General features: G+C 43.9%; 1 protein-coding gene and 1 long non-coding RNA gene across 14 annotated transcripts; one reads left to right on the forward strand and one right to left on the reverse strand.

Annotated features, from left to right (window-relative positions):
• Positions 1-9,469: 9,469 nt before the first annotated feature.
• On the reverse strand, positions 9,470-54,804 carry LOC121877228 (collagen alpha-1(I) chain-like). 5 transcript variants are annotated; one of them, XM_042382851.1, is made up of 20 exons: positions 54,497-54,804; positions 35,887-35,964; positions 35,222-35,629; positions 23,572-23,600; positions 23,022-23,162; positions 18,594-18,711; positions 18,192-18,316; positions 17,833-18,039; positions 17,228-17,435; positions 16,912-17,099; positions 16,492-16,708; positions 16,082-16,332; positions 15,293-15,706; positions 14,555-15,040; positions 14,091-14,360; positions 13,739-13,954; positions 12,927-13,623; positions 12,610-12,788; positions 11,502-11,723; positions 9,470-10,257 (listed from the first exon to the last, which is right to left on the reverse strand). In XM_042382851.1, exons 1-20 carry the CDS (start codon positions 54,648-54,650, stop codon positions 10,111-10,113), a joined length of 4,755 nt encoding a protein of 1,584 aa, XP_042238785.1. In that variant the 5' UTR covers positions 54,651-54,804; the 3' UTR covers positions 9,470-10,110. The 5 variants fall into 5 exon arrangements, with proteins under 5 accessions (XP_042238785.1, XP_042238780.1, XP_042238781.1 ...); XM_042382846.1 differs by having other exon boundaries at positions 35,887-35,961; positions 54,497-54,794; XM_042382847.1 differs by lacking the exon at positions 35,887-35,964 and having other exon boundaries at positions 54,497-54,793.
• Positions 25,284-31,547, forward strand: LOC121877229. 9 transcript variants are annotated; one of them, XR_006090943.1, is made up of 9 exons: positions 25,284-25,300; positions 25,530-25,550; positions 25,583-25,666; positions 27,821-27,883; positions 27,926-27,988; positions 28,073-28,114; positions 30,779-30,820; positions 31,051-31,134; positions 31,492-31,547. It is a non-coding gene; the product is annotated as an uncharacterized LOC121877229 (long non-coding RNA). The 9 variants fall into 9 exon arrangements; XR_006090942.1 differs by lacking the exons at positions 25,284-25,300; positions 25,530-25,550; positions 25,583-25,666 and adding exons at positions 25,766-25,855; positions 26,105-26,125; positions 27,488-27,529; XR_006090947.1 differs by lacking the exons at positions 25,284-25,300; positions 25,530-25,550; positions 25,583-25,666 and adding exons at positions 25,766-25,855; positions 26,105-26,125; positions 27,488-27,529 and having other exon boundaries at positions 27,821-27,862.
• Positions 54,805-67,421: the final 12,617 nt, after the last annotated feature.

Here is a 67,421-nt window from a genome sequence, read left to right on the forward strand (position 1 = left end):
GGTTGTGGTGGATGGCTGTGTGATGGTGTTGTGGTGACTGTGGCTGTGTGGTGGTGGTGGTGGGTAACTGTGGCTGTGTGATGTGGTGGTGGTGACTGTGGCTGTGTGATGGTGGTGGTGGTAACTGTAGCTGTGTGATGGTGGTGGTGGTGACTGGCTGTTGTGGTGGTGACTGTAGCTGTGTGATGGTGGTGATGGTGGTGACTGTGGCTGTGTGATGTGGTGGTGGTGACTGTAGCTGTGTGATGGTGGTGAGTGGTGACTGTAGCTGTGTGATGGTGGTGGTGACTGTAGCTGTGTGATGGTTGTGGTGGTAACTGTAGCTGTGTGATGTGGTGTTGGTGGTAACTGTAGCTGTGTTTTGGTGGTGGTGGTGGTAACTGTGGCTGTGTGATAGTGGTGGTGGTGACTGTGGCTGTGTGGTGGTGGTGGTAACTGTGGCTGTGTGATGGTGGTGGTGTGCTGTGGCTGTGTGGTGGTGGTGACTGTGGCTGTGTGATGTGGTGGTGGTGTGACTGTGGCTGTGTGATGGTGGTGTGTTGGCTGTATTGTGGTGGTGACTGTGGCTGTGTGATGGTGGTGATGGTGGTGACTGTGGCTGTGTGATGGTGGTGGTGACTGTGGCTGTGTGATGGTTGTGGTGGTAACTGTAGCTGTGTGATGTGGTGTTGGTGGTAACTGTGGCTGTGTGTTGGTGGTGGTGGTGGTAGCAGCTGTGTGATGGTGGTGGTGGTGACTGTACTGTGATGTGGTGTGTTGGCTGTGTGATGGTGGTGGTGGTGACTGTAGCTGTATTGGGTAGTGACTGTAGCTGTGTGTGATGGTGGTGATGGTGGTGACTGTAGCTGTTGATAGTGGTGTGGTGACTGTAGCTGTGTGATGGTGGTGATGGTGGTGACTGTAGCTGTGTGATGGTGGTGGTGACTGTGGCTGTGTGATGGTTGTGGTGGTAACTGTGGCTGTGTGATGGTGTTGGTGGTAACTGTGGCTGTGTTTGGTGGTGGTGGTGGTAACTGTGGCTGTGTGATGGTGGTGGTGGTGACTGTAGCTGTGTGATGGTGGTGGTGGTAACTGTGGCTGTGTGATGGTGGTGGTGGTTGTACTGTGGTGTGGTGGGCTGTAGCTGTGTGTGAGGTGGTGGTGGTGACTGTAGCTGTGTGATGGTGGTGGTGTACTGTAGCTGTGTGGTGGTGACTGTGGCTGTGTGATGGTGGTGAGGTGGTGACTGTGGCTGTGTGATGGTGGTGGTGGTAACTGTAGCTGTGTGTGTGATGGTGGTGGTGGTGGAACTGTGGCTGTGTGATGGTGGGTGACTGTGGCTGTGTGATGTGGTGGTGGTGGTGACTGTGGCTGTGTGATGGTGGTGGTAACTGTGGCTTGTGTGGTGGTGACTGTGGCTGTGTGATGGTGGTGGTGACTGTAGCTATGTGGGGAGTGTGGTGGTGACTGTGGCTGTGTGGTGGTGGTGGTGACTGTGGCTGTGTGATGGTGGTGGTGACTGTGGCTATGTGAGGTGGTGGTGACTGTGGCTGTGTGTGGTGGTGGTGACTGTGGCTGTGTGTGATGGTGGTGGTGACTGTAGCTGTGTGAGGTGGGTGGTGACTGTGGCTGTGTGATGGTGGTGGTGGTGACTGTGGCTGTGTGCTGGTGGTGACTGTGGCTGTGTGATGGTGGTGGTGGTGGTGACTGTGGCTGTGTGATGGTGGTGGTAACTGTGGCTGTATTGTGGTGGTGACTGTGGCTGTGTGATGTGGTGGTGATGTGGTGGTGACTGTGGCCTGTGTGATGGTGGTGGTGGTGACTGTAGCTGTGTGATGGTGGTGATGGGGTGGTGACTGTGGCTGTGTGATGGTGGTGGTGGCTGTAGCTATGTGATGGTGACTGTGGCTGTGTGATGGTGGTGGTGGTGACTGTGGCGTGTGTGCTGGTGGTGACTGTGGCTGTGTGTGGTGGTGATGGTGGTGACTGTAGCTGTGTGAGGTGGTGATGGTGGTGACTGTGGCTGTGTGAGTGGTGGTGGTAACTGTGGCTGTGTGTGGTGGTGACTGTGGCTGTGTGATGTGGTGGTGATGGTGGTGACTGGCTGTGTGATGGTGGTGGTGGACTGTGGCTGTGTGATGGTGGTGATGGTGGTGACTGTGGCTGTGTGATGTGGTGGTGAGGTGGTGGTGTGGCTGTATGATGGTGGTGACTGGCGCTGTGTGATGGTGGTGATGGTGGTAACTGTGGCTGTGTGATGGTGGTGGTGGTAACTGTGGCTGTGTGATGGTGGTGATGGTGGTGACTGCTGTGTGATGGTGGTGAGGTGGTAACTGTGGCCTGTGTGATGGTGTGGTGATAGCTGTGTGATGTGGTGGTGACTGTAGCTGTGTGATGGTGGTGGTAACTGTGGCTGTGTGATGGTGGTGGTGGTGACTGTGGCTGTGTGATGGTGGTGGTGGACTGTAGCTGTGATGGTGGTGGTGTGTGGTGTGTGGCGTGGTAACTGTGCGGTGATGGTGGTGGTGGTAACTGTGGCTGTGTGATGGTGGTGAGGTGGTACAGCTGTGTGATGGCAGTGGTGACTGTGGCTGTGTGATGGTGGTGTGGTGGTAACTGTGGCTGTGTGATAGTGGTGGTAGTGTGTGGCTGTGTGATGGTGGTGGTGGTGACTGTGGCTGTGTGATGGTGGTGGTGGTAACTGTGGCTGTGTGATGTGGTGGTGGTGGTGACTGTGGCTGTGTGATGGTGGTGGGTGGTGACTGTGGCTGTGTGATGGTGGTGTGACTGTGGCTGTGTGATGGTTGTGGTGGTAACTGTAGCTGTGTGATGGTGTTGGTGGTAACTGTAGCTGTGTTTTGGTGGTGGTGGTGGTAACTGTGGCTGTGTGATAGTGGTGGTGGTGAGCTGTGGCTGTGTGATGGTGGTGGTGGTAACTGTGGCTGTGTGATGTGGTGGTGGTGGTGACTGTGGCTGTATTGTGGTGGTGACTGTGGCTGTGTGATGAGTGGTGATGGTGAGGTGACTGTAGCTGTGTGTGTGGTGGTGGTGACTGTAGCTGTGTGATGGTGGTGATGGTGTGACTGTGGCTGTGTGATGGTGGTGGTGACTGTGGCTGTGTGATGGTTGTGGTGGTAACTGTGGCTGTGTGATGGTGGTGGTAGTACTGTAGCTGTGTGGTGGTGGTGGTGGTAACTGTAGCTGTGTGATGGTGGTGGGTGGTGACTGTGGCTCTGTGATGGTGGTGGTGGTAACTGTGGCTGTGTGATGGTGGTGTGGCTTGGCTGTGTGGTGGTGACTGTGGCTGTGTGATGTGGTGGTGATGGTGGTGACTGTGGCTGTGTGATGGTGGTGTCTGAGCTGTGTGATGGTGGTGGTGGTGGTGACTGTAGGCTGTGTGATGTGGTGGTGGCTGTAGCTATGTGGGGGTGTTGGTGACTGTGGCTGTGTGTGATGGTGGTGGTGTGACTGTAGCTGTGTGATGTGTGGTGACTGTAGCTGTGTGATGGTGTGGTGGTGGTGACTGTGGCTGTGTGAGTGGTGATGTGGTGGTGACTGTGGCTGTGTGATGGTGGTGGTAACTGTTGCTGTATGGTGGTGACTGTGGCTGTGTGATGGTGGTGAGGTAGCTGAGCTGTGTGATGGTGGTGGTGGCTGTGGCTGTGGGTGGTGGTGGTGGTGACTGTGGCTGTGTGATGGTGGTGATGGCTGGTGTGGCTGTGTGATGGTGGTGGCTGTGGCTGTGTGATGGTGGTGTGGTGGCTGTGGCTGTGTGATGGTGGTGGTGGTGACTGTGGCTGTGTGATGGTGGTGATGGTGGTGACTGTAGCTGTGTGATGGTGGTGGTGGTAACTGTGGCTGTGTGATGGTGGTGGCTGTGCTGTGTGTGATGGTGGTGACTGTGGCTGTGTGTGATGGTGTGGTGGTAACTGTGGCTGTGATGGTGGTGGTGGTGACTGTGGCTGTGTGATGGTGGTGGTGACTGTAGCTGTGTGATGTGGTGGTGGTGGACTGTGGCTGTGTGATGGTGGTGGTAACTGTAGCTGTGTGATGTGGTGGTGGTGGTAACTGTAGCTGTGTGATAGTGGTGGTGGTAACTGTAGCTGTGTGATGGAGTGGTGACTGTAGCTGTGTGATGGTGGTGACTGTGGCTGTGTGATGGTGGTGGTGGTGACTGTGGCTGTGTGATGGTGGTGACTGTAGCTGTGTGTGGTGGTGGTGGTTGTGAGTGAGTGTGTGATGGTGGTGGTGACTGTGGCTGTGTGATGGTGGTGGTGGTGACTGTGGCTGTGTGATGGTGGTGGTGGTGACTGTAGCTGTGTGATGGTGGTGGTGGTAACTGTGGCTGTGTGATGGTGGTAACTGTGGTGTGTGATGGTGGTGACTGTGGCGCTGTGTGATGGTGGTGTGGTGATGCTGTGGCTGTGTGATGGTGGTGGTGGTAACTGTGGCTGTGTGGTGGGTGGTGACTGTGGCTGTGTGATGGTGGTGGTGACTGTGGCTGTGTGGGGTGGGTGGTGACTGTAGCTGTGTGATGGTGGTGGTGGTGACTGTGGCTGTGTGATGGTGGTGGTGGCTGTAGCTATGTGAGGGTGGTGGTGACTGTACGCTGTGTGAGTGGTGGTGGCTGTGGCTGTGTGATGGTGGTGGTGACTGTGGCTATGTGGGGTGGTGGTGACTGTGGCTGTGTGAGGTGGTGGTGACTGTAGCTGTGTGATGGTGGTGGTGACTGTAGCTATGTGTGAGGTGGTGGTGACTGTAGCTGTGTGATGGTGGTGGTGGTGACTGTGGCTGTGTTGGTGGTGGCTGTAGCTGTGTGATAGTGGTGGTGGTAGTGACTGTAGCTGTGTGATGGTGGTGGTAGCTTGGCGCAGGTGTGGTGGTGACTGTGGCTGTGTGATGTGGTGGTGATGGTGGTGACTGTGGCGTGTGATGGTGGTGGTGGTGACTGTGGCTGTGTGAGTGGTGGTGATGGTGTGGTGGCTGTGGCTGTGTGATGGTGGTGGTGACTGTGGCTGTGTGAGGGGTGGTGGTGACTGTGGCTGTGTGATGGTGGTGGTGGTGACTGTGGCTGTGTGTGCTGTGGTGGTGACTGTGGCTGTGTGATGGGTGGTGATGGATGGTGTGGCTGTGGCTGTGTGAGAGTGGTGATGGTGGTGACTGTTGCTGTGTGATGGTGGTGGTAACTGTAGCTGTATGTGGGTGGTGACTGTAGGCTGTGTGATGGTGTGGGTGGGCTGTAGCTGTGTGATAGTGGTGGTGGTGACTGTGGTGTGATGGTGGTGATGGTGGTGACTGGCTGTGTGATGGTGGTGGTGGTATGTGGCTGTATGATGGTGGTGACTGTGGCTGTGTGATGGTGGTGATGGTGGTAACTGTGGCTGTGTGATGGTGGTGGTGGTGACTGTGGCTGTGTGATGGTGGTGTGTGGCTATCTGTAGCTGTGTGATGGTGTGGTGTGTGACTGTGTGTGTGGTGGTGACTGTGGCTGTGTGATGAGTGGTGACTGTGGCTGTGTGATGGTGAGTGGTAACTGTGGCTGTGTGATGGTGTGGTTTGGCTACTTGGCTGTGTGATGGTGGTGGTGACTAGCTGTGTGATGGTGGTGGTGGTAACTGTGGCTGTGTGATGGTGGTGGTGACTGTAGCTGTGTGATGGTGGTGGTGGTAACTGTTCTTGTGTGATGGTGGTGTGGTGGTAACTGTAGCTGTGTGATGTAGTGGTGACTGTGCTGTGTGTGTGGTGGTGACTGTGGCTGTGTGATGGTGGTGGTGGTAACTGTAGCTGTGTGATGGTGGTGAGTGGTGACTGTAGCTGTGTGATGGTGGTGGTGGTAACTGTGGCTGTGTGATGGTGGTGAGTGAGGCTGTGTGATGGTGGTGGTGGCTGTAGCTGTGTATGTGGTGTTTGGTGTGTAGTGCTGTGTGATGGTGGTGGTGTGGCTGTGTGTGTAGTGGTGGTGGTGTAACTGTGGCTGTGTGATGGTGGTGGGTGGTGACTGTGGCTCTGTGATGGTGGGTGGTGGTAGCTGTGGCTGTGTGATGGTGGTGGTGGTGACTGTGGCTGTATGTGGTGGTGACTGTAGCTGTGTGATGGTGGTGATGGTGGTGACTGGCTGTGTGATGGTGGTGGGGTGGTGACTGTGGCTGTGTGATGGTGTGGTGATGGTGGTGACTGTGGCTGTGATGGTGGTGGTGACTGTGGCTGTGTGATGGTTGTGGTGCTGTGGCTGTGTGATGGTGTTGCTCTGGTGTGTTGGTGGTGGTGGGTAACTGTGGCTGTGTGATAGTGGTGGTGGTGACTGTGGCTTGTGATGGTGGTGGTGCTGTGTGTGATGGTGGTGGTAACTGTGGCTGTATTGTGGTGGTGACTGTAGCTGTGTGATGGTGGTGGTGGTGGTACTGTAGCTGTGTGATGGTGGTGGTGACTGTAGCTGTGTGAGGTGGGTGTGACTGTGGCTGTGTGATGTGGTGGTGGAGCTGTGTGTGGGTGACTGTGGCTGTGTGATGGAGTGGTGATGGTGGTGACTGTGGCTGTGAGAGTGGTGATGGTGTGGCTGTAGCTATGTGGGTGGTGGTGACTGGGCTGTGTGATGGTGGTGAGGTGGTGACTGTTGCTGTGTGATGGTGGTGACTGTAGCTGTGATGGTGGTGTGGTGGTGACTGTAGCTGTGTGAGTGGTGGTGTAGTAACTGGCTGTGTGATGGTGGTGGTGGTGACTGTTGCTGTGTGAGTGGTGGTGGTGGTAACTGTAGCTGTGTGATGTGGTGGTGGTGGTAACTGTAGCTGTAGTGGTGGTAACTGTGGCTGTGTGGTGGTGGTGACTGTGGCTGTGTGATGGTGGTGGTGGTATGTGGCTGTGTGATGGTGGTGGGTGGTAACTGTAGCTGTGTGATGGTGGTGACTGTGGCTGTGTGTGGTGGTGGTGACTGTGGCTGTGTGTGATGGTGGTGGTGGTGACTGCTGTGTGATGGGGTGGTGGTGACTGTCTGTGTGGTGACTGTGGCTGTGTGGTGGTGGTGTGGTGGCTGTGTGATGGTGGTGGTGGTAACTGTAGCTGTGTGGTGGTGGTGACTGTAGCTGTGGATGTGGTGGTGACTGTAGCTGTGTGGGGTGGTGGTGACTGTGGCTGTGTGATGGTGGTGGTGGTGACTGTAGCTGTGTGATGGTGGTGGTGGTGGTGTAGTGGTGACTGTCTGTGATGGTGGGTGGTGACTGTGGCTGTGTGATGGTGGTGGTGCTGTGTGGTGGTGGTGACTGTAGCCTGTGGTGGTGGTGGTGACTGTGGCTGTGTGATGGTGTGGTGGGTGACTGTGGCTGTGTGATGGTGGTGGTGGTGACTGTAGCTGTGTGATGGGTGGTGGCTGTGGCTGTGTGATGGTGGTGGTGGTGGTGAGCTGTGGCTGTGTGATGGTGGTGGCTGTGGCTGTGTGTGGTGAGTGCTGTGGCTGTGTGATGGTGGGTGTGGTGGTGACTGTGGCTGTGTGATGGTGGTGTGTGGTGGTGACTGTGGCATGTGATGGTGGTGGTGGTGACTGTGTGTGTGATGGTGGTGGTGGTGACTGTGCTGTGTGTGATGGTGGTGGTGACTGTAGCTGTGTGGGTGGTGGTGACTGTGGCTGTGTGATGGTGGTGGTGGTGACTGTGGCTGTGTGATGGTGGTGATATGGCTGTGTGAAGTGGTGATGGTGGTGACTGTGGCTGTGTGATGGTGGTGGTAACTGTGGCTATGTGTGGTGGTGACTGGCTGTGTGATGGTGGTGGTGGTGGTGACTGTAGCTGTGTGATGAGTGGTGACTGTGGCTGTGTGATGGTGGTGGTGGTGACTGTAGCTGTGTGATGGTGGTGGTGGTGACTGTGGCTGTGTGATGGTGGTGACTGTGGCTGTGTGGTGGTGGTAGTGAGCTGTGTGATGTTGGTGGTGACTGTGGCTGTGTGTGATGGTGGTGGTGGTAACTGTGGCTGTGTGATGGGGTGGTGACTGTGGCTGTGTGATGGTGGTGACTGTGGCTGTGTGATGGTGGTGGTGGTGACTGTGGTGTGATGGTGGTGTGTTAACTGTGGCTGTGTGGTGGTGTGGTGGCTGTGATGGTGGTGGTGGTGGTGACTGTTGCTGTGTGATGGTGGTGGTGGTAACTGTGGCTGATGGTGGTACTGTGGCTGTGTGTGGTGGTGGTGACTGTGGCTGTGTGATGGTGGTGGTGGTGACTGTGGCTGTGTGATGGTGGTGGTGGTGACTGTGGCTGTGTGATGGTGGTGACTGGCTGTGTGATGGTGGGGGTGTATGGCTGTGTGATGGTGGTGTGGTAACTGTGGCTGTGTGGTGGTGATGTGGTGGTGGTGGTGACTGTAGCTGTGTGAGGGTGGTGGTGACTGTGGCTGTGTGATGGTGGTGGGGTGACTGTGGCTGTGTGATGGTGGTGGTGACTGTGCTATGTGAGGGGTGGTGGTGACTGTGGCTGTGGTGGTGTGGTGGTGACTGTGGCTGTGTGATGGTGGTGGTGACTGTGGCTATGTGAGTTGGGTGGTGACTGTGGCTGTGTGGTGGTGAGCTGTGGCTGTGTGATGGTGGTGGTGACTGTAGCTGTGTGGGGTGGTGGTGACTGTGGCTGTGTGGTGGTGGTGGTGGTGACTGTGAGCTGTGTGATGGTGGGCTGTGGCTGTGTGTGATGGTGGTGGTGGTGGTGACTGTGGCTGTGTGATGGTGGTGGTGGTGGTGTATGGTGGTGACTGTGGCTGTGAGTGGTGGTGTGGTGGTGACTGTGGCTGTGTGATGGTGGTGGTGGTGGTGACTGTGGCTGTGTGATGGTGGTGGTGGTGACTGTGGCTGTGTGATGGTGGTGGTGGTGGTGACTGCTGTGATGGTGGTGGTGACTGTGGCTGTGTGATGGTGGTGGTGACTGTGGCTGTGTGATGGTGGTGGTGGTGACTGTGGCTGTGTGGTGGTGGTGACTGTGGCTGTGTGAGTGGTGGTGGTGGTGACTGTGGCTGTGTGATGGTGGTGGTAACTGTGGCTGTGTGGTGGTGACTGTGGCTGTGTGATGGTGGTGGTGGTGGGCTGTGGCTGTGTGATGGTGGTGTGGTGGTGACTGTGGCTGTGTGATGGTGGTGGTGACTGGAGCGTTGATGGTGGTGGTGATGGTGTAGCTGTGTGATGTGGTGGTGACTGTGGCTGTGTGATGGTGGTGGTGGTGGTGGTGACTGTGGCTGTGTGAGTGGTGGTGGTGTGCTGTAGCTGTGTGATGGTGGTACTGTAGCTGTGTGGTGGTGGTGACTGTAGCTGTGTGATAGTGGTGGTGGTAACTGTAGCTGTGTGATGGTGGTGGTGGTGGTGATTGTAGCTGTGTGATAGTGATGGTGGTAACTGTAGCTGTGTGATGGTGGTGGTGGTGACTGTAGCTGTGTGATGGTGGTGGTGGTGTCTGTAGCTGTGGTGATAATAAATTTGCCATAATCACCTCGTCACATTAACAGGATTAGAAAACGCTACATAAATACCCTTCTTTTTTATTTTGGTAAATTTACAAAAAAAAATTATAGTCAAATATTTTTTTTTTATCCCGATTGTGTGTCTGGAGTCGACCAAAAACCCTCATTATTATTCCTTATTATTATTATACAAAATGTACACAGTTAAAGAGTCCTTTTCTCCTTATACCACAGTTCTTATTATCAAACACTTTACACATATTTGTATTTCGATGGCGCTTTGTATTTTATTTATTCGTCAATGTCTTTCTAACCTAATGATGTAAGAGGAAAAAGTGAAGGTAAGAGCAATGTGAAAATATGGAAATATAGAATGGAAAAAAAGAGAGCGGCGAGCGGTTATCCTAATATAAAATTATAATGATACAATCAACAAGATAGCGAGAGAGAAAGCAGGGAAGGAGAGGCCGCGTGCAGGAGACGATCTTAGAGACGAGTCTTAACACACTTTTCTTTATTCTAGGCTGTCATGTATAACGACAATCATGCCCCTGTGAATATTTCCTCATCGATCATTATCATCACCATCATCACCATCATCATCACCACTTAACACTCGTCACTATATTGTTCATCACACCCCCCACACGGCACCTCCAGCCACTGCTCTCGTCGCTGGTTCTATAACGGCTTGGCGGGAGTCCTACGAGTAGCACACAGGTCCCAGCTCGATCTTAAAGGACTGGTTTGCTCTGCCCACATCCCGTAGCCCGATGTCGACGAAGGGTAATCGCTGAGGCTTGTCTGTGCGGTACTCGATCTTGGTGGACGCCCAGGTGGAGTGTCCCCTCTGTTGGGAGGAAGGGAGAATAGGTGTGTTAGTTCATAACAAATGTGGTAGTGTAGGTAAGCTGAGGGTTGTGGCCTCTGGGATTGCTTGGGGCCACAGAAATTTTGTTGGAAGTTGATTGACCAAACTATAATTGTTTATGATGGACTTTCCGAACGGAGTATTATCATTTGGAGGCAATTAAATAGACGAATTCTGTCTGGGAGAGTTAAATAGAGTAGAACGTTTATCACGTTGAGCTTGTTGTATGTAAGAGGTTATGGTAAACAGGAAAGAAGAAACTCCCATTGTAAGAACTTCTCTTGTCACATGCTGATTACTGTAATGCGGTATAATTATGGAAACAGCACCTTCCATCTTACTGAGCTAGATAATCACAAGACACTACAAACATCGGATCACCTGAAGATTAACCATAAATTATTTAACACCTTAAGATTAAGCACCCTAACGCTTCCTGGCAGATTAGGTTAGGTTAGAGTAGATTAGATTAGGTCAGGTTATGTTAGGTTAGGTAAGCATTGGGGTGATGGATCTTAAGGTGAATTAAGCTTGGTGACCTCAGACATCTTAACAATATATGGGCATGAGTGACTCAACAGTGCCAAATTAACATGGAAAGTTGTGTTTATCCTTCTTGAACATATTTAAGCCATCCTTTTTTTTTAAGTTTAAACCATCTTCCTCAAAGGCTAAATACACAGCACAACACTTATAACTAAAAACACTGAAACAGAAGGGACTTTACCTTATCTGGCCAAACCTTCAGAGAAGTGACAGGTCGGGCATGTCCCCTAAATCTTAGAGACACCAAAACAATCACCGAATTACAGCCATTTCCTATAATTATACAAACCACTTACTTTATAGTCGTAGTTTTTTATGATTACTATAACATACTCACCTTCCAGCCCTTTTCTTTCACTTTATTAAAAAAATTATAAAAAAAATCATCTCATCACCGTTTTCTATAAATATGCAAATCACACACATCATCCATTCGATTTCTATAACAATTAAAAAACACACAGCCATTTTCTTTGGCACAAACGCACTCGCTCATAGACACTTTCATTTACTCTAGAAAATAACTGTGCCTAACACACTTATCTTCAAATCGTATTGTGTAAAAATGAAAATCACTCAAGACCGCTTCCTTTGACACAACACCTCAAAGCCGTTTTCGTTACATATATAAAATACTCGCCTCATGGGGGTTTTCTGTAACTGTATAAAAGACTTACCTTACAGCCGTCTTCTATAACTCTGTATTTAAACTTCCTATTTCCTATGGCTTTAAGTTGTGTGTCTGAGCTGGTCATGATCTGCATGGCTTTACGCAGGTTCCTCTTCCTGGCATTAAACACAGCGACGGAGTTCTTGCAGTGGTAAGTAAGCTGCTGCGACGCCTCCGATGATAGCAGCTGTAAGAACCGCATCTGGTTGCCGTCCGCCTTATACGTGAACTGTTGACATCCGGAGGTTCAAGTAGTTTGTAATGAAACCTAGATAATTTTTAACAGGTGGCTTGTGTGGGGGGAATGTCATTGAACAATGTACATTTTAATCATCACTAATGTTTACACAAAAAAATACATAGATACCTTTTGGAAGCAGCGAGACAGCAGTGTCATGTACTGTAGATGTGTAAATGGTCTTTAAAGCAAAAAATTGAATACGTTTATAGTCCAGGTTAGTTTCGCGCCCTGATTTCTGTATGATTTTTTGTTCTCTAAACACACCTTATGAACAAATGGTGTTCTACTCATTGAGTTCTATCACATAATTGTCTAAAAATCACAATTTTCAAAAATTAAATGTTTAAGACAGATTCACTCCGTGTCCAGTTCGATTAGTGTAAATGGCTAGAAAAAGGTGTCTTCGTGCTCTCCAAAACGACTAATATATTAATTTTGTCATCATCCTTTTGTCTGGAATCGTGTTTCGCTACAACGTTATGTACACAGTTTCCTTGCACCCCCCACAAAGTACAACACATATCACTGAATTAAAGGTGTGTCAGATTGTTGTAGGATTGATTATTCTGTTGTTGTTGTTGGTGGTGGTGGTGCTGTTTTATGGCAATGCCCAGTAGTCAATTTCTGCTATAATCAGATTATAGTTCAGTGATCGCCGCGGTCATACTATTTACAATTCAGTATCCCGCTATGCATGTGATGGCCAAGCTTGAATCTTTCCTTTGGTATATCTCTCTATACAAATGAAACATAATCCACCTTCAAAATCCTTCCTACATGATTTTATCACATTCCAGTGCTTCCTATATGACCCCTGACCCTCGTGCCGTCGATCATCTTCTCTACCAGCAGCTTCACGGTCTACTTAGCTCACCTCAAATCCTGGTTGAATGTCATCTCCGAGCCAGATGAGGCCACGAGATTCTCCCTGCCAGTTGAACTCCTGAGTCATGTCAGGCTGAGGCAGGACGCACGTCGACTTCTGCTCCATGTCGCAGTGTACTACAATAGCGTCCTTCGTGTCGCCTTCGTTGGGGTCCACCCAGTACTCCCCTGTGAGGAAAACAACATTGAAATGTATTATTTTCATAATAAATTTACCTTTTTTCGAGAGGAACTACTAATTTTATAGAGACTATCGGTTAAATATTATCGCACCTTAATTTAAAGTTTTCCTTGTGGTCGACCTACCGCTTGGCAGCTCTGGGTGTGTATAAGCCAGATCACGACAAGTCTTGGCTGGAGAATCCTTTGTGCCTTCTGGTCTCAGGAACTTCTTGAAAGATGTCTTGAGTTGTTCGTAAGCCTTGGTGATGAGCTCACGTCGTTCATCGTCAGTAATTTCCTTGCCAAAGAGACGCGCTGGAAGGTCAGAATCGTCGCCCTGTAGAGGATCTGGGCCCTTAGCCTGTCCCTGTCCCAGCAGTGCTGCCAGTGCTGCAGCATCATAGCCCATAGACTCACCAGGTGGACCAGGCGGACCAGAAGGACCTGATGCTCCAGGAGGACCATGGCGGCCCTCTTCACCACTAGGACCGCGAGGACCAGGTGGACCCATAATACCCTGAGGACCAATGCCTCCATCACGACCAGGTGGACCCTTCTGTCCAGGCTCACCACTAGGACCAGGTGGACCAGCAACACCAGGAACACCTTTGTCACCATTGGGACCTTGGGGTCCAGGAAGACCCTGAAGACCAATAAGACCACGGTGTCCCTTGGCACCCTTTGGACCTGATGCGCCGGTTTCTCCCTTCTCCCCTTGTGACCCTGGTGCACCAGGCTTGCCTCGGAGACCTGGGCCGCCCTCCACGCCCTGTGGACCAACCTCTCCACGTTCTCCGCGTTCTCCTGTAGGTCCGATGGGTCCAGAAGGACCACGGGGGCCCTGACGTGATGAAGGACGATTAATTGCTACTGACCAAATTACATATGGTCGTGGATATGCAAGGGTCAGAAAATATATTACACATTGAAGTATTAACCAGGTCACCAATACTCACGGGTAATCCAGTGGGTCCGGGACTGCCCTGTGGTCCTGGGGAACCTGACGGGCCCTTGTCTCCAGTGCGACCAGAAATACCAGGGGGTCCAGGCTTACCGTCAGCACCAGGGGCACCTGTGTCACCGGTAGGACCAATAGGACCAACAGCACCAGCCAACCCAGGGGGACCAACGGGACCTTCATCACCACGTCTGCCTTCCGCACCAGTTTCTCCCTAAATAAAAATAAAATAAATAAATTAATACCTTCACGTGTTAAGAATACAATATATTCATTCCAAATACTGTTCACCAGCTTTTCTATGAATACACTTCCAATACAGTAAAAATATTACAGTGAGTATTACTCACGCGAGCGCCAGGTTTTCCTCGGAGACCAGGAGGACCAGGTGGGCCAGGGAGGCCAGGTAGACCACGCTCTCCTGATGGTCCAACAGGGCCAGGTTGTCCCACAGAGCCGGGGCGACCCTCGGGGCCAGCATCACCCTTGGATCCTTCAGGTCCAGGGGCGCCAGGCTGACCAGTTGGTCCGGGTAGGCCAGGGCGACCGGTGTCACCAGGGGTTCCCTTGATCCCAGGGTTGCCACTTGCGCCAGGAGGTCCTTGGTCACCTGGGGTTCCCTGTAGGGTAAATGAGGTGTAAATTTGGTCTTGATAACGAGGTTACCATGTGTGAGTGTACCATCAGCAACGAGCACAGTATTATCAGTAACATAAGTTAGGTGCACAGTACCATCAGTAACAAGAGTTAGGTGCACAGTACCATCGGTAACAAGAGTTAGGTGCACAGTAACTTCATTAGCAATATTACTCACAGGTGTGCCAGAGTTGCCGGGTCGTCCGGGAGGACCCATAAGACCAATCTCTCCACGTTGTCCAGCTTCACCTCGTTGTCCTTTTGCACCCGTCAGTCCAGCAAGACCCTGAGGTCCGGATTCTCCAGGCTGTCCTACTAAACCAGGATTACCTTGAGCTCCCTTTTGACCGGGAAGACCACGCTGTCCTTTAGGTCCTGAGTTGCCAGGGGGTCCAATTGGTCCAGGGAAGCCCTGAAGACCTTGTTCACCCTGAGAGCCTCGCTCTCCCGTCATACCGTTGGCACCAGGCTCGCCAGGAGGTCCTGGAGGACCTGGGTCTCCCTTTTCTGCAGGTTCTCCTGGAGGTCCCACTGGGCCCATAATACCCTGAGGGCCTTGGTCACCCTGGCGACCTGGCGGTCCCTCAGGGCCAACTCGTCCCACAGATCCACGTTCACCTTTCTCTCCAGGAAGACCGTGAGGTCCTCGACCACCTGGAAGACCCTGTACACAACACCAAGTCAGTGATGATGTATTTAAGTGCTCATTGTATATTACATGATCACTATCCATTTGTGTGCAAAGGAAATATATATATATATATATATATATATATATATATATATATATATATATATATATATATATATATATATATATATATATATATATATATATATATATATATATATGTATTTATGTATTTATGTATTTATTTATTTATTTATTTCAATATCCAAAAGGACCAATACTCACGACAAGACCAGAGGGGCCAGAATGACCCTTTTGGCCTGCGGGACCGGGAGGACCAGAGGGTCCATCGGAGCCAAGTTGACCCGCTTCTCCACGTTTTCCTGTTTCTCCTGGGGGACCTTGAGCTCCTCGTTCTCCGGGGAAGCCTCGCTGACCGCGGAGACCAGCACCACCAGGCAGACCTCGAGGGCCCTGCAGACCAGACTCTCCATCCTTTCCATTGGCACCAGAAATGCCAGAGGCTCCAGGCAGACCCTGGAAACCTCGAGCTCCTGGGGAGCCTGGAGGACCTCGTTCACCCGGAGAACCTGTAGGTCCCGACACACCTGGAGGCCCCTGAGCCCCGTCCTTCCCTGGGTCACCTCGGGGGCCGGTGGCACCGGTCTCGCCGGGGTTGCCGTCCTTGCCAGATTCTCCCTGTGTTAAATCAATCACACTTTATGTGACCTTCATGTATGGTGGATTTTAGGGACTACATACAGTACAGCAATATAAAGTGTGTATGCATGTGTGTGTGTGTGGTGGTAGTACAGGAGTATTAATAGATGCTGTTACAGAATTTTGGGCTATCATAATTATAGCTTGCAGTCATTTGACCAGGCTAACTCCCATTTGCCATTAAGGTTAATTAATAAAACTATAAGTGCTAGATATACTTTCTTAGAAAAGCTAAATAAAATGTATTTCCCTGCCATCTATTCATTTTCAATAAAGAAGCAACTCAACAGTGAAAATAAAGGCAAAAGATGTAATTCAATTATGAACAATAAAGAGCACAAATTTCGGTCTTACTAATGGTCCAACTGGTCCGGGAGGTCCCATAGGTCCAGGAAGACCCTGGATGCCCTGAGGTCCTTGGTCGCCAGGTTTGCCATCTGCACCAGGAGGACCACGACTACCAGGACGCCCAGTTTTGCCTGAAGGACCAGAGAGACCGGTGGGTCCTCGCAGGCCCTGGCGGCCGGGAAGGCCGGGAGGACCAGGGTTACCTTCACGACCCTTCTGGCCGGTGGTGCCAGAGGGGCCAGGGTCGCCACTTTGACCTGCAAAATCGGAATTTCTTTTATGAAATCTGTACAACATATTTTTGGGTACCTTACTGGCGAACTTGGAATAATTATCAGGTTGTAAAATGTTCTTATATCAAACTTACACAACCGCTTATCATCACTACGAGTACATAAAGCAAACGTTAGACTTGCCTTTAGGTCCTGGGGGTCCATCAGCACCAGGAAGACCACGGCCTCCCGTGGGTCCACGTTCACCCTGGGGGCCAACTCCACCTGGGGGTCCTCGCATACCTCTCTTGCCGCGTTTGCCGGGGGATCCGGGGGCTCCTGGCAGCCCTCGAGGGCCAGGGGTACCACCTTCTCCCTTCATTCCCAGTTCTCCCTTAAAGCCACGCGCTCCAGCTAGACCCTGAAGGAAGGAAAACATTGGTGCTCTCTTTCACTTACTCGTATTTTATACCTGCTATAACAAGAAGGCCATAGTGACCCCACACTACTGTATGTATATGGACCACTCATAGCGGAACTGCCATCTTTCTAATGGATGTCGAGAGCTCCTGCACCTCCTTTTATTCTACCATTTATTTCCAAGAACAAATACTATTAACATACCCTTTCTCCCTTGTTGCCTGGCATGCCGGGGCTGCCGGGTAACCCTGAGGGCCCTCGGGCGCCTGGGAACCCTGGGGGCCCTGAGTCTCCTTGGGAACCAGGTGCACCCTTCTCTCCGGGCAAACCATCCTTTCCAGGAGCCCCCTGGGAACCAGAAGAACCGGGAGAACCGGGCTTTCCGGCCTCACCTGTTATAAAATTAGTGTAAAATCAATTTCACCTGTAAAGTAAAGTACACTGATAATTTTCATCAACGGTTTATCAGACAGTAAGTTATTGCAAGTTGGGCGGTGTAAGTGGAGGGAGATGTACTTACCTCGAGGACCCTGAAGACCTTGGGAGCCCTTGGATCCTTGTACACCCTGGTCACCTTTAGCTCCAGCGCTTCCGGGGAAGCCAGGCGGGCCAGACTTGCCGGGAGGCCCGGGGGGACCAGGAGGACCACCGATGCCGTCGATACCTCTTAGACCTGGAGGACCTGGAGGACCCTCCCGGCCGCGTTCACCCCGAGGACCAGCCGAACCCTGCACAACACCACGTCATGGATCACAACATCATGAGATTTTGAATGAGAGACTAGGTCGTCTGATTACAACACAAACAAAAGTATATACTAAAATCAGTCTCTGTCCATTACTAAATCAAATTAGTGATTAGTTATGTACTTTTTCAATATTACTCTACATTAATGTTCTTTCATATTCAGAAAACATATCTCTATTTCTTAGACTGATAACATATATATATATATATATATATATATATATATATATATATATATATATATATATATATATATATATATATATATATGTGTGTGTGTGTGTGTGTGTGTGTGTGTGTGTGTGTGTGTGTGTGTGTTTGTGAATTACTGTTAAAGTGTGAGGTAAGCGCCACCACGTCGGGGTAAGTGATACTTACCATAGGACCGATGGGACCAGGCGGACCACCTGGACCAGAGGCGCCCTTGTCACCCAGCTGTCCCTGTTCTCCCTTAGCTCCGTCCAGACCGGGGAAGCCACGGTGACCTTTTACGCCAGGCAGACCAGGCATACCGGGAAGACCGCGTGGACCAGGGGGGCCTACAGAACCTGGGGGACCTGCCGCGCCGTCGTCTCCATTCTCACCCTAGAAGGTAATACCAGCGTCATCATAACTCTACAGTTTACTCTCTCTCTCTCTCTCTCTCTCTCTCACTCACTTCTTTTCACACCTACTACATTCATATACAAAGAAAAACCTATAGTCACCCAAATTCCTGGAAAAGGGATTTCACTTACATCTTTTCCAGGGATTCCGGGCATCCCACGTGGTCCTGGAGGGCCTGAGGGACCGCTAGGACCTGCATCCCCAGGTTCACCTCGCATCCCCTGGAAACCCTGGGGGCCGGGGGGACCTGGAGCACCTGTAGGAAACGGGAAAAAGAACGGTCATTATACGATACGACGGTCACCAGGGACTGTCTCCTTCCCTGGCTGGGAAATCATGGGATGAGATGAGACAGTTTCCCGTTTCACCTATCTTAATAAAACGAATTTATAACATTGCTTAAAGATACGCTCCTTCACAACAACGTTAGAAAAAAAGAAGTTACGGTCTCTCAGAAGTGACTTGGCACAATAATGTTGAACATCTGAAGAAAAAAGTTGTAAAAAAAATCTACTTTGTTGCAACATACTAACCTGGGGTGCCCCTGGGGCCGACGGGACCAACTTGTGATTGAAGGTAACTGAAAGGGTCAGGCTGAGGTCCTTTCTCTCCGCCTTGAGACTGTGACAGCTGCGACAGCCATGGCGTGATCTATACAAACATAAATACAAAATTCTAAAGCTTGTGTATAAAGATAAAATAATTTTATAATGAAAATATATTTCCTGAACACGTTTTGCTCACCAATCAAATAACAATTACTTTCTAATCACTTATTTATTGAATAAGCCCCTTAAGATTACAGCCCTTGTATACCACTTATATTTAAGTGGTGACAATTGTCTCAACAGAAGGCTAGTTTTCACCCCAAGTATTCATACATTTACTTTGATGTGTCGTCAAAAGTTAACATTCTTAAGTAGCCGCAATGTTCAATTAATGTTCAATGTGCCACCAAAACTTTGTATTCTTGACGTTATAAGAACATAAGAACATAAGAATGGAGGAAACTGCAGCGGGCCTATTGGCCCATACTGGGCAGTCCCGTTTACACCCAACCCCTATTGCTCATATGAGCATCCAACCTATGTTTGAAGCAATTTAGCGTATTCGAGTTAATGATGATATTTGGTAACTTGTTCCATTCATCCACTACTCTGTTTCCAAACCAGTGTTTACCTATTTCACGCCTAAATCTAAATTTGTCTAATTTAAAACCATTGTTACAGTTCGCCCTGGTTGATAATTTGACTACCTTTTGTAATGTCCCCTTTGTTTAGCCCTGCCTTCCACTTATACACCTCTATCAGGTCGCCCCTCGCTCTACGTCTCTGAGGAGTGTAAATTAAGATGCTTTTAACCTGTCTCTATACTCAAGGTTCCTAATGCCCGGGATTAGTCTTGTCATTCTCCTCTGAATTCTTTCCAAGGATTCTATATCCATTCTGTAGTACGGTGACCAGAACTGAACTGCGAATCCAGGTGTTCTCACAAGAGCAAGATACAGTTTTAGGATGACCTCATCTAGTCTTGTAACTAACACCTCCTTGTATGAACCCAAGTACTTTATTAGCCTTGTTACGAGCAAAAACACATTGTTTACTTGGCTTAAGGTTCCTACTTATCATTACTCCTAAATCTCTCTCGCAGTCGGATTTCTCTATGGCATCGTTGTTCATCTGGTATCTGGTTTCCCTGTTTACATCTCCTATACTGAGTACTTTACATTTGTCGACATTGAATTTCATCTGCCATTTTTCAGACCATTGGAAAATTTGTTTAGATCTTCCTGTAGTTTTGCCGAGTCCTCGTCAGATTTGATAACACGTCCTATTTTAGTATCATCAGCAAATTTACTTATGTTGCTGTCTATGCCGATATCTATGTCGTTTATGTATATAATAAACAATAATTGTCCAAGTACTGAGCCTTGGGGAACTCCACTTGTGACGTTGCTCCAATGGGACTTAGTGCCGTTAATGCTCACTCGCTGTTTCCTGTCCTGTAACCACGCCCTAATCCATTTAAGGATGTCACCTTTGATGCCATGAGCTTCTACCTTTCTAATTAGTCTTTCGTGGGGACTCTGTCGAAGGCATTGCTAAAGTCGAGATAAACCACATCATAATTGTGCCCCTCGTCCATCGATTCGAAAACTGATGAAAAGAATGTTAATAGATTAGTTAGGCAAGAATGTCCGCTTGTGAAGCCATGCTGGGAATCATTGATCAATCGGTGCTTCTCCAGGTGATTTCGAATAGAGTTTGAAATGATTGCTTCCAGTAATTTGCCTACTATTGATGTTAGACTGATTGGGCAGTAGTTAGAGGATAGTGATCTATCCCCCTTCTTGAAAATCGGTATTACATTCGCTATCCTCCAGGATTGTGGTACTACACCTGTTTTTAAGGACATGTTAAACAACTTTGCTAAGGGCATACTAAGCTCTTCCTTACATTCCTTTAATACTCTGGCAAATATCTCATCGGGACCAGGTGACTTATTAGGCTTTAGTTTGTCTATTTGCTTAATAACATCGTTACTAGTCACTACTATCTCACTTAATTTGTTTTCTTCACTATCTCTGAATAGAGTCGGTGCCTCGGGTATCATGCGTTTAAATTTTCGGTGGTGAAAACTGTTGAAAAATATTTATTCAAATTATTGCCTATTTCTCCTGCTGTTATCAGTTAGTCAGCCGAGTTCGACCGTATTGGTCCAATCTTTCTTCGTGTTTTAGTTTGATACATTTCCGGTAGAATCCTTTAGTTTGGCCTCACCTTCCTTAAGTACCCTACCTCATTATTCCTCTTTGCTTTCCTTATCTTGGTTTTAACCCTACTCGCCAATACCCTATAATAGTCCCGGAGGTGAATTTCGCCACGATTTATCCTTCTACCTATAGCCTTCCTTTGGCCAATGATGTTCTTTAAATAATTATTTATCCATTTAGGGTCATTGTTGTCTGATCTGAGTTTTTGTATGGTATGTTCTGCCTTTGTGCATTAAGTAACTCACTATTTAAATTGTCGTGAATCCCCGCAATCTCAGATCTCACAAGTTATCAAACCTGTCATCTGTCAGTAGGTTCACTTGCCAAGCCGTATTACACCCCTCTCTCAGCTGCCTCTTTAAACTGTCAAAGTTTGCCCTTCTGAAATCTGGTACTTTAGTGGAATTTTCCTTACGTCTGCCCTGAAAATCTATCTGGAATCGAATTTCTTTGTGACCGCTGTTTGCAAGTTCGTTCCCTACCTCGACATTGCTAATGAGGTTTTCTCTGTTCGTCAGAACTAAATCCAGTATATTATTACCCCGTGTGGGTTCGGTTATATGTTGACTTAGGAAACAGTCCTGGATCGTCTCGAGAAAATCCTCTGATTCTGAGTTACCCGTAAGGACAGTCCAATCTATTTGGCCAAAGTTAAAGTCGCCTACTATACAGACTTTGTTGTGTATGGAAGCCCTGCGCATTTCATCCCAGATAAGTCGCTCATTGACGCTATCAAGATTGGGGGTCTATATATTACCCGTGATTAATTTTTCCCGACCGTATTCCTCTCAGTTTTTATTTCCTTATTTATTTCACACTTCAGATTATCCCTAATATAGATTGCTACTCCGCCTCCTTTCCTGGTCTGCCTATCGGTATGGAACAGTTTGTAACCCGCAATTTGGTATTCGACTGGTAATTCACGTGTGTCTAGGTTGATCCATGTTTCAGTGAATGCACTATATCGATTTCTTCAAGCATACCAAGGCCTTTATTATCATCTTACTAGGAGCCATACTTACTGTTCAAGAGTATACATTTGCTAGTCGTGTTCTGATCCTTCCTTTACCGCTTAGTTTTAAACTCCTGTCTAATTTAGTTTGTCATCATTCCTAACACTACTTCCTAATCTTCGTACTTTTGTTTCATTCGCCCCACCAAAAGAAGTCTCCTCCACCCCCGTGCCCATATGTTCTCATAGCAGTTTAAAGACTTCGATATCTTTTGAACTGCCCCCTCGAGAGCCCCAGCCAGGGTTGCTACTCCATCCCTAGACAGGTGCACCCCATCCCTAGCATAAAGGTCCCTTCTGCCATAGAAGTTGTCCCAATTGTCAATGAATGGGACTGATATTGACTTGCAATATCTGTCAAGACGGTCGTTAACACCAACTGCCCTTGACAACCATTCACTGCCAACTCCCCTTCTAGGCAGGACACCGCATATGATAGGGATCCCTCCCTTAGTCCTAATACGATCTATGGCTGCCTTGAACTTATCAAGAAGTTCCTCGCTCCTACACCGGCCAATATCATTGCCTCCTGCACTGAGGCAGAAAATGGGTTTGTTCCCATTACTAGACAAGATATTGTCCATCCTGTCAATTATATCCCCCACCCCAGCTCCTGGCAAACACACCCTCATCCAATTTTTGTTTTTACCACAAAAGGCCCTGTCCATGTACCTTACCTGTGAGTCACCAACAATTAAAGTTTTTATACCTTCCTTGTCATCCCTGCCCCTGACTGTACTAACGTCCAATTCGTCTATCAAGGGACTGAACGGGTTGGTACACTTAGCTGTTGTTGTCGTATCCTTCGTGTGCTTCTTCACCACCAGCTTGGTCCTCCCACTACTCACAATTTTCCACTCGCTTGATTTTTCGTCAGACACTGGCTTTACTCGTCCAGCCTCTCCTTTTAACTTCGCCAGCTCTTTCCTTAATTTCAGGTTCTCCAACGTGGCCCTCTCAATTTCTAGCTTGGCCCTCGCCAATTCTTCAGTGGACCACTCCAGTTTGGTCAACAAACTCTCATACCCAAGACCGCACATATCACTGGCCATATCTGATAATTATCCCTCTGGAGCTAACCCTGCCGTGACCTTTCCCCTAGTGAGGTCAGAACACAACTGAGACATATCATGCTGCACAGTGTATCAACCCAGCTGCACCCAGCTATACACTCACGTCTGGCATCTGTCCTGGTGGTCCAGGTTGACCCGGGGTACCGGGTGTACCTGGGGTACCAATGGGACCTCGGTCTCCTGGGGGTCCAGAGGGGCCATCTGCACCGGTAGTGGAGGCGCCGTAACCGGTCTCAGGAGGGGTCTGGGGGAGACGGAAACAGTTAGTGCTCCATTGTGGTGGAAGGGAGGTGAAGCAATGCAGCCTGAAGGAAACCGTTGACTTGAAGGGAAGTAGTGGCTTGAAGGGAAGTAGTGAATTGGAGGGAAGTAGTTATTTGGAGGGAAATAGTGACTTGAAAGAAGGTAGTGACTTGGTGGGAACTGATGGGGGAGCAAACGGGTAAAAAGGTGGGTATTAGTGATGTGGTGTGAAATGAAAGTACAGGGGCCTAAGAGTGGGAGGTCCATCACTTAATGAGTGCTGTAGAAACTAAGAGAGAACTGAACAAATTGATATCTAAGACTCACTGGTATTTCAGACTAGTTCTGGATATATAAATTTTATTCTCCTTCAGTATTTAATATTAAAGCATTAAAAAGAAATAACTTACTGGTCCAACAAGATCCGGGGGAGGTTCCTCTGTAAACGGGAAAACGGAAATTTTTTCAGTACTTTTAGGAATAACTAAATTTTATATACAGGTATATATATATATATATATATATATATATATATATATATATATATATATATATATATATATATATATATATATATATATATATATATATATATATATATATATATATATATATATATATATATATATATATATATATATATATATATATATATATATATATATATATATATATATATTCTTTGCTACCTGTATTTTGATGCATAGTTTAGCTGTACTTACAGTAGGTGCGAGAAAAAGGATTAAATTATATGCATTCTAATTTCATTATTACATTCCTTACATCAATAAAGCCTATTCCCCGTCATAGCAGGAATATTAAATATGTAACCATTATATATGTTAAATATTTTCGTCATATAATAGCAGTAAAGCTTTCTAGTAGAAAAAATATTATTTCAACAGGGCAGGTAACTTAGCTTGAAATATTACTGTGCCCATATTCAACATTAAGGTAGTTCTTTCATGGATTATTATATTTCTTACATATATTCTTACCAAATTAAGACGCAGCAGAAACAACCAATAATGAGGACTTCCAGTCCTTGTGGAAACAAGGTTTCATGGTCAAGTATTAATCTGTTGTCTACATTATGATGAACAATACTATATTGATTCTTTTAGTAATATGACTGAAGAGTTCTTTGGGGGAAAAAATCAAAATATCAATTTTGGCCTCCAGGAATTTACTTCACCTAAAATCTCTGTCATCGTTTGTGTGTGTGTGTGTGTGTGTATGTATGTATATATATATATATATATATATATATATATATATATATATATATATATATATATATATATATATATATATATATATATATATATATATATATATATATATATATATATGAAACATGGAGATAAATCTTGATAAATCACACGGGAAAGGAAACAAGGAGGTACCTTAGCTTTCGTCTTTATTCAAGACATCTTCAGAGGCAACTGGTTTACGTGGACAGAGAGCAATATACAGAGTGACCTTATTAAACATGAGGTCAGGTCATAATGAAAGCAGTGCCCTGTTCGTTCATGTTAGGAATATTAATCATCCCATTGCTTGGGAAAAAAGCTTAGAAGTATTCAAATCATCTTGTGTCACAGAAAGACTTCTGGTTGAAGATAGTTTGATTAAGGAATAAAATTCAATAAACCTTAGTGATGGTCAGTTCAAAACTGATATTATGTTACATAAATTTATTTGTCAGTGCCCAAGGTTAAAATGCTTTGAAAATTGGAGCTGGATGTAATATAGTTATTTAGTGGGTCCTTATTTTTGACCTACCTGACCTGACAAGTCACGTCCCTTTCTACCAAAGCTCCTTACGTGTGTGTTGGTGTGGGGATTAGTGGTTGACATCATTATGACCTGACCTCATGTTTAATAAGTCCCTGTATATAAGCCTCTCTCTCCATGTAGATTCCTCTGAAGATGTCTGAATAAAGACGAAAGCTAGGTGCTCCGTTGAACAGGATCAAGGTGTAGGATGAATCAAGGTGTGGATGGAGATCAAGGTGTGGATGTGATCAAATGTGTAGGATGAAGGATCAAGGTTAATGGATGAAGATCAAGGTGTAGGATAGAAGGGATCAAAGGTGCAGGATGAAAGAATCCAAGGTGCAGGATGAAGAGATCAAGGTGTAGGATGAAGGGATCAAAGGTGTAGGATAGAGGATCAAAGGTGTTCTGATGAAAGGATCAAGGTGTAGGATAGAGAATCAAGGTGTGGATGAAGAGATCAAGGTGCAAGATGAAAGAAGAATCAAGGTGTAGGATGAAGGGATCAAGGTGGCAGTGAAGAAGATCAAGGTGTAGATGAAAGTTAAGGTTTAAGATGAAGAGATCAAGGTGTAGGATGAAGATCAAGGTGTAGGATGAAGAGATCAAGGTGTGATGAAAGATCAAGGTGGAAGAATCAAGGTATAGGATGAAGAGATCAAGGTGTAGGATGAAGTGATTAAAGTTTAAGATGAAGAGATCAAGGTGTAGGATGAAGAGATCAAGGTGTAGGATGAAGTGATTAAAGTTTAAGATGAAGAGATCAAGGTGTAGGATGAAGAGATCAAGGTGTAGGATGAAGTGATTAAAGTTTAAGATGAAGAGATCAAGGTGTAGGATGAAGAGATCAAGGTGTAGGATGAAGAGATCAAGGTGTAGGATGAAGTGATTAAGGTTTAAGATGAAGAGATCAAGGTGCAGAATAGAGAATCAGGTGTAGGATGAAGGAATTGAACTTTAGGTTAAAAGATCAGGTGTAGGATGAAGAGATCAAGGTGCAGAATGAAGAATCAAGGTGTAGGATGAAGATCAAGGTGTAGGATGAAGTGATTAAGGTTTAAGATGAAGAATCCAAGGTGCAGAATGAAGATCAAGGTGTAGGATGAAGATTGAAGTTAAAGATCAGGTGTGGATGAAGTGATAAGGTTTAAGATGAAGATCAAGGTGCAGAATGAAGAGATCAAGGTGTAGATGAAGGATCAAGGTGTGGGATGAAGGGATCAAAGGTGTAGAGATGAAGAGATCAAGGTGTAGGATGAAGAGATCAAGGTGTGGGATGAAGAGATTGAACTTTAGGTTAAAAGAGATCAGGTGTGGGATGAAGTGATTAAGGTTGATGAAAGATCAAGGTGCAGAATGAAGAATCAAGGTGTAGGATGAAGAGATCAAGGTGTAGGATGAAGAAATCAGTGTAGGATGAAGAGATCAAGGTATAGATGAAGAGATCAAGGTGTAGGATGAAGTGATTAAGGTTTAGATGAAGGATCAGGGTGCAGGTGAAGAGATCAAGGTGTGGATGAAGTGATTAAGGTTTAAAGATGAAGAGATCAAGGTGTAGGATGAATAGATCAGGTGTAGGATGAAAGATCAAAGGTGTAGGATGAAGAGGTCAAGGTGCACAATAAGAGAATCAAGGTGTAGGATGAAGAGATCAGGTGTAGGATGAGAATTGAACTGGGTTAAAAGATCAAGGTAGGGATGAAGTGATTAAGGTTTAAGATGAAGATCAAGGTGTAGGATGAAGAGATCAAGGTGTAGGATGAAGATCAAGGTGTAGGATGAAGAGATCAAGGTGTAGGATGAAGAGGTCAAGGTGGTAGGATGGGGATCAAGGTGTAGGATGAAAGATCAAGGTGTAGGATGAAGAGGTCAAGGTGCAGAATAGAGATCAAGGTGTGGGATAGAGATCAAGGTGTAGGATGAAGAGATTGAACTTTAGGTTAAAGGATCAAGGTGTAGGATAATGAAGGTTTAGATAGAGATCAAGGTGAGGATGAAAGATCAAGGTGTGGGATGAAGTGATTAAGGTTAGATGAAGAGATCAAGGTGTAGAGATGAAGATCAGGTATAGGATGGAAGATCAAGGTGTGGATGAAGTAATTAAAGTTAAGATAGAAGATCAAGGTATGGATAGAGATCAAGGTGTAGGATGAAGTGATTAAAGTTTAAGATGAAGAGATCAAGGTTGGATGAAGAGATCAAGGTGTAGGATGAAGTGATTAAGTTTAGATGAAAAGATCAAGGTATAGGATGAGAATCAAGGTGTAGGATGAAGTAGTTAAAGAGTTTAAGATGAAGAGATCAGGTGTGGGGATAGAGATCAAGGTGTAGGATGAAGAGATCAAGGTATAGGATGAAGAGATCAAGGTGTAGGATGAAGAGTGATTAAAGGTTTAAAGATGAGATCAAGGTAGGATGAAGTGATTGGGTTTAAGATAGAAGATCAAGGTGCAGATAGAGAGATCAGGTGTAGGATGAAGAGATCAAGGTAGGATGAAGAGATCAAGTTTGAGGATGAAGAGATCAAGGTGTAGGATGAAGATCAAGGTGTAGGATGAAGAGATTGAACTTTAGGTTAAAGAGATCAAGGTGTAGGATGAAGTGATTAGGTTTATGATGAAGATCAAGGTGCAGAATGAAAGATCAAGGTGTAGGATAGAGGATCAAGGTGTAGGATGAAAGATCAAGTGTGAGATGAAGAGATCAAGGTTAAGGATGAAGTGATTAAGGTTTAAGATGAAGATCAGAGTGCAGAATGAAGATCAAGGTGGGATAGAGATCAAGGTGTAGGATGAAGTGATTAGGTTGGGTAGAGATCAAGGTGCAGAATGAAGAGATCAAGATGTAGGATGAAGGATTGAACTAGGTTAAAAGATCAAGGTGTAGGATGAAGTGATTAAGGTTTAAGATGAAGAGATCAAGGTGCAGAATGAAGAGCTCAAGGTGTAGGATGAAGAGATTGAACTTTAGGTTAAAAGAATCAAGGTGTAGGATGAAGTGATTAAGGTTTAAGATGAAGAGATCAAGGTGCAGAATGAAGAGATCAAGGTGTAGGATGAAGAGATCAAGGTGTAGGATGAAGGGATCAAGGTGTAGGATGAAGAGATCAAGGTGTAGGATGAAGAGATCAAGGTGTAGGATGAAGAGATTGAACTTTAGGTTAAAGAGATCAAGGTGTAGGATGAAGTGATCAGGTTTAAGATGAAGAGATCAAGGTGCAGAGATAGAGATCAAGGTGTAGGATGAAAGATTGAACTTAGGTTAAAGATCAAAAGGTGTAGGATGAAGTGATCAAGGTTTAAAATGAGAGATCAGGTGCAGAATGAAGAGATCAGGTGTAGGATGAAAAGATTGAACTTTAGGTTAAAGAGATCAAGGTGTAGGATGAAGTGATTAAGGTTTAGATGAAGAGATCAAGGTGTAGGATAAATGAATCAAGTGTAGGATGAAGATCAAGGTGTAGGATGGAAGGTCAAGAATGAGAGAGATCAGGTGTAGGATGAAGAGATCAAGGTGTAGGATGAAGGGTCAAGGTGTAGGATGAAGGGATCAAGGTGTGAGATGAAGAGATCAAGGTGTGGGATGAAGAGATCAGGTGTAGGATGGAAGTGATTAAGGTTTGGATGAAGTGAATAAGGTTTAAGATGAAGATAAGAGTGCAGAATGAAGAGATCAAGGTGTAGGATGAAAGATCAAGGTGTAGGATGAAGATCAAGGTGCGAATGAAGAGATCAAGGTGTAGGATGAAGGATCAAATTGGAGGATGAAGATTAAACGTTAAAGAGACAAGGTCAGAGATGAAGGGATCAAGGTGTAGGATGAGAGATCAAGGTGTAGGATGAAGAGATCAAGGTGTAGGATGAAAGATCAAGGTGTAGGATGAAGTGATTATAGTTTAAGATGAAGAGATCAAGGTGCAGAATGAAGAGATCAAGGTGTAGGATGAAGATCAAGGTGTGGGATGAAAGATCAAGGTGTGGGATGAAGAGATCAAGGTGTGGGATGAAGTGATTAAGGTTTAAGATAGAGATCAAGGTGTGGGATGAAGAGATCAATTGGAGGATGAAGAGATTAAGCTTTAGGTTAAGAGACAAAGTGTAGGATGGGATCAAGGTGTAGGATGAAGAGATCAAGGTGTAGGATGAAGAGATCAAGGTGTAGGATGAGAGATCAAGGTGTAGGATGAAAGATCAAGGTGTAGGATGAAGTGATTAAGGTTTAAGATGAAGATCAAGGTGTAGGATGAAGGGTTATGGTGTAGGATGAAGGGATCAAGGTGTAGGATGAAGAGGTCAAGGTGTAGGATGAAGGATTATGGTGTAGGATGAAGGGATCAAGGTGTAGGATAGAGATCAAGGTGTAGGATGAAGTGATTATGGTGTAGGATGAAAGGGATCAAGGTGTAGGATGAAGAGATCAAGGTGTACGATGAAGAGATCAAGGTGTAGGATGGGGGTGTAGGATGAAGGGATTATGGTGTAGGATGAAGGGATCAAGGTGTAGGATGAAAGATCAAGGTGTGATGAAGATCAAGGTGTAGGATAAGTGATTGATTGTAGGATGAAGGGATCAAGGTGTAGGATGAAGGTCAAGGTGTACGATGAAGAGATCAAGGTGTGGATGAAGAGGATCAAATTGTAGGATGAAGGATCAAGGTGTGAGGATGAAGGATCAAGGTGTAGGATGAAGGATCAAATTGCAGGATGGGATAGGTGTAGGATGAAGAGATCAAGGTGTAGGATGGAAAGGATCAAATTGTAGGATGAAGGATCAAGGTGTAGGATGAAGAGATCAGGTGTAGGATGAAGGGATCAAGGTGTAGGATGAAGAGGTCAAAGGTGTAGGATGGGGATCAAGGAATAGGATCAAAGGGATCAAAGTGTAGGATGAAGATCAAGATGCAGGATGAAGGATCAAAGTGCAGGATGAAGGGATCAGGTGTAGGATGAAGGGATCAAGGAATGGGATCAAGGGATCAAAGTAGGATAAAGATCAAAAGTGCAGGATGAAGGGATCAAAGTGCAGGATGGAAGGATCAAGGTGTGGATAAAAGAGATCAAGGTGTAGGATGAAAGATCAAGGTGTGGGATGAAGTGATCAAGGTGTAGGAAGAGGGTCAAAGCTAAAGACGAAAGGATCAGAGGTGGGATGAAGAGATCAAAGTGTAGGATGAAAAGATCAAGGTGTAGGATAAAGGGATCAAGGTGTAGGATGAGAGATCAAGGTGTAGGATGAGAGATCAAATTGTAGAATGAAGGGATTAAGCTTTAGGTTAAAGGAATCAAGGTGTAGGATGAAAGATCAAGGTGTAGGATGAAGAGATCAAGTTTAAGATGAAGAGATCAAGGTGCAGAATGAAAAGATCAAGGTGTAGGATGAAGGATTATGGTGTAGGATGAAGAGATCTAGTAGTGGAATGAGAGGATCAAGGTGTAGGATGAAGGAGTCAAGTTAGCAGTTAAGGGATCAAGGTGTAGGATGAAGAGATCAAGGTGTGGGATGAAGTGATTAAGGTTTAAGATGAAGATCAAGGTGCAAATGAAGATCAAGGTGTAGGATGAAGAGATCAGGTGTAGGATGAAGATCAGGTGTGGGATGAAGATCAGGTGTAGGATGAAGTGATTAGGTTTAAGATGAAGAGATCAAGGTGTAGGATGAAGTGATTAAGGTTTAAGATGAAGGATCAGGTGCAGAATGAAGAGATCAAGGTGTAGAGTAGAAGATCAAGGTGTAGGATAGAAGGTCAGGTGTAGGATGAAGGATCAAGGTGTAGGATGAAAGATCAAGGTGGGATGAAGATCAAGTGTAGATAGAATCAATGTGAGATGAAAGATCAAGGTGTAGGATGAAGTGATTAAGGTTTAAGATGAAGAGATCAAGGTGCAGAATAGAAGAGATCAAGGTGTAGGATGAAGAATCAAATTGTAGGATGAAAGATTAAGCTTTGGGTTAAAAGATCAAGGTGTAGGATGAAGAGGATCAAGGTGTAGGATGAAGAGATCAAGGTGCAGAATGAAGAGATCAAGGTGTAGGATGAAGAGATCAAGGTGTAGGATGAAGTGATTAAGGTGTAAGATGAAGAGATCAAGGTGTAGGATGAAGAGATCAAGGTGTAGGATGAAGAGATCAAGGTGTAGGATGAAGTGATTAAGGTTTAAGATGAAGAGATCAAGGTGTAGGATGAAGAGATCAAGGTGCAGAATGAAGAGATCAAGGTGTAGGATGAAGAGATCAAATTGTAGGATGAAGAGATTAAGCTTTAGGTTAAAGAGATCAAGGTGTAGGATGAAGAGATCAAGGTATAGGATGAAGAGATCAAGGTGTAGGATGAAGTGATTAAGGTTTAAGATGAAGAGATCAAGGTGCAGAATGAAGAGATCAAGGTGTAGGATGAAGAGATCAAATTGTAGGATGAAGAGATTAAGCTTTAGGTTAAAGAGATCAAGGTGTAGGATGAAGAGATCAAGGTTTAAGATGAAGAGATCAAGGTGTAGGATGAAGAGATCAAATTGTAGGATGAAGAGATCAAGGTTTAAGATGAAGAGATCAAGGTGTAGGGTGAAGTGATTAAGGTTTAAGATGAAGAGATCAAGGTGTAGGATGAAGAGATCAAGGTGTAGGATGAAGAGGTCAAGGTGTAGGATGAAGAGGTCAAGGTGTAGGATGAAGGGATCAAGGTGTAGGATGAAGAGATCAAGGTGTAGGATGAAGAGATCAAGGTGTAGGATGAAGGGATCAAGGTGTAGGATGAAGGGATCAAGGTGTAGGATGAAGGGATCAAGGTGTAGGATGAAGAGATCAAGGTGTAGGATGAAGAGGTCAAGGTGTAGGATGAACAGATGAAGTTGTAGGATGAAGAGATAAAGGTGTAGGATGAAGGGGTCAAGGTGTAGGATAAGAAGGGTCAAGATTGTGGATGAACAGATGAAGTTGTAGGATGAAGAGATCAAGGTGTAGGATGTAGAAGAGATCAAGGGTTAAAGATGGAGGAATCAAGGTGTGTAGGATAAGAGGATCAAGGTGTAGGATGAAGAGATCAAGGTGTGGGATGAAGGTCAAGGTGTAGGATAGAAGAGATCAAAGTGTAAGATGAGAAGGGTCAAGGGTTAAGATGGAGAGATCAAGGTGTAGGATGAAGAGATCAAGGTGTAGGATGAGGAGATCAAGGTGTAGGATGAAGAGGTCAAGGTGTAGGATGAAGAGGTCAAGGTGTAGGATGAATAGATCAAGGTGTAGGATGAAGAGATCAAGGTGTAAGATGGAGAGATCAAGGTGTAGGATGAAGAGATCAAGGTGTAGGATGAAGAGATCAAGGTGTAGGATGAAGAGATGAAGGTGTAGGATGAAGAGATCAAGGTGTAGGATGAAGAGATCAAGGGTGTGGGATGAGAAGAGATCAAAAGTGTAAGATGAAGGGTCAAGGGTTAAAGATGGAGGAATCAAGGTGTGGGATGAGAAGAGATCAAGGTGTGTAGGATGGAAGGGATCAAGGTGTAGGATGAAGAGATCAAGGTGTAGGATGAACAGATGAAGTTGTAGGATGAAGAGATAAAGGTGTAGGATGAAGGGGTCAAGGTGTAGGATGAGGAGATCAAGGTGTAGGATGAAGAGATCAAGGTGTAGGATTAAGGGATCAAGGGTTAAGATGGAGAGATCAAGGTGTAGGATGAACAGATGAAATTGTAGGATGAAGAGATCAAAGTGTAAGATGAAGAGGTCAAGGGTTAAGATGGAGAGATCAAGGTGTAGGATGAAGAGATCAAGGTGTAGGATGAAGGGATCAAGGTGTAGGATGAGGAGATCAAGGTGTAGGATGAAGGGGTCAAGGTGTAGGATGAAGAGATCAAGGTGTAGGATGAAGGGATCAAGGTGTAGGATGAAGAGATCAAGGTGTAGGATGAAGGGATCAAGGTGTAGGATGAAGGGGTCAAGGTGTAGGATGAAGAGATCAAGGTGTAGGATGAAGAGATCAAGGGTTAAGATGGAGAGATCAAGGTGTAGGATGAACAGATGAAGTTGTAGGATGAAGAGATCAAGGTGTAGGATGAAGAGATCAAGGTTTAAGATGAAGAGATCAAGGTGTAGGATGAAGAGATCAAGGTGTAGGATGAAGAGATCAAGGTGTGGGATGAAAGAATCAAGGTGTAGGATAGAAGAGATCAAGGTGTAGAGATGAAAGGGTCAAGGTGTGTAGGATGAAGAGGTCAAGGTGTGGGATGACGAGATCAAGGTGTGGGATGAAGGGATCAGGGTGTAGTGTGGAGGGTTCAGGGTGTAGTGTGGAGGATCAGGATGTAGTGTGGAGGGATCAGGGTGTAGTGTGGAGGATCAGGGTGTAGTGTGGAGGATCAGGGTGTAGTGTGGAGGGTTCAGGGTGTGGTGTGGGAGGTTCAGGGTGTAGTGTGGAGGGTTCAGGGTGTAGTGTGGAGGATCAGGGGTGTAGTGTGGAGGGATCAGGGTGTGGTGTGGAGGGATCAGGGGTGTAGTGTGGAGGGATCAGGGTGTCGTGTGGAGGGACAGGGTGTAGTGTGGAGGGTTCAGGGTGTAGTGTGGGGGGATCAGGGTGTAGTGTGGAGAGGATCAAGGGTGTAGTGTGTGGAGGGATCAGGGTGTAGTGTGGAGGGATCAGGGTGTAGTGTGAGAGGATCAGGGTGTGGTGTGGAGGGTTCAGGGTGTAGTGTGGGGGGATCAGGGTGTAGTGTGGAGGGTTCAGGGTGTGGTGTGGAGATCAGGGTGTAGTGTGGAGAGGATCAGGGGTGAGTGTGGAGGGATCAGGGTGTAGTGTGGAGGATCAGGTGTAGTGTGGAGGGACCAGTGTAGTGTGGAGGGGGTTCAGGGTGTGGTGTGGGGGGTCAGGGTGTAGTGTGGAGGGATCAGGGTGGGTGTGGTGGGATCAGGGTGTAGTGTGGGAGGATCAGGGTGTAGTGTGGAGGTTTGGGTGTAGTGTGGAGGGATCAGGGTTAGTGTGGAGGGTTTAGGGTGTAGTGTGGGTTCAGGGTGAGTGTGGAGGTTCAGGGTGTAGTGTGGAGGGTTTAGGGTGTGGTGTGGAGGGATCAGGGTGTAGTGTGGTGGGATGGGGTGTGGTGTGGAGGGTTCAGGGTGTAGTGTAGGTTTAGGGTGTGAGTGTGGGGGGATCAGGGTGTAGTGTGGAGGGTTCAGGGTGTAGTGTGGAGGTTCAGGGGTGTAGTGTGGAGGGTTCAGGGTGTAGTGTGGAGGGTTCAGTGTGTGGTGTGGAGGGGGATCAAGGGTGGTGTGGTGGGATCAGGGTGTAGTGTGGAGGGATCAGGGTGTGAGTGTGGAGGGTTTAGGGTGTGGTGTGGAGGGATCAGGGGGTGTGAGTGTGGGTTTAGTGTGGAGGGTTCAGGGGTGTAGTGTGGAGGGTTCAGGGGTTGTAGTGGAGGTTTGGGGTGTGGTGTGGAGGGATCAGGGTGTAGTGTGGTGGGATGGGGTGGTGTGGAGGGTTCAGGATGTAGTGTGGAGGGTTTAGGGTGTAGTGTGGAGGGTTCAGGGTGTAGTGTGGAGGGTTTAGGGTGTAGTGTGGGGGTTTAGGGTGTAGTGTGGAGGGTTTGGGGTGTAGTGTGGAGGGTTGGGGTGTTGTGTGGAGGGATCAGGGTGTAGTGTGGAGGGTTCAGGGTGTAGTGTGGAGGGTTCAGGGTGTAGTGTGGAGGGTTGGGGTGTGAGTGTGGAGGGTTTAGGGGTGTAGTGTGGGGGATCAGGGTGTAGTGTGGAGGGATCAGGGTGTAGTGTGGAGGGGTTTAGGGTGTAGTGTGGAGGTTCAGGGTGTAGTGTGTGGAGGGTTCAGGGTGTAGTGTGGAGGTTTAGGGTGTAGTGTGGAGGGTTTAGGGTGTAGTGTGGAGGGTTTGAGGGTGTAGTGTGGAGGGTTCAGGGTGTAGTGTGGAGGGTCAGAAGTATCGTATGAAACACAAAGGAATATAAATATAAATTAAATGCTTACTCTGTTAGGATCAGGGAAATGGAAGATGTATGTGTGGAAGTTGGTTTTGTGGGGGGTAGGTGTGTGTGTGTGTGTGTGTGTGTGTGTGTGTGTGTGTGTGTGTGTGTGTGTGTGTGTGTGTTGTTTGTTTTTGTTTTTGTTTTTGTGTGTGTATTTATTTGTTGTTTATTTGTGTGTGTGTGTGTGTGTGTGTGTGTGTGTGTGTGTGTGTGTGTGTGTGTGTTTGTGTGTGTGTGTGTGTGTGTGTGTGTGTTTGTGTGTTTGTGTGTGTGTGTGTGTGTGTGTGTGTGTGTGTGTGTAACCCTGAACAGTGGTGGTTGTCATACCTTCCCGTTCTCGTTCAACAACTCCTCTGCGTTCACCCTTCCGACGCCTAGGTCTTCGCCCTCTTGATGACTCCCTTTCATAAGAAACTGTTGGAGCCGGCGGTCGAGGAGTGGTGGTGGTGGTGGTGGGGGTGGTTGTAGTAGGGGGAGGGGTGGTTGTAGTGGAAGTTGTGGTAGTGGTAGTGGTAGTGGTAGGAGGTTCGGTGTAATCATAGGGGTCGTAGGTTTCATAAGGAGATTCTGTTGCAAAGGAGTCGTAAGTTGCCCCAGGGACAGCATAGGGATCATAGGGAGGAGCCTCAGTGGCGAAGGAGTCAGGTGAAGTGCCTTCAGGATCATAGTTTTCATAACCATCCTCGTAATTGTAAACTTCATCCGGATAAACTTCGCCGTATACACCACCGTAATCTGTTGGAACAAGAGTTGGGAGGAGCAGTGGTAAGTAGGTGAAGGGGAGGAGGGGGCGAGCGGGCCGCACCTACCTGGGCACACAGGACAGCACTGCCCCAGGGGGATATACTGGTTCTCGCACTCAATCTCGGGACACAGGACGCCTGCACAATTCTCGTTACAGGGTTTTTCTTCGCAAGCGACTTGGCCGCCAGCGCAGGTGCAGCGGACGCAGTCATCAGGCGAGAAGGATTCCCCATCGGCGTATCTCTCACCCTCAAACTCACATTCCGTGCTTCCCTCTTCGGTGGCAATTTCCTCATTATAGTCGTAGCCATAGTCTTCATATTCTGCTGCAAAGAGAAAAAGGGAACGTTGCGTAGGAGGAGGGGTCAAGCATCGCTATAAATCAGACAGTCTCTCCTGTATTGCACTCCAATGTTTAATGGAGCAATAATTATTTCTACAAAATTTGGATGATTGGTTTCAATCATGCAAAATATTATCGAATACTACTTCTAATGAATAGAAAAGACATGCTATTGTTCTGTGTCTGTGTATAAGCTTGACTCTCCATACAACTTTCCCTTTTGCGTCTTTGCTAAGGACGTGGACTGGAATGACCCCATGATCCGCGAGATTGTGCGCGTGTCCCCTGTACATTTTGCCGTTCTCTGTAATACCGTTTTCTGTGGTATTCTCGAGGATGGTGAGTGCTGTCCCACGCGCAGAATACAGATAGTACAGTATTGGAAGGTTTAGGCCGCCGCTCCCATGCAGGAAATTACATTCTTAGAAAATTACACAACACTTCTCTAATTATATTTAGCAATGTATTTATTACTATCAAAGCAAGTAAAAAAAAAAGAAGTAATATCATGTTATCGACTGAGAAATTTTTATCCATGGAAATTTAATAATTAATTTGTTTGCCCTCTGTAGGCGAGATGCGACATGCACAGTGTAGGGAAGTTGTACGTAGAGATGTAAACAGTAAAAGCTGATCGTTCATAATTTGTAAGCTTATATGTGAAGAAGGTCTGAGACACAAAATATCATGCAACAAAGACCAGCAGGGTAAGTGCATTTAAACGGCATATCTTAAATTAAAAAAGACTGAGGAGATCATGCAGACGTAATGAAATTACCACCAATATCAAACTCAATTTCTTAGCAACAAATATTTATTATAATTCATGCAACAAAGCCGGTACATAAAGAAAAGAGCAGTCTTTAGGTTTATAATATATGATAACCGTTTTAATAACAATAGACACAAGTAAATATACAAACAACTGCTATACTTGCACTTATATTTATAGTTTTAAATATTATGAAAACATTTATTTAAAATTATGATTTAATTAGTATTAGTATTGTAGAGTTACATCGTAAACATTTATACTTTGAGGTAATAACAAAGAAAATAGACTTTTTGTAAGAGAGGATACGAATGTAACTTACTAATTCTTAGCAGAAAATATGTCCATTATGTATACTCCAGAATGTATTTAAGATAACTTGTGTTTGCCACTCTTGAAAATTGTTTTACTTGTTCCACTTAAACATATCTAAGACGATTTTTGTGCTTCTTGTTATTCCTATTTGAGTAAAAAATTATTATAGCAGGTTGATTAAGAAATAACGAATTAATTTTTATTTGCTTGAAGGATGATGTCTGCCGAACGGAAACGTTCCCACCTGGCAACTCGACGTCTTAGTGGACAATGTTAAGGGGTGAATGAGATGAATGTGGGGGCGTGAATGAGAAGACGCCCTAGATTCAGATTTTTAGATTTGAACCACGCAACGCGTTGTCTAGTTTATTGAGCACCCTCTTACATCCTAGTCTGGGTTGAATAGGGCGAGGTCAGAGGGTAATGTGAGGTACATTTAATCATCTCGGACCTGAAGCTTAAGTAAATTGCTTCTTGACCAGGCGTCTATAATGATTTTAAGGAATTATACCAAACAAAATGAAGAGCCATATCAGACAAACATGCGAGTTATGTTGTGTTGGATAAGAAAGGCCTGGTAGCCTTTTCATCCGGAACTACGATAAATGTTTCCCTTCCTATGTAAGTATCGTCGACGTGAACTTGTGGTTCGCAGATATAACATTGTCTTATATCGCATTAAACTGGGACACAGACCTATCTGGCAACCCTAAAACAGATGTCTCTCCCTGCAAACTGTGTTAGTGTCTCAATTCTACTCTTCGGCATTATTGCCTCGACTGTACCTGCTCCGACAGTACTGTCAGGAACCTGCTGCCATTAGTTTACACCTAGTGATTTGGATACATTTCCGATATGCCACCAACAATTTGTTGGGAGCTAATTAAAGGCTCTTGTCCCATAAGTTATGCCAAAAAAAAGTCTAAGTAAAAAAAAAAGTTTGCTTGCTTACTAAATAAAATTCTCCTGTTGCCATCTTATGTTCTGATTTACCGCATGACTTCTGCTGAGTTTGCCGCTATTTAAGCGCAATTAATTAACTTATAAAAGAGGGGGTTGAACAGTAGCATCTTCCCCAAACGCCTGGCCAGAACCAGGAGTGTACACACACTCTTCTTCGTAAACAGTCACAAGAATGATAGGCTAAATATATAACAAGCAGTTCCTGGGAAACTGCACGAGTGTAGATTTGTGCACTTACGAGTAAGATGAGCCATTGTTGTGGTGTAGTAAAACACATTACACAAGGACACTGAACATAAGTCCATTCAATTTTTCCTATCTCTACCATTATTACCAATAACAATCTAGAAACACCAAATAATTAGTATGATTATTGAAATTACTGCTGTCAATCAAGTCACAGTTCTTAGAACTGATTTCAAAATCAGTTTCTCCAGCCGCTAAATTCAGTTTTCTCATAGAACTTCTATGAGAAAACTGAATTTAGCGGCTGGAGAAACTAAGATCTGCACGTGATACATCCGCAGCTCAGCCAGCAGCTGCCAATCAGCGCAACAGATGGCAGCACTTCCTGGCCGCCGCGCCTGGAGCGTGGGCGGCTGATGACATGGCCAGGCACCGTCACCCCACTTTTTTTTGACTGGCACTCCTATCCCTCCCACACGATACCCAGAGAGCGCTATACCAGTGCCTGGTGAAGCTGCTGCTTACATATCCTCTATAATGTTTATACCACTGTTAAATTAATACTTTCCCAGCGGAGGCATGTGCCGAAGAAATTATTTGTTTATCAAATGCATATACGAGAAGCTATTTTGTGACAACGAGTTAAATACAACATTATTTAATTTAAATAATTTGAAATCAGTAAATTTAAAGCAACTGGGAATGAACTATATATGAAGGCTTAAGTTACCGAATGTAACACAGTTTCTTTGGAAATAAAATATAAAATTGTCTTTGCGACCAAGCAAAATAGCCTGCTATTCGCTTCTAATTTACGAATCCTACGGGATATCATATTAACTCAGAACATTGATTATTGTGCCTTAAACGACGCCTCGCAGCAAACTGTGATTCGAATTATTAAAATTATAATACATACGGTTATGACAGCCCAAAAGCGATTTCGATTTTATTGAGGTCATAATTACCTGTATAAACGAAACCCAACTGTGCTTGGGCACAGTTAATACGAAAAACATCCTGGTAATTTAAGATACAAGAATATACCTAAAAGGATGACTTTAGCCCAAACACAAAAGCCTCATCCCAAATTAACGTAAACTTATACCGAGACTACCTTAACTATATACTTTCACTTAACACCAGTTAGAGCATAATTTTAGATTTAAAGGAACACTTCCAACTGGACTACTTCAACCACGACACAATCTAGTTGCCTATATTGTAACCAACTGTGGTTCATGTGTAATTTGTATGTGTATTTACTATTATTTAAGTAAGATAATAAATAATGACGTAAGAGCTATACGGAGATAATATCGTAACTCCATGCATCATCTAAGCCCGAATTAAGTGAAAATTATATCGTACGAATTTTTCAGCATCCAGAGTCTGGCTATCTGGTAATATGACTACCATCATAGTAACCGTAGATCGATGTATTAACTATGTTTTATGTGGTCGAGATCGTCCCTAGCAACTTGCGCACAGTGATCGTCCCTAGCAGTGATGGATAAAGTTGAGCAAACCAAGAGGAATCATAGATGAACCTCGACAACAGGAGAAAGAAAACTAAGGGAATAACTGAGATATAGAAGGGCTGAAGATTTCACCTAGAAATGACACATGTGTACTGAAACTACATAAAATAGAGGAAGGAATGGAGAAAGACAGTCGAGAAGAAGGAGTAGAAGAGGGGCGGGGGTTAGGTAAGGGAGCAAGGGGCGAGTAGGACTGGGACGGACATTTTTGGTCTGCTACGCTCATTAAGGTTCCGTCCATGAGAGAGTGCCACATTCACAAGCGCTCTCTCTCTCTCTCTCTCTTAGGAATTTCATCTTGAATCTCTAAGCCCCAAGATGTCATCAAGAGTGAGGACTCTCGGAGGAAGACATTTGTATCTTCATGAACTGTAACAGAAGAAGAACATTCAAAACGACATGAATTCTTAACCAAGAAAAAGAGTTCTGGCAATCTGTGACATTTGTTGTTCAGATTAGCGAAAATTAATCCAAACTTCTGATATGACTTCGCAAAAATAAAGGCATTGGGTTTTTTTTCTAATTCGTTCGCTCTTATTTAATATTGACGGAAACTCACTGTCCACTCCTAACTTTATTTTTAATCGATACAACGATTCGTCAACACACAAACACTCCTACCTGATCAGAGGACCTAATAATAGTACTGTATAACTGTAAAGATCGATGACATTTGTAATGCCAGCTTGTTTCCTTTCACTCACGAGTAGTCAACCAAGGGGGCGCGCAGCCGAGAAAAGTAAACAAACTGCCGGAAAGAATTTAGGTCTGTTTTATTCAGATCTCAATATTAAAAGGGGTAATTTAAAGAAAAAAAATATTTCGGAAATTTACATATCGGTCGATTTCAAAAGCGAATGCATTTGATTTTATCTTAAACGTTGGATCAATCTCCCCTTGAATCAGGATGTATTAAAAAAAGCTCGAATTAGGTTCAAGGATTGACGAATTTCCAACTCCTACAGTAGGTAGTGAGAAAAGTAGACTGAACCCCAAGAATAATAGCGAGAAAGCGTTAGACTTGAAGATTTTTTTTTAGTTTAACAACTTTATTGGTAATACTGAGAGAAAAAGAGTTCCCTGAATACTAAGGAAACTGACGCTGTAAGAATGAATAAATAAATAACAGAGAGAGAGAATGGGAGAGAACAGCGCTACAATGAGTCAGACGTCATAATAAATCATAATATTACCTCTGTTTACTCTCTGGGGAGCTCCCTTCACCATCGCTGGCCGAGAGTTAACTATGCACGTTTATGGCGCTGACCTCAAATTTACTTTAACGCTAAAACAGTACTACCAGCAACTGACAAAAAAGGAGTCGATGATGATGATGACGACGATGATGATGATGATGATGAGGAGGAGGAGGAGGAAGAGGAGAAAATTAGTGGCTAATACTACTATTACTACTACTACTACTACTACTACTACTACTACTCTTTTTTTTAACGTGGCCTCCAGCCTCCCCCAATAGCCACACCTTCGCAGCCATTTTACTACTACTACTGCCGCTGTTGCTGCTGCTGCTGCTAATTGCTACAATATTTCGACAGAAAAAAGTGAGCTAATTTCTTTAATACCCATCACAGTACTGAAACTCCTCATAATTAGGGAAAAGTAATACAGGTGGATAAGTTTGCTCAGTGACATAACGCTTGTGATCCTCAATAACGCAATTAGGGCGACACAACTCAATAACACGATCGGCGCGGCGCAGCTCGTTAACACAATCGGGAAACAAACTCTTAACATGTTTACTAATTATTAAAAACACAACGTTTCTTACGTACTAACTATCCTTAATATTTGAATATATTAGAATATCGTTACAGGATTAAACTAAAGCAAGATCTAATCCATTTCAAGTTAAAGAATGTCTAAAGTATTATCTCGTATTAAGAAGGAAGTGTTTCAAGGTGGAGAGGAAACATGAAGGCACGCACACAAAACAGTACCAAGACAATGTACTGTACACCTTTGCCCTTTTCACTTTGATTCTTTGTGTGATCCTCGATACTGGGTCACTACAGTATTGCTAAGGAACCTATGGCCTTCAGTGAACCTATGGCCTTCAGTGAACCTATGGCCTTCAGTGACATTACAGAGTGAAAAAACTATACATTGAATATATGTGTGTGTGTGTGTGTGTGTGTGTGTGTGTGTGTGTGTGTGTGTGTGTGTGTGTGTGTGTGTGTGTGTGTGTGTCAGTAATGTCAGTATGAGTGAGTCAATCAGTTACACACACATTCAAATGTTATATATATATAATTCAAATACCATAGTGTATAGTCCCCAAATGGACGTAACTGAACAATCAAGCTATTATGAGAGTTACTATTAATTCTAAGAAGTGTGTAAGTGTTGTGTCTAGACGCAGGGGTAGAGGAGTGTAAGAAATAAATAAATAAGACATGAGGTAGGCGGTGTGGTGACACTTAACCCGCCTCCCCCACATCTCCCCGCCCACCCACCTGCCAGCTGCCTTACTTACTGAGGGAGGGGGAGCTGAGTGCTGGTGTGGGGGAGGATGGGAGGGGAAAGTTTTACTTGGGACGGGGGTGCTGAGTGCAAGAAGGGAGGGGGAATGAGAAACAGTGTCTGGTGTCTGGGGAAGGAGGAGAGTGGGGGAGAACGTTAGGGTTGTAGGAAAGAGGAAGAGTGAGGGATTGTGTGTGTGTGTGTGTGTGTGGCAGCTCAGGCTTTTGTAGTGAGAGAAGACATTTAGGGAAAGCTGGGAAAAATTGGAGAAGAGGAAGCAGCGTTGAGGAAAAGAATGAGGTGCGGGGTGGATGAGTAGTAAAAGTTCGGGTGGGGAAGAGAAAAGTTAAAGTGGGAGAAGGTTGGGAACGATCATTAATAGCCTCAACAGACCATAACAAGTACCTCATCTGACACTTGTTCAAGCACGTCCTGAGGTCGTTACTATACAGTAGAATGAGGGGGACTCAGGGGCGTGTCTCCCCCTCCCTACAATCTGTTCAGCTACTTTCTTGGCAAACAGATAAACTCCTTCTAAAGTCTGAAGAGACTTGAAAGTTATAAAGTAAGAGAAAAACAATGGGCAGGTTTTGCCTAGCCTAACGTAACTCAACCTTCCCAGGCAGATTTAGGATAGTTAATCTAAAAGTAAAATAAACAGGTGGGGTGAATTTTCAGGCGATCCTCGGATATATTAATAACAATAGTGGTTTAGGCACGTAGAATGTATAGGTAGTATTAGGTACAGCACTAAACCAATTTCCACGTGATGACACTACCATAGAAGTAGTTCTACTTAACTCGCCCTTCTGGGATGAATTTCGTTCATTGATATATAATAACTCTTGATAAAACAAACTGTTTAATACCTCGATTCTCCGAAATTATTCATTCCCTCATTTACAATAATTTACAACTTATTGGTACCCTCGAGTATAAGTTGTAAGCAAATTCTCCTTCAGCGACTACGAGAAGTTGTGATCATTAAAGACTCCATTTCTCAGCTACTCACGCGGCATTTTTTCCCATTAATTGGAAGTAACACAACACATGTAGATAATGTTGCTCTCACACAATTTGAGAATAACATTACATACCGTCTTGCAATCAAGACTAACTGTTACAGAATGAATCTTGGAACTGTCGGGTTCCGTGAAAATATTTGTTTTTCAAACGTAAATTCAATTTTACGTTTTTTGAAGATTTATGAATAAAATTTTTCGAATAAAAATATAGAAGATGGCGTAAGTTTACACGAGTCTACTACATCACAAGTTTCCAAGACCACATTTAGGAAAATCAAATATTCATTGGAACAATATTGGAATATCTATCTGCCTTTCTCTTCTGTTTTTTTTTTCTTGTTTCGGAAAAATAATTATAATGATTATAAAATAAGATACTTATATTAAAATAAAGAATAATCATTGATAGTAGTGTTTTCATTATCATCAGTATCATTGTTATTAACATTACAATTGCTAGTCAAATGAAAATTTAATGACAATAAAAATCTCCAAAAGAGGAACTAACAGATTACATACAGTGACGTAAATATAAAAAGTTCAACCTGTCGTAATATACTCAAGACTTTCAAGTCCTTTATGATACGAAAAGAGGTAAAACCACCTTAAGCTGCCGCCTCGTAAGTCAGATTCTTAAAAACCCAATCCTTACAAGTGGGTGGTAAGAAAGAGCGTGTTTTTTGCTGTTTTCTCAGTGTGTGAGTTTCTTGCGAGACCTGAGACGGTAGGAACACTTAATAGAAAAAAATTACTTGCCCGCTCACTAAACACAACAGAAAACGTGGGCATGAGAGGGGAAATGAAAATAGCAGAAATATGCCGCACAATAATGAATAATTAATTAAAGTCATGTACGTAAGGAGTTCCCAATAAATAGGTACTTGCTGGAAAATCAACATTAACATACTGACAGTAAATGTTCCCGTGGTGTTGAAACCTATTTGTTACCAGAAAACCTTTCCACTGTATGGATCTGCATTCTTAAAGTAACGGCACGAGACGTGCGGTTACTTTAAGAATGTCTGTAAGAGGTTGTGTGTTAATAATAAACGCAAGAAGGCAGTGAAACAGACAAGCGTTCAATTTGAAAATAAACCTCTTCATGATGGAGAATTACGGGGTTTAGGAAGTATCACAACTTAAGGGTATATGAATGATAGAAGTCGAACTGTCAAGATTCTTGATGTTTTATTGTAGTACAGTCTTTCTTTATTCTCAAATCTTTGAATTTGTAGTGTTTGGATCTCAGTGAATTCTTTAGAAGAACTGGCGCTTTTGAAAATCAAAAGACTAGCTATTGCTATTATTATTACTAATACAACACACACCGTATGAGAAGATGCGCTCTTGTAGTAATAATACACAAGCATGGTGCGCGTATGCTCCCAAGTGACCAGCAAGCTTACAAATGTTGATTTTGGGGGGACCTCATGTGGGCAACAACAACAACAAGGGTGTCTGTAGAAGCGGGCGGGGATGCGGGTTTATAACACGTGTTGCCTCTGACTCAGGGTGTTGACGGCAAGGAGTGGGAGGGAGGGGAGACAGATCCTTTAATATATTTTTTAGAAAGCAAATTACAGGTATTGATACATGTGTACATGTATAAGTGCAGAAATTTAAAGGTAACAGAACACTAAGTCCATTAGAAAAACAAGGAGTATGTAAAACAAACACTACAATGATCTACAACGCTACATGCAGTACTGCACCTGTGCTTCATACTTAAATCTGTTATCGCAATGATGTTTTAAATTTAATTTCTGAAACTAGGGCTGTGTATAAACCTTGCCGGACTCCAGTGATCGAAGCTACTTGTACATTATCTACAAAATACTTTTTTTTTATTCATTCTTACACTCATTACGTCATATTAGAAAAGTCTTAAAAAGCTCTTGAATTTCTTCTTCAGTTGTGATCGTCTATCGAAGAGTTTTAAAGATGATATTTTCACAATTAGTTTTCATTGGTATTAATTTTAGCACATTCATATCTAAAGCATTATTTCAGTTCCCCCTTAGCAGCACTACTTGAGACCTTGGCTTAATGCACTTTGAATGATTGTTGCGAGTAAGACAGTGCTATAAGTGGGTGGTGAGGGCGTGTGGTGGAGGGCATGTGAGGAAGGGCGTGTGGTGGAGGGCGTGTGGTGGAGGGCGTGTGGTGGAGGGCTTATGGAGGGGGGGCGTGTAAGTTTGTGCGTGTGGTGGAAGGCGTGTGGTGGAGGGCGTGGTGGAGGCGTGTGGTGGAGGGCTCATTGGTGGGGGGCGTGTAAGTTTGTGCGTGTGGTGGATGGCGTGTGGTGGAGGGCGTGTGGTGGAGGGCGTGTGGTAGAGGGCGTGTGGTGGAGGGCGTGTGGTGAAGAAAGTGTGGTGGAGGGGCGAGTGGTGGACGGGAGGTGGTGGAGGGAGTGGAAGTGTGGTGGAGGTGTGTGTGGTGGAGGAAATGTGATGGAGGGCGCGTGGTGGAGGGCGTGTGAGAGAGGGTGTGGGAGAGAGAGCGTGTGGGAAGGCGTGTGGCGGAGAGTGTATTGTGGATGCCGTGTGAGGGATGCCGTGTGAGGATGCCGTGTGAGGGATGCCGTTTGAGGGAGGGCGTGTGAGGGATGCCGTTTGAGGGAGGGCGTGTGAGGGATGCCGTGTGAGGGAGGGCGTGTGAGGGAGGCGATATTATGCATTTTTGCTTTTTTGGATTGTCTTTTTTTTTATTGCCTCATTGTTGTCACATTATTATATATCACCGTAGTTTGATCCGCTGCTCCTAGCCTCCGAATCTTTACCTTCCATTGTAAATTATTCTTTCAGGTAATCTTTTCATGTACTGTCAGATGTGGACCGCATTTAGAATAGAATAGATAGATAGATAGATAGATAGATAGATAGATAGATAGATAGATAGATAGATTCAGAAAAAGTACCATTCAAGTTTAATTGGTTCAACATGTAGAGTACATAAGGCAGTGCAGGTATAAAAAAATGGTGAACAGTAACTCGTTTTAACCAAGCATAGCTCACGTTCCATATATTAAGGTCGTCAAATTCAACCTTATCGTTATTAAGCATTATCGTGTCTAGATAAATTTTAAGTTTCTTCTCCAACTGTGACGGATTTTTACAAGTAGTTTATTTGAAGGGGTTGAGTGGTGATGGTGTGAGAGGGATAGGAGGGAGGGAGGGAGGTGAGTGGATACAGGAGAGTGTTGTGTGTGGCCTCGGGATAGTAAGTCACACTTGTCATGGCTCAGTGGCCCCTTATTGGCCGCTCAGACATGCTCTCACGTCGCTGGTCAAGTACTACATGCCAGCGTGTCACTGCTGGTGGTTTGGGAAAGAACGCCAGGCGCTACTATCTGCTCGTACTCAGGGCCGCCGAGAGCTGGCCAGGGCCCCGCGAAAGATAGATTTTTGGGTCCCATTTACAGATTTATTTAATATTTATATTCCACCCTTTTTCCGGCCTCCTATAGGCCCAGGCCTAGGGGCCCCGGAGATTTATCCTGGCTTCCCCGCGCTCTTGTGCTGGCACTGATTTTCATGGTATGAGGAGGAGAAAAACGAGAAGAGGGGGAGAGGAATAATATGAATAAATTATAAGTAAAAAGATATAGAAATTCAAAACAAAACTACGAGGATGAGAAATGATATGAATTACAAAAAAGAGGGGAGAGAGAGATAGAAAAGTAAGATTAATCAGTGTAAATGAACGGATCTGGGAAGTGAGAGAGTTTGAGAAAACTCCTCAAATTGAACAAGAGTTTTTTTAAAGGAAAATTACGTGAAGAGTTAAGAGCAAAACAGACATTAAATCTAACACATGGCAAATGTTAAACAAAGACAGCGGTGAAGATTACAAGGCAAGAATTGAATGACAATGATAAGATGGTGAAGTAGAGTAAACATGCAAGAAGCCCAGAGAAACTGCTTGTAATGTTTTCGTTACATAATCTGGACGAGTGTGTGCATATATGTATGTATGTATGTATGTATGTAAGCATGTATGTATCTATGTATGCAATAAAGAAAGTCAACACCAATGTAGTTACGCCCATAGCAATTCTCCAGGAATGTAAACCTTGGCAATTGCATTATGACGGAATATAAACGCTAAATTGTCAACTCCTCGCCCCGCCTCCAGTGCAGACGGCGAGGTGGTGTGTGTGTGTGTGTGTGTGTGTGTGGTGCTTGAGATATGTAAAAAGATAAAAAAAGAATCTAGGAGAATCGTATCTTGAAACAAAGGGACCCTAAAGAAGGGACAATGGCGGGGTCATATAAGTCACTACGTTAATTTCGTCCTCCAAAAGAAAATGTGAGAACGTCTGTAACTGGTTTGTAGTGAACCAGAAGATGATAGCTGTCAAAGTAGCGTCGACAGTGGAGTGTGGTTTTATTGAAACTAGATGCATTCTCCAGTTTGGATTTAACGTAATTTTTTTTTGTATTTTTTGTTTTTACATAGAGGGCCAAGACAGAAGGAGCTAGAGCAGTGACACTAAGAAAACACTGAAGGGCACGAAGTATGTAAACAGATGATAGAGGAAAGAACATACTCGAGCATGATCAGTGACCAACAGAAAAGATTTACTACATAGTTATTACATAGAAGCTGAAGCAGTAATGGAGAGGAATAGAGAGACGAACCCGCCACTGGCTGTTGTCTTTACTGGTAGTGATGACTTTAAGTGGCGGCGGGTACATCCCTCCCCCACAGCACGGACAATAAACACACCCACTCATGCACAAACTTAAGCACCAAGCACCAGTTCAAAACTCTGGAAAATACATAATAAAACATGCGGCTGTAACAAAGTAGACCAAATGAACATGATGATGAAAACATGATCGAAAAACAAACCAAGAATCAAGAGTATTGGATCGTCTGTAAGGAACTCGATCGTGTAGGCTACTTAATCTGGGGTTGAACGAGGTCATCTCTTCTACGACACTTGTCTCGCCTGGCTGGTCAATGTCGACCGTGATACACAACCCACCAACCACTCTCTTTGTTTTTTAATCGGAGAGGAGTTCAGATCTCCGTGAGTTAAAGCAGTGATTTATCTTCTTTCAGCAAGAATTTCGTATGCATAAAACTTGACTTTAATCGTGTGTTATGGTGATATTAATACAATGGAGGAATTCATAATTATTTGTCCAGAGACTCTCAAGCCGAAGATACTTGACTTTAATCAACACATTAGTGTCATGTTTTTATTATGTTACATTTAAAGAAAATGTCAAGTGCTCATACCTAAATACATAATGAATAAGAAAAAACGCGACTTCTTAACTCATTAACATCATCGCAGAAAGGTAGAACAAGAAAAACAAATGACGCAAGCACTGGCTGCCCTCCAGACAGGCAGACGGACTGGAGGTTGTCGCCGCCTACTGTCTGTCATGTGCCTGCAAGCACAATGGCGGACTCTTGCTTGTTTAACATCTGTTTAGTATTATGTGATCACTTTATTTCTCAACGTCTACTCATATATATATATATATATATATATATATATATATATATATATATATATATATATATATATATATATATATATATATATATATATATATATATAAGCGTGATAATGAAAACTATTATATGCACATGTAAAACCATAACTCAAGTCTAACATCACATATACAGTAACTGTATTTCTGCATTGATAATTAAGCTTTAAGACGCGTGTTTGATTTCTGAAATTTCCAACTTTTACTTTCAAGGCTACGTCGACTGTAATTGAATTGGATTGTTTTCCATAGAGAATTAAAATCTCTTCGAGGAACAAAAACACCAAGCAAATATTATCAGTTTATTCGGGTTTAGCTTATATCCTGAAATCTGTACATTCGATGCGTTTTTATTATATGTTTGTATAAATGTCATATCAGTAGAGATATAGAAACTGTTCTCTTGAATCAAATCCCAGAAAGCACACCAACAAGGTCAAACACTAAGAGTGGTGGGATAGGCTTGGTGTGGCGGGACCCTCTCGTCCTTGCCAGTCCAACTCCACTAAATGATGCCAAACAAACAACACGCGCTACCCGACGCTCCTTAATTCTCTGAAAGGTCACATCAAGACGCTGGTGTGTCTCCTGGGGCTGGTGTCTCACCATCAAGGAAAAGACTCCCTGAAGCTACATCTTCAAGTGCTGGTGCGGTTGGCCGAGCAGACCCAAGGGGAATATGACTCTTGAGTCCTAACCTTAGTCATACCGCAACCTTTTTCTGCTCTTCTGTTGCCAGTGAATAGAGCTGCTTATCCTGATAATGACCCGGGTACGTCTGGTCCCTGTGAGAGCGAGATGAGGGCAGGGATGTGATGACGGGAGAGAAGGGGAAGGGGGTGAGGGGTTGTGGGTGTGAGCGGTTACCGGGCCAGGCACAAGGCGTCACTGTGCAGTCAACAGCAGCACCCGGCCCCACCCACCTCCAGGGGACACACACACGTACACACACACACACACACACACACAACAGGGGCAGGGTCCAGGGGTCCTGACCCCCCCTTCTGTTATCAGAACATTTCAATACCTTTTCTTTAATGCAGTATTGTACTCAGGCATTTTTGTATTTTAAAAAGTAATTACTATTGATCTCAGAATATCTCCTAATATCAAGTGCATATGGTTTCAAAATGGCCTCAAAATGGCCATGATATTGGTTAGATTTTAAAAAAAATATGGGGCTTACAGCGCCCCCCAACTAACTGGTGGGCTCGCTGTCGCCATGGTCCTCGACCCACAACTTTTTGGACTCCCTTTTTTATATTCCTGGATCCGTCCTTGCGCAATTAAGCTTAAAACTCCCTAGTGTAATCAAAATATAAATCCAGTCACTTTATGAGTGACATCATTCTGACATCTAAATTTTCTATTCACCACAAGATGAAGACACGGCTAATAGAACGGTACAGTTGTCTGGTTACTTGTGAAGTGCACACAAGAGCGTCTGATACGTTGCTTTAGTGACGTCTTTTTTGTTCATAGGTTTAATAATAGCTGTAGTTTATATCTAGTTATCTCTGGTTCCATGGGACAAGCTCGGTGGGTCCTTGATGCACGACACTAAAGCAAACGGAGCCAAAGATTCATTGCCTTAAACGAGAAGTGATGCAACTATTCACACTTAACTGCACGTGTGCTCTCGACGGTTCAAGATAGAATTCAAGAGTCGTTAGTCGTAATGCGTCCAGGGGTCACTTTTCAGTTGGTCTGGGTGTCGGCATGAGAGCTAATTCCTCCAGTGGACACTTTTCAGCTAGTCTCAGGAATTAGGATCAGCATGGTGATTTAAAACTTCCAACGGATTTTTTTAACTTGTGTGGAGGTCCGTATGTTGTTGAAGTGTGCCAGATTAACCTTAGCTCTCTTCTCCTCTGACCCACACATACCTCATGACCCACACCCTCCCCTTACCCCCTTGCCACACGACCCTGAGTCTCTTCAAAGGGTTAAGTGGATCAACTTTTTTCATTGGGTCTACAATTTACAGATTTACATCTTGGCACTAGTGGAGCTGTAATAAAGGAAAAGAAAGAGGCAATGGTTACAGCTTCGTTGGAGCTCCAACACCAGGATATTCCTGGGTTTACGGCTCCAACGATGTTTTACACGCCATCTAGGTCTGCCCAGTGACTTAACTCCAGCCCCACATAATATGAATCAAGATAAGGTGTCAGAGCAGCATCGCAGTTGCCAGGCTACGATCAATGAATCTTATCAAACTTGACTAATTTTCCTAGAATCTTGTAAAACCTAAATTTGACAAACGGTTCGCGATGAACTCGAATGTTTACAACTAAGATTAACTCAGATTTTTGGTCAACTCCGTAATTGGAAATATAAACGAAGTCTTCATACAGTCGCAATTTTGTTGTATATAAAGCCTCCCAATAAAACACAAATCTCAGACGAACAATCAAAATTTATCATCTTGACATCAGAAATATCCTCAAGGTCAATAAAATTTATTGAGTCGGCTATAACTGACTTCTTCAATATAACATCTTAGACTAACAGGCAGTGCTGATAGTTATGAACCACATAAAACCCTTCCCTTTTCGGGACACTTCTCAGGGGCAAAATTGAGTGAAAACTGAGCCTTGGGATGTGTTTATGATGAGGGCGATAAGGGTGACAAGAGAGGGGCTATAGTGGCTCAGTGGCAGATATACAGGACAATAATTATAAAATCAATACGATAATTTGGCCCTAGATACGATATATGAAGTTACGTTTACGATAATACCATAATTTCTACTCTCCTGTATAAATTCACTAAAGATATAACCATATTTTTTCAGTTAGCCTAAATTCACTTACAATATTTAATTCAGTACAGTTATTACTTTCAAGTAGTAATACATAAAATCAATATCGAATCCCCCACTATATAATAATAGCTGTTGTACGAAAAACAGCATAACTGTGTTGTTGTTATTCAATCAACAAGTAAAAATAATGAGTTTATACTGTGTAGTGGGACACGTTCTTGAACTTTCTTGTTATTTATTGACCACCAGTCTCCAGGCATAAACAGATACATCAGTATTCAGTAAAATCGCCATACAAGGTCATATTGAGTCAGCATGTAGATTGACAGTACAGGTATACAACAATGATAAACAGGAAGTCTACCCAACGCAGGGTAGCCCAAAAGTTATTTCCAGTTAGTGTCGCCCTCAAGTAATGGTGGAAAGAGAGAAGTACTATATCAGGTATACCGAGGAAAAGCAAAAGGAACTAAACAAAGATACTGTTGTTGTTATAATGATATTACTGCGCTTCAACGACGAAGGTCTAAAATCGCGTAACATGGTTAGTAAAACACTAATCCAACACGATAACAAATCATGAGAGATAGAACTCTCTGTGTAGGCTAAAGATACAAGAGTGAAACATTGGACCGAAAGTTCAATGAAAAATGAGATCACGGAAAAGTTATGTAAATAAGAATAACTATGATACAGGCATGACATTTAATTTACTGTGGAGGAAAAATATCGCATTTAATGTGTTTAAATGAAACAAATAAGTGAAAAGATAATAAAAATAATTCTCCTTCAATTACAATACGTTTATGGTGAGTTTTACGATAATTTGTTGCTGGGATCTGGCACCCTTTAGCTGTACAGTATAATTTATTCTGGTGGTTCCAATGCACGTTTCCTATAAAGAACTACTGAAACTGATGCACTTAGAAGAATAAAAACTACTTGTTCAGTGCTAAACATTTTTGGCTATTTTGACAACTTGATAATTATTCAAATTTTAATTTTATTGGGCCATTCGTGTTTGTTCGCAGAAAGGAAAGCTGAGGAATTCGTTCATACTTGCTCCTCAATTATTTTATCAATCAAAGTACCTTCCTCAAATCTGGGGGTTGGCGACCACAGTCCTCCACTTTAAACGTTCTCGGGCTGTTCTTACCAATCCTCTAAGGTTCTGGACCTCTCTGGAGACCCAGTTTTTAATTTCATTCATCCTTCCCAGTGTCTGCCACCCCCTGACCCTCCTGCCCTCAATTTTGCCCATTAATATTTCTGTCATTATCCCCTCATCCCTAATTATATGACCATAATAGCTCTTTTCTGTACATTTAAAGTTTGCTCATGAAGTTTTTGCTTATATTATTACTTCTTCATTTGTTTTCCTATCAGTACAGCTTATTCTTATAATTCGCCTATAACACCACATATCAAAGGCCTCCATCCTCTTTGGTGTCTGCTGAAAGTGTCCACGCTTCTGACCCATACATTAGTCCTTGCCATATACTGTAGTCTTCCAGCAGCCTTTTTCTCAAATTAAAATTAATGTCTTTTTCCAATAGGTCTTCTAGATTATTAGATGCTGTTTTTGCTTGTCCTGTTCATGTTTTGATTTCTTCTGTACATCTACCCTCATAGCTAATGTTACTTCCCAATACACAAAATTTTTCACTTAAGTTCCTTGTTGTCTACCATGATTTATATTTTAGGATTTATTTCCAATTTGGAAACAATCATTACTTTAGTCATTACAGCATTAACTCTTAAACCATATTTTTTTTTTACCTTTTTCCACTAATCTGCTAATGAGTTTTCTAATGCCTCTTCAATATCTGTGAAAGAGCAGTCTCATCTGAATAGCGTATATTTGGTATCACCTTACCATTTACTTTCATTCCTTCATTATCACTTATAACTCCTCTCATTAAAAATTCTGTATATAGATTATACAATGCTGGTCTGGTGGGCTGTGTTCCATCTCCAACTTTGTATTTAATTATTTTAATGATAAACTACATATGAAATTTACATTGATATCATCTCGGTGTGCATATATGTTAGGCTCAAAGACCGAATTCGTTTAGTGAACGAAAAAAAACAACGATTTATGGACGTTTTCAAAATAACCCGAAAGTGAAATTTTGCGTCATGGTATTCCTAACAGCCAAAACTAGTTGACGTAGTATTTTATCAAGTAGCGTAAATTGAGTGCACTGCTAATTGGTTTAACGTTACCTACTTTTATTTAATTTGACGCATTATACAATGGCTTAAACTTTAAAATAACATGAACAGATGAGGGTAAACTCCTACATAAGAAAGAATATTTTTTTATATCGTCTAATTTTTAATTATGTTTGCCCAGGACTGCATAGTTTAAGATGCTAGAATATATAAATATAGGTTAGTAATTTATATCTTCAATGTTTATTGGTATTCTGTATAATGCATTTAAGTAGAGTATTTTAGGAGCTGGTTTAAGTTCTCACGGTCAATAATTAAATAAATATAGATTTCACAGAGATTTGTAGTGTTTTAACAAGAGCTCATTTATTTACACGTGTCTAAAATGCAATAGAAAGCGAACAGTTGAATTGTTTTTTCTTTTGTGGACAAAAAATGCTGGCATAAGCTTACTGGTGATCAAGTTTGACCCACAGAGTAGTTTACAGTGACCTAATATGACCAGATGGCCTAAATTAACATAGAAACAGTGTAGTGACCTAATGTGACCAGGTTTTCACTGAATTGGTGATCAAATGTGACCTGGAAGCAGTGTTCTGGTGACCTAACATGACCTAGTATCAGTGTACTGATTACCTAATACAACGTGGATAGTGTACTGGTGACCTAACATGACCTGGAGACTGTTGTGGTGAACCTGATATGACGTGGAGACAGTGTACTGGTGAACTATTATTACCTGGAGAGAGTGTGAGGGGTTGAGTGTGACGGGTACTTACCCTCATACTCATCGTAGTAATCGTCCTGGGGTTTGGGTTTGGGGTCGGGTTCTGCTGCCGCCCATGGCAAGGCAACAGAGGAGAGCAGGAGCAGAAGCAGGAAGGGGAAGGGTAGCGGGATGGGCCGCCTGGGGGGGATTGGGAGCCGCCACATGATGGGACGCGGGGCGGCGACGGCGGCGTCCCTTGGGCAGCGCGGCGTCGGGGGCTGCTGCGGTGTGCCGTCTGTCCCGTCGGACCCGTGTGCCCGCGGCAGCCAACCAATCTGTACTGAGCCCAGGCCCCCACTGCACTGACGTTGCCCTGCCCCTCACGCCCTCCAGCCGCGCCCACTGCGCCCACGCTTCTCCCTTCGCTGCCACCACATCATTACGCCCACGCCAGTCTCCCACAACTTCTACTGCACCAGTCTCAATATAATCACACTCCAGTTGTCGAGAAATCATTTCATATCATTATAAAAAAAAGCCTACTTCGGTGACCAGGTGACCCCAAGCCTAAGAAACATAGCCATCCAAACAACTACATTTCAAACAGAGATCCCATGTCAAGAACACGAAGAGTTTGAAACTACAAGGAAAACTGCAGATAAACACAAGCTGAACACACGAGTCTCTGTCGTCAGATACAAAGTAAGACCTTGTTTACAAGAAGCAACAATAGTTCAGAAAAAAAACGACCCTAGACGACGATATTGCTGTAAGACAGTGTGTCTGCGATCACTGGCACCATCACTACTGATGGGGAGGGAAGTAGAGGGGAGGGTTCGAGAGTATTTGGGGTGAAGGTGGAGAAAGGGGTCTTATTAAATTATTTAGACGTGTATAGCAGGAATTTGACTATTCACAACCATGACCCCAATTGAATCTGTCAACTTCATAACCTCTTATGAAAGTGTCCAAGAAGAAGAACCACTGACTGTATTCTTTATGTTTTATGTCGTAAGTAATACAAATAACTCAAGTAAAACACTTCGAGTGTCCTATATCTATCAAAGTAGTGAGCGAAACAAAGAACCAGTTTACTTTATATGGGCGAGATTCTTTACAGTAATTAACACTTTTAAGAAGTCGGCAACAAAAACACCTCCCGCACTATGTTAAGGTGTGAAGTAAGTAATGATTTATTTATCTATATATTTAGGTTATTATACATTGCAAATTATTAAGTGTCAGTTTTCTCTTTATCAGTTAGCCTCTTCAGTACCAACCAATGAGTCAAGCTGACAGACATCAGTGAGGAGTCAGGCATAAAAATAGCAAGAACAAAGTGAACAGGGAGGCAAGGTTTTGAACTGTGACCTTTGACCTTTACTTTGATCAAAGACTTTCACAAATTGTCCGTGTATGCGAGTGCAAATTGATCCCATTGTGGCAGAGGGGGGGGGGAGAAAGACCTTGGAATTCTAATGTCTACACATCTAAAAACTTTAGCTTCATATTGGTAAAAATAGCTGCAAAAGCGAAATGTACGCCTGGCCTCATATAACACAACCTTTACTCACAAAAACTGCTGAACATTCTGGCGCCTCATCTGTACTGTGTCTAAGTGTGGTCACTGCAGTTGGAAAAAAAGGCAGGGATGTCTGTGAAAATAACAAGAGGCTTGTCACTACGTTAGTCCTACTCTCAGGAACTGTCTTATGAAGCTCCTTTGAAGCACTTAATCACCCCCTCTCTTTTACAGGTACTTTAATGGATTTGGCATCCTCGTCTTGCCTGCGGTATCCACCGTTTCCCTGTGGATGTCGGTCACACCAGAATAACCAGTTATTGTACATTCTTCTTTCCTCACACAGCCAAACTGTGGAATGCTCTGCCTTCTTTTTTATTTCCATACTCATACAATCTGTTTCACTTCAAAAAGCTGGTTTTCCGCCATCTTCGTGGTGTAGATTAATATGACCTTTTTCTTTTTTTTCTTTTTTCTTTTTTTACTCTTGTTTTTTCACCCCCCAGGCCCCGTTGTGGGTCGATGACCTGTGCCCGGGTGGGCTGTTCCCCGTAAAAAAAAAAAAATGACTTCACGATGACATGATTGAGACGCTCAACGAAATTATCCCTTCATATATCCAGTGTTCTTAATTCTGAAAGCTTTAAGTAACGCTATGAAAGTACACGAGTGGGAGGAGGAATGGCGAGAAATTATGTATGATATATTGGTAATTTTATGTTAACTATCTACAGTTATTCAGTCTTAAAATATATCTTGTAAACAATTATTTTCGGATATGCATGACCTTTGAACCCTCTGACATGGCCTGTAGCTAAATTCCAATTAAGTTCAGAACTTCTTGCTTTGTGTCTGGACCCGGACATTCAATACTGGTAAGTTACGCACTCGGCGATCTCGTAACCCACTTACGGTGTTCAAACTTACAAACTGGAACAATATTCTAAATCCCCAAACTTAAAACTATTTTGCGGGTATTATAACTCAAATTTGGCCCGAATTCAGTCGGTTTGAAACCGCTTGAAGATTTAAACCCATAATCGAGCGAAGATTGAAAAATTTTCGTATTCAGAATGCTGGCTTGAGCCAACACAAAGATTCAAACCGGGTTTGAGATCGGAATTGTCGATCCTCTCGTTAATCCAACCTGGAGGCAGGTTTAGCGGTTGATCCTTCACGCAAGCGTTTTTCGGCGATATCGTCAAATTGGAAATTTTGTAGAGAGAAGACTGGTGGCAGATAGGCCGAATTCTATATTTTCTTATGATGACACGCAATTCAGACAACGTATAGGTTCAGCAGGGGAGGTTTCCTTGATGTTTTCCGTGATATGGAGCATCTACTTGACAGACTTGTTGGCTATGATTCACCTCTACCTCCCATTCATCAGCTGATGATTGCTTTGAGATTCTTCGCAACGAATAGTTTCCCTGGTAAGAAAAATTCTGGTTACTGAATGAGTTCTGGTAATGTGTTAAAACACTTTTGTGTTTAGGGTCAATGAGGATCAAGCAGGTAAATGTAAGGAATGTTGACGCTTCTTTATTTTGAATGTTTTTCTTTAGGAAAACTATTTTGATGTATTTTCAATATAATTGAACCAATGCTGAGAGCATTTTAATTTTAATATATTAATTAAGGAAATTCTTTTCTTAACATTACTAATCAGGGAAAATGTGGGGTTAAAAGAACAGAAAGATGCCTAACCTAACCGAACCGAACCTATCCAGGTTACTATGCCCTGTATTGATTCATCTTGCTTCGGTTATGAATACCCTGTACTGACAAGTGTCCCGGATTATATCTACAATTTGAATGTAATTGGTCTTCCTATATGAATTTCTTTATCATATAACAACAGAGCCGCGTTGTAACAGTGCCATAAATCATTATAATTTAATCACAATTTGATTGTAATTTTAGTAATAAAAGCAAATTTTGATGTGCAAGGAGAGATTTCTCCTCCGTAAAAACTCGTCGAGTCATAGTTGCCACCATAATCTTGTGAACATTACTCTCGATGGTGATTGGCTGCCATAATGGTGTAACTGAAACATGATTGGCTGGAATTTCAGTATACGAATCCTTGCTCGCAATTGAAGAAAATGCAACAGATTACCCGATCCAGGGTTCCAACCGATGTTCTGAATATAGGTAATCCACTGCAGGAAATCTCGGATTGAGGAATCCTGAATCATACGCCTGAGCAGAGCACAAATCCCAGGCTCAAACCACCGTTCTGAATTCGTGCCAGAGTCTCTTCCTGCCGGCCAGTCAGCCAATCACAGTTACGCATTCAAAACATACCGACCAATCATAAGCTAAGAATAACAGCTGGCTGAGGGCCGTAGAGAGTGAGATTTAGGGTCAATTGCAAGAACTGTAGTGGTGTACACGATGCTGTGGTATCCTGGCGGTCGTAATACAATGGAAGAAAAGTTTAGTGATTATTCAAGAATGGCCATGGTGGTTCCCGACCTTCGTTTGTTGTTACTACATCATCGTGGTGTAGTCAGGTGTACCAACTGGCAGAAAACTAGGAGGTTGGTATGGTTGCACCCTCAAAACTTTATCAATGGCACGAAACGTTTGCTCTTGCTACACGATTTACGAGCATGAAAAACTTGAATCCCAAGCTAAGGTGCATCTCGTTTCCCTATTTCCTTTGATTATAAGCCAATTCTGGGAATGAAATACGATCACTTACAGTGAATATAGGTAAATAAAGCCTGTAACAACCATAAGAATGTAGGAATACAGTTTAATATCTGTTCCTTTCTTCTTTATCCATATTAAATCTAACAATAAAGTAATAAGTTTGTCACGAACTTGGGGTTGGGTGAGTGTAAATAAAGAGAACTATGGCCTGTTCTGTGGATGAAAACAGTAGAACATAACCAGTGGTGGGCGCGGTTCCGCTAATCCGCTAACCGCTAATTAGCAAAACTAACTTTCTCGTTAGCGGATTAGCGTTTTCGCTAACTTTGGAATCCATTAGCGGACCAATTAGCTTCCGCTAAATTTAGTTCCGCTAACTTTAAGTCCAGGCACAAAATTTATACATGTTTGTTCCCGTCTGTTGTAAGCGAGTGACTCCGCGACGCGTGTCTCCAACAGCCAGTCAGGCACGCTTGGCTGACTTCGTGTTAGTACGTGTAAACGTGGCAAGACATGACTTTTTTTTACGGTAAATAAAGACTATCAGTGTATGTTGAAAGAATCATAGAAGGTAATTGCAAACTAATGTATAATTTCATTTCTCATTTGTTTGTTAATTTAATTAGGGTTTTTTTGTGTCAATATATTTGGTTATACTAAGTACTGCATAAGTTCATAACCAGGATGTCATCCAAGGTGTGCGCCAAACAAAATTTTCTAAAAACTTACTTTTCATTAAAGTTTAGAGTTTTCTGTTTATTTACATGACTAAGACCAACAATAAGTTATATAAAAATGCACTGGTATAATGTGTATGTGGTTGGTATTGCATGTTTACCTGAATAATGAATAAGGCCGATAGGTTGTATGAGAATGCAAATTAATTATTTGTGAAATTGTGTACAGTGTACACCTTGATAAGTTGATCAACATCTGATCTTGGTATGATGCTATTTGCTACCTATGCTATACAGTACTATAGTTTTTGGATTCGTTTAATACTTTCTGTCTTTTCGTACAGTAAATAAAGATTATAAAGTCTATGTTGAAACTTGAATGTAAACTAATGTTTAATTTCATTTGTTCATTTAATTATTTGTGTACACCTTGATCATCATCTGATCTTGGCATGCTATACCTTTTTGGAAAGCTCTGTGTCTAAGCTACAAGACAACATATGAAAATTTCAGCTCTCTAGGTCTGTTTTTAAGGGTTTTAGAGCCAAAAAAAAAAAAAGAAACTAAATTCATATAATAAAAGTTAGCGGTTAGCGTTAGCTTCCTCTAATTTTTTTTTAGCTATTTAGCGGTTTAGCGTTAGTGAAGTTAACTTTTTAGTTAGCAGATTAGCAGTTAGCATTAGCTTCCGCTAATTTTTTTAGCTGTTTAGCGTTAGAGAAGTTAAGTTTTTAGTTAGCAGATTAGCGGTTAGCGAAGCTAACTTTTCGTTTAGCTGTGCCCACCACTGAATATAACAAAGTACAGTATTAGGTATTAGAATTTTGCTGTGACAGTGATGAACCCACTGTACAGATGAATTAGGATAAAATCTTGAAAAATATCACTGAAACTGTTACTTCCATATTATACAAGATATGAAACCTTGAGAAAATGTTTCCTACTTGTTTCCACCTGATTATAGCAAGACATGAACACTTTCCCAATGTCAGGAGTAAAAATGTTTACAACATGTTAATGACATGGACTAAACCAGCAGTTGGAGAAAAGTATCTGCTGTTTAAATGGTCTTTTATTTGGAAAAACATTACATGAACATTTTGCATATGGGTCCTCACCATTGAGGCTTCATATAGGAAGTGTGCAGAGTGTAAAGGCCTGGGACTTAGGGATATAAATCCCTTGCCAGCCTAATCAGGATCTTATAAAAGGAAAGTCAAGAACCATGGTTTCTCGAGGGATAACAAACAACCGTTAGAGATTGACATCTCTTTACTATGAAAATAACACAAAAACTGACACCACTCACACAATTATCAAATAACAATTACGGGAGTCCTAACAATGAAGAGAATAAAACAATTAATTGAGTCAACAATTAAGGGAGTCAAACAATTATGGGAGTCAAACTATTAATGGAGTTAACAATTAAGGGAGTCAAACAATTATGGGAGTCAAACTATTAATGGAGTTAACAATTACGGGAGTCAAACAATTAAATGAGTAAAACAATTAAGGGAGTCAAACAATTATGGGAGTCAAACTATTAATGGAGTTAACAATTAAGGGAGTCAAACAATTATGGGAGTCAAACAATTAAATGAGTAAAACAATTAAGGGAGTCAAACAATTAAGTGAGCATTAATGGAGTTAACAATTAAGGAGTCAAACAATTGTGTCAAACTATTAAATGAGTAAAACAATTAAGGATCAAACAATTAAGTGAGTAAAACAATATATAGAATATTTCCCTACGCTGTGGCCGCGGAAGGTTCTGTAAAGCAGTGATCCGCTCTGGGGGAGGTCAGGCAGCTTCTCACACGGCGCCGGCGGGCGATGTCTTGCTACGCAGGGGAGACGCCAGGGCACGGATGGTGGATAGGGCATGGAGGAAGTGGCGATGACGTGGCAACCGCGGTAGTAGCTGGGCTAGGTATCCGGAGATTGACAGTCGAGTAGAGAAGATCTGGGGAATCAGCCCACGAGTCCTGGACCTCAGATGATAAAAAAACCAGAATTTGAACAAACAGCGGGGTGCAAATACAGCTGTGGTGCTGGCTGGGTAGTGTCTGGTGTGCGACGAGGCAGCAGTGACGTTCTCACCTCCGTCTACCCCCCCTAGTGGGGGTCGCGAACAAGCAAACGAGCAGCGGACAACCATCCTGCTCATTACAGCCCTGACACAGCTCCCCCAACAAAAATCTACTGTAAGGTAGATTAAAACTAAAGATTAATACAACAAAACATAATCACTCCTACAGCAAATGTTTAAATATACAGAGCAAATAAAGAATGGTCACAGTCGCGACGGAGTACACTTGTCTCGTGAGGGGGTAAAGACGTTGTCTGCATCCCTGGAGCGTGAAATTGTCACTCAGAAGGAGGGGTTTCGCCAGTAGAGAGAGGTCGGGGAAAGTGGGAGTCAAAAAACAAGCAGGTCCTGGGAAATAGAATTAGTTGCTCAGGACAAGGGGTAAAACAGGACCAGGGAAGGGTAGGTTTAAATGTATACTATACAAACAGTAGGAGCGTTAGAAATAAAATAGACTTGCTGAGAGCGGTTGTATGTACCGAGAATGTAGACGTCATAGCAATCACCGAAACTTGGATGAATCTGGCGAGCAAAATTTTTTTATCAGAGTACCACATAGAAGGGTACAACCTTTTTCACAAAGACAGGGAAGGTAGGAAGGGGGGAGGGGTCGCACTCTTCGTCAAGGATACATTAAAATGTTGTATTAATAATTCAATAAAGGGTGAAATAGGAACCGAGTCTGTGTGGGTAGAAATCACGGAAGGAAGAGAAAAACTAATTATGGGAGTGATTTACAGGCCCCCAAGTCTGGCAAAGAAGCAGCTCAGCCCATATGGCAGGAAATGAGTAGGGCAGCAAAATATAACAACCTATGCATTATGGGGGATTTCAACTTCAGAAATATTGACTGGGACAACATTGTAGGCGACTATGAATCTGAAGACTTCCCAGACGCAGTACAGGACAATTTTTTGAAACAACTAATTACAGAACCTACTAGAGGTGACAATTTATTAGACCTAGTATTAACAAATAAAGAAAATATTATCAGAGATATCACAGTTGGGGAAGAACTAGGTAACAGTGATCACAGAGAAATCAGGTTCACCCTAAATTGGGAAACGAAAACAATGACAATATGGTCAGAGTCCCAAACTTTCGGTTGGCGGATTATCAGGGGTTAAGAAGGTACCTAGGTGAGGTCACCTGGGAACAGTCACGTCAGTCCCCAGTAGGAAGGGGTGAGGTCATAGATGACATAACAATTGATCATGACTATAATATATTCACTAGTATACTACATAAAGCACAAGAACAAAATATACCATACAGTCAATAAGAATGAGCCAAGGTGGATGACCAGAAAACTTAAACATGACATAGGAATAAAGAAAGGAATATATAAGAAATTAAAGGGAGGGGAAGAGTAGCTCAGAAAAAGGTATAATGAACTATCTAGGAATGTTAAGAAAAATGTAAGGAAAGCAAAGAGAGACTATGAAATCAAAATAGCAAGAGAATCCAAGGCGAATCCCAAGGGATTTTTCCAGGTATATAGGACAGAGGTCAAGGACAAAGTTGGGCCTTTAAAGTCAGAGAGGGGAGAAGTGATAAATGGCAGTGAAGAAATAAGCAAAGCATTGAACAGCTACTTCTTATCAGTTTTCACAGAAGAAATTTGGGATGAAATTCCAGAGGTGGAAGTGATATTTAAGGGAAAGGAAGAAGAGAAATTAAAGAATATCACTATCAGAAAAGAGGATGTTCTTAAGAAGATAAATAAACTAAAGAAAACATAATCCCCAGGGCCGGATGAAATTTTCCCTCGAGTCTTGAAAGAGTGTAGGGAACAGATTAGCGGACCCCTCGTAAACTTATTTACAAAATCATTAGACACTGGAGTTGTGCCAGACTTGTGGAAACAGGCAAATGTAGTACCCATATTTCAAAAGGGAGACAGAGCATCAGCGTCAAATTACCGGCCGATCAGTTTGACGTCAGTAGTGGGGAAATTTCTTGAATCAATTATAGCAGATAGCATCCGATTGCATCTAGAGAAAAGCAAATTAATCTACGACTCTCAACATGGGTTTACAAAGGGAAAATCTTGTCTAACAAATCTGCTAACGTTTTTTAGGAAAGTCTTCTAGGTAGTAGATAATGACGAAAATTACGATGTTATTTACTTAGACTTTAGCAAAGCATTTGACAGAGTACCGCATCAGAGGCTTCTGAGAAAAATTAAGGCTCATGGTATCGAGGGGAAAGTTTTATATTGGATAAAATCATGGCTCACCGATAGAACGCAGAGGGTCAGCGTAGATGGTGTTAATTCTGAGTGGGGCCGTGTAACCAGTGGGGTTCCCCAGGGGTCAGTACTAGGCCCACTCTTGTTCATAATCTACATTAACGATCTAGATACTGGGATCAGCAGTGACATAAGCAAGTTTGCGGATGACACCAAAATAGGGCGGCAAATTAATTCAGGGCAGGATACAAATGCATTACAGGAGGATCTAAATAAACTGCAGGGGTGGTCTGAAAAATGGCAAATGAAATTCAACACCAGCAAATGCAGCGACCTACGGCCTAGAAAACAGTGCGTTAATGTTCGAAATAAGGCAAACAGAGTATTGGGTTTTATATCTAGAAGTGTAAGTAACAAGAGCGCAGAGGTCTTATTGCAACTATATCTTGCGCTAGTCAGGCCGCACCTCGATTATGCGGTTCAGTTCTGGTGCCCCTATTATAGAATGGATATAAATTCACTAGAGTCGGTGCAGCGGAGAATGACAAAAATGATTCAGGGACTTAGAAACCTTCCATATCAGGATAAGTTAAAGAAACTTAACTTGCATTCCCTAGAAAGACGAAGAGTGCGGGGAGACATGATAGAAGTATTCAAGTGGGTGAAAGGAATCAATAAAGGGGATATAGATAAAGTTCTTATAATATCCGAGCAGGATAGGACTCGGAGCAACGGATTCAAGTTGGATAAGTTTAGGTTTAGGAGGGAGATAGGAAGAAACTGGTTCACAAATAGGGTGGTGGACGAGTGGAACAAGCTTAGCAACTTTGTAGTAAGTGCTGGAACTCTGGAAAGTTTCAAAAGGAGGCTAGATAGATTCATGGATGATAGAGAGTGGTAGTAACTCTCGACAGGAGCTGCCATGCGCAGGCCAACCGGCCTATTGCAGACTTCTTATTTTCTTATGTTCTTATGTTCTTATTAAAAGAATAAGTGGTAACTGATGTCCAAATATCGTAAAGCCGTATCAAGGAACTGTACGTGGGATTCACTTCAGTCCAGGTTTAAGTTTGGGCCTATTGCCAGTCATAGAGGATTCTTCTATCCCGTCCGGTGTTATCGGTAACTGGCAACCGAGATAATCCGGGTCTGGCGCCTGAACTTCACAGGAACTCTTGCAGGGTAGTGCCTCGACCGACTCCAGCTTGGGAACGTCGTCAAGGACACGAGCAATGTGGGCCCTGCAATTATATTTCCTTAATAAATTAGCTTGATATAATTTAGGCTTCTTAGAGGAAGAGGGTGAGAACGGTCCAACATAATTTATGGCTACCCGAGAAAATGGCTCTGTAATGGCGGGTAAGGGTTCAAGTGGATCAGGACGGACTCTACCCTTATGGACATACGTGGGCACTGATCACAACTCCTACAAAAGGCTCTAATATCCGCTCCCATACCTAGCCAGTAAAACTGACCAGCAACCTTCATATAAGTCTTTCGACGCGAACAGTGTCCTATTAGAGGGCTCTCAGAAATACAGAGAGAATGTAGCTACGACAATCAGCAGGACAACAAGTAAAAACCGACCCATTTTGGTTGGTTGCTTGTATGACACACAAGACCTATGTAACAGACCATTAATACAAATGGAAATGGTAAACAGACCCATCTCTAACCTGATCCTCCTCCCCTTACCCGCGTCAGAGTGGCACACGAGGCCGATGAACCCTTGGGCGTCACAGTCAGTGGCAACAATTCTGGCAGAACCAGGGATGCAGTCGTTTCACCTCTGCCGACCGTGTCTCTCACAGCTTGACCTTGCTGAAGGTGAGGTGGTGTGAGGGGTGGTGAGCGACGTCTGCAGGTGGCGAGGAGACTGGTGCTGGTATCGAGGAGACTGGCGCTGGTGGCGAGAGAAGCTTTAAAGGTACCGGGTCGTTAGGGTCACGGACTCCGGGAACATTACCAATGAGAACATCTAGCGAATTTAATGCGGGCGCTCTACCACATTAGAACAACCAGTGAAATAGAGGCAACGCAGGTAGTACCTAACAACAGGGAATTGGTCAACACGACCTAAATAATGGGCGACACTAACCTTCGAGCAGCTGAGATGTCAGCGTCAGGTGGCTTCTCAGAGACAATAATGCACGAGCAACCGGTGTCCCTGATGATAGTAGATGCCCAAGACCCACGTTTATTGTCTCCGCTGACACAATAACGGGGGACAGCTCCTGTCTTCCCGAACAGAATCCGACCTTGCAGCTGGCCTGATGAATGCCGGCAGATTTGAAAGCGTGGGGACCTGGGACAGCGAGAACGAATGTGCCCTTTCTCCGCAGTTGTGGCACCGCACGGCCGGTAAAACGACTCTTCTACTCCTGTGAATGGTTCGGAGGACGGAGGCTTCTGTGTTCTTCACTGCAGGAGGAACACTGTGTAGGCGTTGCGAGCGGACGCCCAGGTGTCAGCAAGTTCTACAGCTTCTCCAAGCGTCGCTGGTCGGTGTTCCTTGATGAAAAATTTCAAGTCTGGCAGAAGAGAAGACAAAAATTGATCCAATATCATGAAGTTAGTGAGAGACTCAAAGGTTTCCTCTATGCCTCTAGCCATTGCTGAAACAAACGACCCAGGTGACTTGAAAACTGTTGGTATGTTTCCCCTGCTCTAATCTTCGTTCTGCGGAAGTCAACACAATAACCATCTGGAGTCTTGTTAAACCCTCGCAAGAGAGCTTGCTTCAACAGAGTAATCTCTAGTGATGTCGGCAGACAGGGACGTATAAATCTGTACCGGCTTACCACTCAGTAGGCTACCCAATCTTACAGCATAGCTGTCCTTGTCCACACCAAGCAGCTCAGCTACCCGTTCAAACCTAACAAGGTAGGGAGTGATGTCTTCCTTCAACATACACAGTAAGGTGGGTTTACCACATTGTCTTTGTATAGTACAGAGGATTCTGGTCGACTTGAAGCTTTAATCCAAGCTAGTTCTATGTCCTTTTCTGCCTGTAATCTCTTAGGCTAATTCGAACACTTTCACTCATTACGTTCCTCTCTATATCTCCCTCTGACGTCCCTCCATCTCTCTTCTGACGTGCCTCTCGGCATTCTGTTGGGTGATCATACCGATCCAACCCTCAGTACCTGTCAGACCCAGGGCCACCGCTTGACCTTTCAATTCCTCAAAACTAGACATAATGATCCGAAAGGCCAAGAGCAAAAAGAAAAATACACAACTTACCCCGCAAATAGCCAAAGGTAACTTACCTAGTGGCTGAATCAAACCAATAAATGATTTGATCCGACAAGAGGGTGGTGTAGAGATAGAGAGGGAACCCGCGCCCTCACAGGGGACCCCGATGACAGGAGAAGGCCACCCTCTACAGCCCCAGACGGGGTGCGAGGGGGAGTCAGGCCCCTGCTGGAGACCCTGACTTCTGAGGTTTCTGCTTCTTCTTTGACTTGTCTTCAAGAAGAAAGTCGTCAGCATCACTGTCACCTACTGCCGCCGTTTCCAACGGAAGGGAGCTTTAACGGCGGGCATAGGCACGCTTGGCAACACTGCAGTCAGGTGGAGTGGTAATGACGTCACTGCTATGTCACACTATCACATTGCGCATGCGCAAACTTGAAAAACTTTGCCCAGGGGGATTGGGTGGTAGGACCAGATGTTTTATCCCCCCAAAAAAGTCCAAAAGTAAAAAATAGATGCCTCTGTGCTGATAACTGGGTCTTACTATAGTTGTCTGCACAGGCTGGGATTAGTAGACACGCTGAATTCGTCAGAAATACGACGTTTAAGGAGTAGTCTCTTACAGCCTTTGTTAACACTACGCACGCATGCACGTTCCCG

The sequence above is a fragment of the Homarus americanus genome, unplaced genomic scaffold (assembly GCF_018991925.1).
Source record: "Homarus americanus isolate GMGI-L3 unplaced genomic scaffold, GMGI_Hamer_2.0 scaffold367, whole genome shotgun sequence".
NCBI classification, from domain to species: Eukaryota; Metazoa; Arthropoda; class Malacostraca; order Decapoda; family Nephropidae; genus Homarus; species Homarus americanus.

Bases quoted from the DNA above. Each gene is read 5' to 3' on its own strand.
- LOC121877228 (XM_042382851.1), bottom strand. From the start codon at position 54,650: ATGTGGCGGCTCCCAATCCCCCCCAGGCGGCCCATCCCGCTACCCTTC. The intron at 23,601-35,221 runs GTATGACAACCA...TCCCGTTTACAG, and splicing joins TGTTGAACGAGAACGGGAAG to AGGAACCTCCCCCGGATCTT. The intron at 15,041-15,292 runs GTGAGTATTGGT...TGTTGTGTACAG, and splicing joins CTGGCCCCTCTGGTCTTGTC to GGTCTTCCAGGTGGTCGAGG.